The following is a 72,089-nucleotide window of genomic DNA, read 5'->3' on the forward strand; positions in this document are numbered from 1 at the left end:
GAAGTCCTTCGTCGCTCTGTCGATCGCTGGAACGCAGGTGAGCACGGGTGTTGATGAGCAGATGAGGGCCGGCGTAGGTGGAGCGCTAATGTTTTTATCATAGCTCTGACGAGGTCCCGTAGCTAAGTTAGCTTCAATGGCGTCGTTAGCAACAGCATTGTTAAGCTTCGCCAGGCTGGAAAGCATTAACCGTGTAGTTACATGTCCATGGTTTAATAGTATTGTTGATTTTCTGTCTATCCTTCCAGTCAGGGGTTTATTTATTTTGTTTCTATCTGCATTTAATCCCAATGCTATCACGTTAGCTCCGTAGCTAAAGAGCTTCGCCGATGTATTGTCGTGGAGATAGAAGTCACTGTGAATGTCCATTTCGCGTTCTCGACTCTCATTTTCAAGAGGATATAGTATCCGAGGTGGTTTAAAATACAAATCCGTGATCCACAATAGAAAAAGGAGAGAGTGTGGAATCCAATGAGCCAGCTTGTACCTAAGTTACGGTCAGAGCGAAAAAAGATACATCCTGCACTGCACTCTAGTCCTTCACTCTCACGTTCCTCATCCACAAATCTTTCATCCTGGCTCAAATTAATGGGGTAATCGTCGCTTTCTCCGTCCAAATCGCTCTCGCTGCTGGTGTAAACAATGGGGAAATGTGAGGAGCCTTTCAACCTGCGACGTCACGCTACTTCCGGTACAGGCAAGGCTTTTTTTATCAGCAACCAAAAGTTGCGATCTTTATCGTCGATGTTCTCTACTAAATCCATCCATCCATCCATCCATTTTCTACCGCTTATTCCCCTCGGGGTCGCGGGGGGCAAATCCTTTCAGCAAAAATATGGCAATACCGCGAAATGATCAAGTATGACACATAGAATGGATCTGCTATCCTCGTTTAAATAAAAACATTTCATTTCAGTAGGCCTTTAACCCCTCCAAGAAAATGTGTGTTGTCATTGCGTTGCTTGCACTATTTTCCTCGTATTCTGTTTTTTGTGCATGTTTTTGCTGAATAAATAATAAATTAGACTATATGCGTGCATTGTTTGTGCACAATTGAGTCTGAATGTGTATTATTACTTGCACTGTTTAGCCAAAGACTAATATTCTGCATTGGTTTTCTTTTTTGGCTTTCATTGGTTTCCACGGCGAGTCAATCGCACGCGTCGTTTTGACTTGCTTTTTACGCCGGATGCCCTGCCTTACGACCGGAAACGAACCCATGCCCTCAAGCGTGGACCATTACATCACCACTAAATAAATATTCCTCTCCAGCTGCACGACACTTTGGGTTTGACAACAAACCCCTGCTGATGGGAGTGGTATAGGGATTAAATCCTCAGAGGGAGCCGCAGGTGCTGTTTAGAAGCTCACGCTGCAGTCATTAGTCAGTCTGCTTGTGCCTTCTTCTGGGGGTTGCATTCACTTTGCAGGAGCATCTCTCTTTCATCACAACGTTCTGTTGTGAGTTTATTTTCCTAACACTCCAATAAAACAAATAACCGAACAACAATAAATGGCTGTTTTATTGTTTTGCTTCAGGCTCTTGCCAATGTGAACCATGATACAAATATGACAAGACCCTGATTCATTCACCTTGTTGCTGAGGCTGCCGGTGTGGTCGCGGACCTGAGTGAGGACAGCCTGTCGCCACGTCCGCTTTTCCTTTATATAAACAGCGTGCCGGCCCAGTCACGTTATAACATCTACGGCTTTTGGAGAGTGCACAACTGCACACACAACAGGAAGGAGACGAAGCAGAAGAACAACGCCGAGTGACAGAGAATAGACAGAGAATAGAACGAGGATGGATAAATCAACCCTAAACTCACTCCTTTCCTGCAAATTAAATTTCACAGATGCTGCCCATACCTATGCTCCTTCAAAGGCTGTGCTACTGGCTGCAAAGCATTGCACTTTCAAATACAACAATGAGTAGAGGAGTGTTATGTGTGTGTATATGTGCACATTAATGAACACTGAAATTCAAGTCTTTATTTGATATATATATATACAATATATATATAATAAAATGCATATATATATATATATATATATATATATATATATATATATATATATATATATATATATATATATATATATATATATATATATATATATATAGCTAGAATTCACTAAAAGTCAAGTATTTATTTTATTTATATATATATAAGAAATACTTCAATTTATGTGAATTCTAGCTATATATATATATATATATATATATATATATATATATATATATATATATGTATATATATATATATATATATATATATGTATATATATATATATATATATATATATATATATATATATATAAATATATATATATATATATACATATATATATATATATATATATATATATATATATATATATATATATATACATATATATATATATATATGTATATATATATATATATATATATATATATATGTATATATATATATATATATATATATATATATATATATATATATATATATATATATATATATATATATATATATATATATATATATATATAAATATATATATATATAAATATATATATATATATATATGTATAATAAAAGGCTATTCCACAAAATTGTTTGGGTGACCCCAAACTTTTGAACGGTAGTGTGTGTGTATATATATATATATATATATATATATATATATATATATATATATATATATATATATATATATATATATATATATATATATATATATATATATATATATATATATATATGTATATATATATATATATATATAACAAAATTGTTTGGGGTCACCCAAACAATTTTGTGGAATAGCCTTCATTTCTAAGAACAAGAATAGACTGTCGAGTTTCAGATGAAAGTTCTCTTTTTCTGGCCATTTTGAGCGTTTAATTGACCCCACAAATGTGATGCTCCAGAAACTCAATCTGCTCAAAAGAAAGGTCAGTTTTGTAGCTTCTGTAACGAGCTAAACTGTTTTCAGATGTGTGAACATGATTGCACAAGGGTTTTCTAATCATCAATTAGCCTTCTGAGCCAATGAGCAAACACATTGTACCATTAGAACACTGGAGTGATAGTTGCTGGAAATGGGCCTCTATACACCTATGTAGATATTGCACCAAAAACCAGACATTTGCAGCTAGAATAGTCATTTACCACATTAGCAATGTATAGAGTGTATTTATTTAAAGTTAAGACTAGTTTAAAGTTATCTTCATTGAAAAGTACAGTGCTTTTCCTTCAAAAATAAGGACATTTCAATGTGACCCCAAACTTTTGAACGGTAGTGTATATATATATATGCATTTTAATATATATATATATATATATATATATATATAAATAAAATAAATACTTGAATTTCAGTGTTCATTAATTTACACATATACACACACATAACACTCTACTATAAATATACCCCCCCCCCGCCCCCCCCCCTCTAAATCTCCAGAATTCGGAGGTCTCAAGGTTGGCAAGTATGCTCACCACCATGTTGCATGTGTTGACACTTGTGGTTACCGCCCAAAGGTCTCAAAAACACCTCCATCTCTTTGCAGCTCTACAGCCTGGTGATTGGGAGCCAGCGTGGTTGTGTTGATGCATACTAAACATGTACAGGCGAATGGTGTGCCGTGACCTTTACGCAAGGTAAGGCATTTGTGTTTTAGGAGTTGTTTTCATTCTTAAAATCATATGCTCTAATCACTGTTAATACTCATTACTTTACTCATTAAGATGATAACAAAAAAGAAGGGAGTAATTCACATTCATTAAAATATTATCAAATACTTCTTGGACCCAATTATCAATCAATCAATGTGTATTTATATAGCCCTAAACCACAAATGTCTCAAAGGGCTGCACAAGCCACAACGACATCCTCGGTACAGATCCCACATCAGGGCAAGGAAAAACTCAACCCAGTGGGATGTCAATGAGAATGACAATGAGAAACCTTGGAGAGGACCGCAGATGTGGGACCTGAATAGACCCGCTCATCGGCAGTGCATCGTATAATCCGGTGCGCCCTATGGTCCAGAAAATACGGTGTTTGTTTCCCAATTTTTGTTGCAAATGTGCTTTTTGAGGCTAAGTTTACAAGGAACATGTTAAATATTGATAACAAATTTATAATGATTCAGCTACACTGAAATAAAGAAAATCCTCCAAACATCACAACTTTTGCCGCATATTTCTGAAAAAGCTGCTGCTAATTCAAGCATTTTAGGTCGCAGGAATCCCAAAAAAGCCCGCACCGGATAAAGGGAAGTACCTGCTTTGTGTTTGATGGACGTTTTACCCATCATCTCGGTACAGGCCCCCGCCTCCAGCAGAGAACCCCCATCTCAACTACCATCATGCTTGTCACCTTATGCATTGCCCTTTCAATTAGATGCTCAATTTCACCCTGCTCGTCCCACGGGAGTCACAACCACACCATCCCAGATTGGAATCCCATAAATGTCACATGACCCACTCCCACTGCGCCGTTCAACACTGCCTAGTCAGCTTGATTGCCAAACATGTGACAGAGAAGAGGACAATGGACGTGTAGTTTCCTGCCTGACACCGGGGTGTGTCTTGATAACAAGGCTGCCTTGTGGGAGACCCACGCTGCTTGATTTTCTGTATGTAAAATCAGCATCACACTAAAAGCAAAATGATAAACATGTTGTCACATTAATACAACACAATAGGAGTTATTTCTTTAAAGGCAGAACTGTCCATCCAGTTCCATATTACACATCCCAAAACCAGTGAAGTTGTCACGTTGTGTAAATGGTAAATAAAAAGAGAATACAATGATTTGAAAATTATTTTCAACTTATATTCAATTGGAGGGACTGCAAAGACAAGATATTTAATGTTCGAACTGGAAAACTTTGTTATTTTTTGCAAATATTAGCTCATTTGGAATTTGATGCCTGTAACATGTTTGAAAAAAGCTGGCACAAGTGGCAAAAAAGACAGATAGTTGAGGAATACTCATCAAACACTTATTTGGAACATCCCACAGGTGAACAGGCTAATTGGGAACAGGTGGGTGCCATGATTGGGTATAAAAGCAGCTTCCATGAAATGCTCAGTCATTCACAAACAAGGATGGGGCGAGGGTCACCACTTTGTCAACAAATGCCTGAGCAAATTTGTCATGTCTGTGTTGATCATGTTTTTGTTTGGCCATGTTTTGCTTGGTTCTTGGACACTTTTTAGTTCTTGTTTTCACTCCCTTGCTTTGTCACCATAGTAACCATTAGTTTCACCTGGTTCACATCCTCAGGTCACGCACCTGTCATGTCACGCACCTGTTTCACGTTTAGAGTCACGCACCTGTTTCACGTTTAGAGTCACGCACCTGTTTTCACTGATCATGTCACTATTTAAGCCTGTCTGAAGGGAATAAGCGGTAGAAAATGGATGGATGGATGGATGTTTCTGTTGTTCGTCCTGGTGACATCCTCTATCATTTCATGCCATGCTTCATCTACCCACGAGATTAATGTTTTTTATAGTTTATTCTTCATGCCATTGCCAAGTAAGTTTTTGTTATTGTTCATAGTTTTTTGCCTTTGTGCATGTCCTTTGTTTTCATAGTCAAGTTTTTGTACTTCCGCCATTGTGCGCGCCTTTTGTTTATTCTTTTTTGAGTGTTAATATTAAATCATGTATACAAATTCACGTCTTGCCCGTGCCAACTTTCCGTTGCCTTCTAAAAAAACAAAACCCCAGGACCAAGTCATGACAAAATTCTCCAACAGTTTAAGAACAACATTTCTCAACCAGCTATTGCAAGGAATTTAGGGATTTCACCATCTACGCTCCGTTATATCATCAAAAGGTTCAGAGAATCTGGAGAAATCACTGCACGTAAGCCATGGTATTAGGACCTTCAATCTCTCAGGCGGTACTGCATCAAAAAGCGACATCAGTGTGTAAAGGATATCACCACATGGGCTCAGGAACACTTCAGAAACCCAGTGTCAGTAACTACAGTTGGTCGCTACATCTGTAAGTGCAAGTTAAAACTCTCCAATGCAAGGCGAAAACCGTTTATCAACAACACCCAGAAACGCCGTCGGCTTCGCTGGGCCAGAGCTCATCTAAGATGGACTGATACAAAGTGGAAAAGTGTTCTGTGGTCTGACAAGTCCACATTTCAAATTGTTTTTGGAAACTGTGGACGTTGTGTCCTCTGGAACATGATTATTTGCAAAAAATGAAGTTTCTCAGTTCGAACGTGCCAACTTCACTGATTTTGTGTTTTGTAGATAACACCTACAGTAGTAACGTGGCTACTGAGTTGGTCTGTTGGATTTGCATGGTCGGCTGTTACCATCCCATCCGATGTGAGGCACTGAAGGAGGGAATACATTTGTGGTGCAGACCTTAGTTGAAAATCCATTACATGCATGAGCAGCAACATGTTCTCTTTTGCCTTTCAGTTACATCTCATTCATCTTTTCCTGTTGCTTTCTGCCAGTCTAGAGGAAGTCATCATATTCAATGAGACAAAAGCCTTCAGGCAGAGTTAGAGTAAGGATGTTGAGTACATACAGTGCAATAATATCAACTAAAGTTGACCTTCTACGCGATGTGGGGTTTCATTTCTATGTTATTTATCCAGAAAAAACAGTGATGTCGGACAGTAGAGAGAGTTTTCTTCACAATCTCCATCCTAGCTTATCCCAAATGTATTTGATGAGGTTGAAGTTAGGACCAGAGGCGTCACAAGATATAAGCAAACTAGAGTTGTACGGTATACCGGTACCCGTATAGTACAGCGATACTAATGAATCATATTCAATACCATACCGCCTCTAAAAAGTACCGGTGTCCGTCCCCGCCCTTTTTTTTTTTTAGCAGGCATGACCCCGCTTTGTCGTCACGTCGTGACATTGCTGGTTTTACCATCAGACGAGCATATTCGGCGGCACACAATCACGGAGTACTTACAAGCAGACACAATGTGTAGACAGAAAAGGGAGAACTGACACATTTTGGCCTAAAAACTAACGATAAAAGTGAAGTTATATAACACTGTAATACCCTCAAAAGAAGGTGCTTTAAGACATGGCTAGCTAGCTAGCGGCTAACATCCTTTCGCAGTCTGCAGTCAATAACATCAACAAAGCGCACCTTTGTGCATTTGCGCACAGCATAAAACCTTTGGTGGACAAAATGAGACAAAGAAGGAGTGGAAGATTTTACATGTAAACAAACTGCTGTGTCACAGTCCACACTATGGTGAGTTCAAGAACCGCCGAAATGAGTAGGACAAAAGGATGATGAGCAAATAGTGTCATCAGTGAAGCATACACACAAACATATTAAACTGTGGTAGTTCTAACAATTGGGAAGGTTTGTGTCATGTTTGTCCTCAAACAAAAAACATACTAAAACAAACAAAAAAAATTTCGCCCATCTTTTTCCATTTTCAATCCTTTTTTGAAAATGCTCCAGGTAGCCACTTGGGTGGCACTAAAGAACCGCATGCGGCTCGAGAGCCGTAGGTTGCTGACCCCCGGTCTAGTCTATAGAAAAGCGCTCTATAAATGTAATCAATTATTATTTTTACTCGCTTTTTTAGCAGAACCATTTAAAAACAGCAGAGCGCTCCTCAAATACAATGGCTGGTTCAAAATAGGACTAAAAGTGGAGGGAGCAGTCTTCACCCTCTGGTCCTTAGCGCCCTGGAAGTCTGGCCCCCAAGACAATGTAGTTACATATTCCTGCAGTACAACAAACACAAGTGAAGTAAAGGAAAACTGATTTATGAAATTATTTGTTGGCACTTTTTTGTAATTAAGATGAATAAAACAACACTAAATTATTTAGTGCGGGCCCCCTAATAATTCAGCATTACCCTTAACTGTTAACATAAGCAAGGATGAACACATAATTCCATTGATTTGGAGATCTCAATTGCCTTGGCCTCCCAAGTCCAGTTCTCTATTATGAGATGGGGTTATAGTGACATCTAGTGGTTTGTTCTTTTACAGCTTTTTCCATATACAGAAATAAAAACATCCCTTCGATGCTTTATTATTTTGTAATTAAATACATTCTCTTCACAATTCTGGCAAATACTGTACTGCAACCACCACTTTGTATCTAAATTGTATTTAAAATGCCGTGTACTGTTCATATTATCATATTTGCCAACTTATTCTCCATCAGGAGGTACAAAACTATTCCTCAGCCATGGACAAGATGGCAGGGGAAATCCTCGCTCTGAGCACACAGGTGGTGACGTTGGAGTTGAACAACCAACAGCTGTGCAGTGATCCATCTTTGCAGCAGGCTGTTCATGGCGCCAGCAACCAGGTCAGGGTCGCAGTTGCAGAGCCAAAATGTACAAAACCAAAAACATTTACACATTTAAATGGTAAATAAAAACAGAATACAATGATTTGCAAATCCTTTTCATCTTATATTCAATTGAATAGACTGCAAAGACAAGATACTTAACTTTATTTTTTGCAAATATTAGCTCATTCGGAATTTGATGCCTGCAAAATGTTTTAAAAAAGCTGGCACAAGTGGCAAAAAAGACTGAGAAAGTTGAGGAATCCTCATCAAAGACTTATTTGGAACATCCCACAGGTGAACAGGCTAACTGGGAACAGGTGGGTGCCATGATTGGGTATAAAAGCAGCTTCCATGAAACAAACAAGGATTGGGCGAGGGTCACCACTTTGTGAACAAATGCCTGAGCAAATTGTTTAAGAACAACATTTCTCAACCAGCTATTGCAAGGAATTTAGGGATTTCACCATCTACGCTCCGTTATATCATCAAAAGTTTCAGAGAATCTGGAGAAATCACTGCACATAAGCAACGTTGAATGCCCATGACCTTTGATCCCTCAGGCGGTACTGCATCAAAAAGCGACATCAGTGTGTAAAGGATATCACCACATGGGCTCAGGAACACTTCAGAAACCCGCTGTCAGTAACTACAGTTGGTCGCTACATCTGTAAGTGCAAGTTAAAACTCTACTATGCAAAGCCAAAGCCATTTATCAACAACACCCAGAAACGCCGCCGGCTTCACTGGGCCTGAACTCATCTAAGATGGACTGATACAAAGTGGAAAAGTGTTCTGTGGTCTGACGAGTCCACATTTCAAATTGTTTTTGGAAACTGTGGACGTCTTGTCCGGAAACCCCGGACTGTTGAACAACTTAAGCTGTACATCAAGCAAGAATGGGAAAGAATTCCACCTGAAAAGCATAAAAAATTGGTCTCTTCAGTTCCCAAACGTTTACTGAGTGTTGTTAAAAGGAAAGGCCATGTAACACAGTGGTGAACATACCCCTGTGCCAACTTTTTTGCAATGTGTTACTGCCATTAAATTCTAAGTACCGTATTTTTCGGACTATAAGTCGCAGTTTTTTTCATAGTTTGGCCGGGGGTGCGACTTATACTCAGGAGCGATTTATGTGTGAAATTATTAACACATTAGCGTAAAATATCAAATATTATTATTTATTTCATTCACGTAAGAGACTAGACGTATAAGATTTCATGGGATTTAGCGATTAGGAGTGACAGATTGTTTGGTAAACGTATAGCATGTTCTATATGTTATAGTTATTTGAATGACTCTTACCATAATATGTTACGTTAACATACCAGGCACGTTCTCAGTTGGTTATTTATGCCTCATATAACGTACACTTATTCAGCCTGTTGTTCACTATTCTTTATTTATTTTAAATTGCCTTTCAAATGTCTATTCTTGGTGTTAGCTTTTATCAAATACATTTCCCCCAAAAATGCGACTTATACTCCAGTGCGACTTATATATGTTTTTTTCCTTCTTTATTATGCATTTTCGGCCGGTGCAACTTATACTCCGGAGCGACTTATACTCTGAAAAATACGGTAAATGATTATTCGCCAAAAAAAATTAGTTTCTCAGTGTGAACATGAAATATCTTGTCTTTGCAGTCTATTCAATTGAATATAAGTTGAAAAGGATTTGCAAATCATTGTATTCTGTTTTTATTTACCATTTACACAACGTGACAACTTCACTGCTTTTGGGTTCTGTAGGCCTGTCCTTTTAACAACACTTAGTAAACGTTTGGGAACTGAAGAGACACATTTGTTATGCTTTTCAGGTGGAATTCTTTCCCATTCTTGCTTGATGTACAGCTTAAGTTGTTCAACAGTCCGGGGTCTCCGGGCAAGACGTCCAAAGTTTCCAAAAACAATTTGAAATTTTTTCCACTTTGCATCAGTCCATCTTTAGATGAGCTCGGGCCCAGCGAAGCCAACGGCGTTTCTGGGTTTTGTTGATAAATGGCTTTGGCTTTGCATAGTAGGGTTTTAACTTGCACTTACAGATGTAGCGACCAACTGTGGTTACTGACAGTGGTTTTCTGAAGTGTTCCTGAGCCTATGTGGTGATATCCTTTACACACTGATGTCGCTTTTTGATGCAGTACCACCTGAGGGATCGAAGGTCACGGGCATTCAATGTTGGTTTTCAGCCTTGCTGCTTACGTTCAGTGATTTCTCCAGATTCTCTGAAACTTTTGATGATAATACGGACCATAGCTGGTGAAATCCCTAAATTCCTTGCAATAGCTGGTTGAGAAATGTTGTTCTTAAACAATTTGCTCAGGCATTTGTTCACAAAGTGGTGACCCTCGCCCCATCCTTGTTTCATGGAAGCTGCTTTTATACCCAATCATGGCACCCACCTGTTCCCAGTTAGCCTGTTCACCTGTGGGATGTTCCAAATAAGTGTTTGATGAGCGTTCCTCAACTTTATCAGTCTTTTTTGCCACTTGTGCCAGCTTTTTTGAAACATGTTGCAGGCATCAAATTCCGAATGAGCTAATATTTGCAAAAAATTAAGTTAAGTATCTTGTCTTTGCAGTCTATTCAATTGAATATAAGTTGAAAAGGATTTGCAAATCATTGTATTCTCTTTTTATTTACCATTTACACAACGTGACAACTTCACTGCTTTTGGATTCTGTAGATCCAAATGATTCAGTTACATCAGGGGTGTCCAAAGTGCGGCCCAGGGGCCATTTTCGGCCCACAGCTAATTGTTTACCGGCCCGCCACACATTCTGGAAATGCTATTGCAAAAATTTTAAAAAAAACTTTAAAAAAGTGGAATGAGGTGAAATCTAACTAGAAAAAGTTGCAATGTTGAAACAAAGCTGCCTTGCATGCTGTTTTTTATCCTTTTGTCTATTTTTTTTTTTTTTTTTTTGCCATTGCTCAAAAAAAAAAATCAATGTTATAATGAATTATTGACCTATTCAAAGCTCTAATTATTTCAAATATTTCACTTTAAAATGTTTTATGTGGAAAATATTGCATATTTTGTGTGGTTGCCATACAAAAACATCAACGTTTTCTTTGACAAAAGAGCATAAAACAAACAAAATAATAGTTCAAACGTAAAATCGACAGATATATCTGAAGTTGATCTCGTAACTTAAGTGTTGAAAGTTAAAAAAAAAAACTAATAAAAATGTATCACTTTATGAGTGGGGCACCTTTTGGATCCCAAATATATTTAATGGATTGTATTTATCTTTTCACTGTGATTACTCAAAAATAATAATGAGTTAAAAATCAATGGTGTCCTGCATTATTGATCTTTTTAAGGCTCTATTTACTTCACATCAAACATTGCTTTCTGAATGCTTTGGGCAGTGGGGGAAATACTGCATATTTCAGTTTTATTATAAAAAACAAAGTTGTCTTTGACAGAAAAGGCATAAAACCTTTTTTTTTTTTTTTAACTTCATATCAACCTGAAGTTGATATACTGTAGAGATTTACTGTAAGCGTTAAATTAAAAAAAAAAGATAATAATTTCACTTGTTTTTAACATTTTAATGACTTAGACCCTTTATGGTCCCCGGGAGCCCTAAAGGTAAAAAACAAACAAAATCCATATATTTTGTTATGGTTTGAAAATGAAAAATATCAAAATGGCCCCCGCATGCTTTAATTTTTCCGTGTGCGGCCCTCAGTGGAAAAAGTTTGGACACCCCTGCCTTACATGCAAGAACACTCAGAAATGTGTTTTGACAGAAAGTGAAGTGAAACATGACCAAGTCGTGACGTAGGAGGTGTGACGCTCATCCTTGTCTGTGTCTATTCCCTAGCAATCTTGCGATAAGACAGCTCATTTAGGCCATGGAGACTCCGATAAGCTGACGTGGGTAAAACATGCTTTATCTCCTGAAGGACAGCATGTGACCCTCGCTGGAAGGATGTCCTTGGACTTGTCTATGCTGGCATCACTGCCAAATAATCATCTCAATGCCTCAGTGGAGTGTATCGCATCAACTGCATTATGCTTTATGGCATGAGTTTACATTGAACATGCATACAACATGATCCATCACAAATATTGATACAGCTCTTGTATTGCATCTCATTTGTGTTGTGGCCAAGTATGAATGTTGCACATGACAGGCCTGACTGTGTCGTCATATTCTAACCTGCAGGGGGAGACGAGTACAGCCGCCTCACAAAAAGACAGGATCATGCAAACCCCGTTTCCATATGAGTTGTGAAATTGTGTTAGATGTAAATATAAACGGAATACAATGATTTGCAAATCCTTTTCAACCCATATTCAATTGAATGCACTACAAAGACAACATATTTGATGTTCAAACTCATAAAACTTTATTTTTTGCAAATAATAATTAACTTAGAATTTCATGGCTGCAACACGTGCCAAAGTAGTTGGGAAAGGGCATGTTCACCACTGTGTTACATGGCCTTTCCTTTTAACAACACTGAGGAAACTAATTGTTGAAGCTTTGAAAGTGGAATTCTTTCCCATTCTTGTTTTATGTAGAGCTTCAGTCGTTCAACAGGGTCTACGCTGTCGTATTTTACGCTTCATAATGCGCCACACATTTTCAATGGGAGACAGGTCTGGACTGCAGTCGGGCCAGGAAAGTACCCGCACTCTTTTTTTACGAAGCCACGCTGTTGTAACACGTGCTGAATGTGGCTTGGCATTGTCTTGCAGAAATAAGCAGGGGCGCCCATTAAAGACGGCGCTTAGATGGCAGCATATGTTGTTCCAAAACCTGTATGTACCTTTCAGCATTAATGGTGCCTTCACAGATGTGTAAGTTACCCATGTCTTGGGCACTAATGCACCCCCATACCATCACATATGCTGGCTTTTCAACTTTGCGTCGATAACAGTCTGGATGGTTCGCTTCCCCTTTGGTCCGGATGACATGATGTCGAATATTTCCAAAAACAATTTGAAATGTAGACTCGTCAGACCAAATAACACTTTTCCACTTTGTATGAGTCCATCTTAGATGATCTCAGGCCCATAGAAGCCGGCGGCGTTTCTGGGTGTTGTTGATAAATGGCTTTCGCTTTGCATAGTAGAGCTTTAACTTGCACTTACAGATGTAGCGACCAACTGTATTTAATGACAGTGGTTTTCTGAAGTGTTCCTGAGCCCATGTGGTGATATCCTTTAGAGATTGATGTCGGTTTTTGATACAGTGCCGTCTGAGGGATCGAAGGTCACGCTCATTCAATGTTGGTTTCCGGCCATGCCGCTTACGTGGAGTGTTTTCTCCAGATTCTCTGAACCTTTTGATGATATTATGGACCGTAGATGTTGAAATCCCTAAATTTCTTGCAATTGCACTTTGAGAAACGTTGTTCTTAAACTTTTTGACTATTTGCTCACGCAGTTGTGGACAAAGTGGTGTACCTCGCCCCATCCTTTCTCGTGGAAGACTGAGCATTTTTTGGGAAGCTGTTTTTATACCCAATCATGGCACCCACCTGTTCCCAATTAGCCTGCACACCTGTGGGATGTTCCAAATAAGTGTTTGATGAGCATTCCTCAACTTTATCAGTATTTGTTGACACCTTTCCCAACTTCTTTGTCACATGTTGCTGGCATCAAATTCTAAAGTTAATGATTATTTGCAAATGTTTATCAGTTTGAACATCAAATATGTTGTCTTTGTAGCATATTCAACTGAATATGGGTTGAAAAGGATTTGCAAATCATTGTATTCCGTTTATATTTACATCTAACACAATTTCCCAACTCATATGGAAACGGGGTTTGTAAATCCACCCGATACTGATCACAGTCATTATAATCTTGCACCAGAGAACAAGACTAACCTGCTGGGGTCACACAGGAAGTAGACATGTCATACATTAAAGGCCATAGAATTAGATGCAGAATTGGATCAAATCCAATACAAAAACTGCTGTCTTTATTATATTCACTATATGACAATGTTGTGTTGATTAAAACTGTCATATTACAACTAGTGCTTTCATTGTTGTTTGTTTATGGCGGTGACTCTTTTTTCATTCATTATTTCCTTTATTTTGATGAAGGAATGGCACTTTTGGTCATGATCCCACATGGCAGTTTAGACTGTGTTCTTTATTTTTATGTGTTTGGAATCATTTCCTGTCCTTCTGCTCTAGTTTTGGTAGTATTTCCTATTTAGTATCTGTTTTGCAACACTTTTACACTGTGTTCCTCATCCCGCCAGCACACCCGCTCCTCATAGTTGATTAGTTCTGTTTAGCTTCACACTGTTCCCTCTTTCATTATCTTCTGTATGTTGATATGTTCTGTTCCTGCTAGACCTGTGTTACTTTTCTTCTGCCTGGTACCTAATAAACACTTTGCCTACCTTCTTTGCAGCCTGGGATCCCGCCAAACCGACGACACACACCTTTGTTACACTTGTTTTCTAATTGCTTCAATACTACTAAAAAACAGTCACATGTATGTCCTTTCAATTGGCCTGTGCCCTATCTTTTAAATATGTGTATTTTTCCAGACAAAAGTGGCCAAGGACAGATGAATTTGAATACATAAGCTGGAGAAGACTGAGGGGGAGAATTCACACTCTGGAGGCAAAGGTGGAACTGGGATAAATAATCACAACTGACTCTTCAGTATTACAATAACATGGTTTGTTTTGTTTGCACGTGTAGAAGTGGATGACAGCTCTAAGTCCTGCAGAGGAGATAAAAGCAGGACATGTTGGCCTGATAAGGACTTCCGACACTTGGAATCTTCTCCAGTGGTCCTTGGTCAGTTTGGTGTCTAGTCATTTTTATCTCAGTTATGCTGGATGTGAACATATCTTATTTTGCTTTTACTTCTTGCAGAGGACCCATCATATCTGCCAAGAAGGACAGGAGTCCTCCCTCCATCAACACATGCGGTAAATAGGCATTGACTGCCGGTCACTATAGGCCCATTTTCTTAAAAAAGTACGTGATGGTCATTGCTGATGAATACCTTTCAACGCCACTCCCCTCTGACACGCAGCTAGCAGATAATTGTGTCTCCATACACAGTGTGGAGCCGCTCCCCTACATTAATAATAATCGCATCCATTACAGCAAATAAACTGAATTTAGAATTTCAAGTAGCATTATCACTGGAGGACGAGGCTAAACATGTTAGTTTTTAATTGCGTTTTGTTGCTGTATGTAAAAAGGGCACTGCTGAAGTGGCAGCAGCTTTGTGCTCTTTAATGTTTCCCTTTGGTTAAATTAAAGTTAAAGTACCAATGATTGAGCAGTGAGCAACAGCGGTGGCCGCGCCCGGGAATCATTTTAGGTGATTTAACCCCCAATTCCAACCCTTGATGCTGAGTGCCAAGCAGGGAGGTAATGGCTCCCATTTTTTTTATAGTCTTTGGTATGACTCGGCCGGGGTTTTAACTCACAACCTACCCATCTCAGGGCGGACACTCTAACCACTAGGCCACTGAGCAGGTCTTTAGAATACAATGATTTGCAAATCATTTTCAACTTATATTCAATTGAATAGACTGCAAATACAAGATATTTCATGTTCACACTGAGAAACATATTTTTTTTTTTTACAAATAATCATTAACTTAAAATGTAATGGCAGAAACACATTGCAAAAAAGTTGGCACAGGAGCATTTTTACCACTGTGTTACATGGCCTTTCCTTTTAACAACACTCAGTAAACGTTTGGGAACTGAGGAGACACATTTTTGAAGTGGAATTCTTTCCCATTCTTGCTTGATGTACAGCTTAAGTTGTTCAACAGTCCGGGGGTCTTCGTTGTGGTATTTTAGGCTTCATAATGCGCCACACATTTTCAATGGGAGACAGGTCTGGACTACAGGCAGGCCAGTCTAGTACCCGCACTCTTTTAGTATGATGGTATTGTCTTGTTGAAATAAGCAGGGGCGTCCATGGTAACGTTGCTTGGATGGCAACATATGTTGCTCCAAAACCTGTATGTACCTTTCAGCATTAATGGTGCCTTCACAGATGTGTAAGTTACCCATGTCTTGGGCACTAATACACCCCCATACCATCACACATGCTGGCTTTTCAACTTTGCGCCTATAACACTCCGGATGGTTCTTTTCCTCTTTGGTCCGGATGACACGACGTCCACAGTTTCCAAAAACAATTGGAAATGTGGACTCATCAGACCACAGAACACTTTTCCACTTTGTATCAGTCCATCTTAGATGAGCTTGGGCCCACAGAGGCCGGCGGCGTTTCTGGGTGTTGTTGATAAATGGCTTTCGCTTTGCATAGTACAGTTTTAACTTGTACTTACAGATGTAGCGACCAACTGTAGTTACTGACAGTGGGTTTCTGAAGTGTTCCTGAGCCCATGTGGTGATATCCTTTACACACTGATGTCACTTTTTGATGCAGTACCGCCTGAGGGATCGAAGGTCACAGGCTTAGCTGCTTACGTGCAGTGATTTCTCCAGATTCTCTGAACTTTTTGATGATATTACGGAGCGTGGATGGTGAAATCCCTAAATTGTTTCAATAGCTGGTTGATAAATGTTATTCTTAAAGTGTTGGACAATTTGCTCAGGCATTTGTTGACAAAGTGGTGACCCTCGCCCCATCCTTGTTTGTGAATGACTGAACATTTCATGGAATCTACTTTTATACCCAATCATGGCACCCACCTGTTCCCAATTAGCCTGTTCACCTGTGGGATGTTCCAAATAAGTACTTGATGAGCGTTCCTCAACTTTATCACTCTTTTTTGCCACTTGTGCCAGCTTTTTTGAAACATCAAATTCCAAATGAGCTAATATTTGCAAAAAATAACAAAGTTTTCCAGTTCGAACGTTAAATATCTTGTCTTTGCAGTCTATTCAATTGAATATAAATTGAAAAGGATTAGCAAATCATTGTATTCTGTTTTTATTTACCATTTACACAACGTGACAACTTCACTGGTTTTGGGTTTTGTACAAGGAGCTAATGTAAAATTTTAATGTGTTCGGAATGCCTCAAGATCCCCCGGGAAGAGCTGGACAAAGTGGCTGGGGAGAGGGAAGTCTGGGCTTCTCTGCTTAGGCTGCTGCCCCCAAGACCCGACTTCAGATTAGCGGAAACTTTTATTTTTTCCTATTCTATCCTTATCGGCTGATCTCGTTCACGTATCAAAATCAGTAGCATAAAACTCTATAATAATTAAATGGCGACACAGGAAAATGTATTGTGTGTCATTTGCAGTATTTTATTTGGCCAAATACATTGCACACATGGAATAGAGATGATGTACATTATTCCCGATTATACTCAAATGGGGCCATGACCTAACAAACGCCTTTGCTCACGTGCTAATAAATAAAAAATGCATGTTCTAAACTAGATGATTGGTTATTATTGCCACAAACTATGGACTACAGTGCAGGGGCTTCAGAGTTAGAAGTATGGGCTTATCTGGTAGGAGTATGAGTTCAAAGGTGCTCCGCACATCTGCGTGTCTTTGTTTCTCCACTTTGAAGTTCTCCAGCATCTGCAAAGAAATAAGGCAATGCATTAATAAGATGTACAGTATAACTAAATCGGGTGATACTTGTGCATGTTTATCTCACATGGATGAGAAAGATTTGCATCTCCGTCTCAGCTATCCTGCGTCCTATACACTGGCGCGGGCCGAAGCCGAAGCTCAGGCTACGGAAGTAGTGGGTCTCGGTCCTGAGCCAGCGAGAGGGCTGATATTGCTCGGGGCGACAAAACACCTTGGGGTCCCTTCCCATTGCATAGAGACCTAACTGCACCAGGGTCTAATCATGGTATACAGACATGTTCATGAGTGAATCAATGTGCTATGTTGACATATTAGTGTATCATTTACCCCCGCTGGGATGTGGTAGTTCTGAATGGTGATGTCCTCTGCTGTGTACCTCTGCAAGCTCACTGCTACTGGATGTAACCTGAAGGAGTCATGGGAGTCAGATACTCAAGACTTAAAGCAGGGGTGTCCAAAGTGTGGCCCGGGGGCCATTTGCGGCCCGCAGCTCATGTTTTACCGGCCCGCGGCACATCATTCTAAAAATACTAAAACATTTTTTTTTTAAACATTAAAACGTGGAATAAAAGAGCAAATAGGTGAAATGCAACGAGAAAAAAAGTTGCATTGTTGACTCTAATAACACAATTTTTTAAAATAATTTTTCAAAAAATAATAATGAGTCAAAATCAATGTTGCTATGAATTATTGACTGATTTAAGGACAAAAAGGACACAAATACAACAAAAACACGAAAAATACGAAAATTATTTTAAAAAATATATACAAATTATATAATAATACTAATTATTATATACTAAACTAATTACACTATATATTATCTAAAGCTGATATACAGATTTAAGTGTTGAATGTAAAAAATAAAAAAAGCATGACCATTCTATGAGTGGGGCACTTTTGGATCCCCCAAAATTTTAGTGGAATTAAAAAACAGCTGTCTTTGCTAAAAATAATAATAATAAATTCAAATCAATTTTGCTATTAATTATTGACCTTTTTAGGGATCAAATTACTTCACATCAAATATTTCACTTTGAAAATCTTTTTGGGAAAAATATTGTATATTTTGTATTTTTACCCCAAAAAATTGGGTGACTTATTTTTAACCTTTTTTAAGACTGAAACCCTTCTGGGTCCCTAGGACCTAACTTGAGCCAGCCCCAAAGGTTAAAAAAAAAAGTGTATATTGTATTGGTTTTGAAAATGAAGAAAATATCAAAATGGACCCCGTGTGCTTTGATTTTTCAGTGTGCGGCCCTCAGTGGAAAAAGTTTGGACATCCCTGACTTAAAGGATGCTGCGACCACTTTGACTGAGTTTCTCAATATTAAAACACACTAACAACAAATCAGTGACAGGCTGCTTCTCAGCGTTGGATTATGGACGGTAGAGCAAATACAGTAGTTGGTAATATTAGTTAGATATCTTTTTCCATACAACTACTTTTATTTATAAGTAAAACTACTTATAAGTGGATGTATAGATACATTTACTTTCATCTGAGAAGAAACAGATCTGCTTGTATCTATGTTTCTACACAGATATTGGATATCTACTTATATATGTAGATGCAGAGTAGATATATCTTTGCATAGAGACATATATATACAGTAAGTAGATATAGCTGTTTCTTTCCATGTATATAAGTAGATGTAGCAATGCGTAGAAACAGATAGTGTATATTGTAGCGTCCCGGAAGAGTTAGTGCTGCAAGGGGTTCTGGGTATTTGTGCTGTTGTGTCTATGTTGTGTTAGGGTGCGGATGTTCTCCCGAAATGTGTTTGTCATTCTTGTTTGCTGTGGGTTCACAGTGTGGCGCATATTTTTAACAGTGTTAAACTTGTTTATACTGACACCCTCAGTGTGACCTGTATGGCTGTTGACCAAGTATGCCTTGCATTCACTTGTGTGTGTGAAAAGACGTAGATATTATGTTACTGGGCTGGCACGCAAAGGCAGTGTCTTTAAGGTTTATTGGCGCTCTGTACTTCTCCCTACGTCCGTGTACACAGCGGCGTTTTAAAAAGTCATACATTTTACTTTTTGAAACCGATACCGATAATTTCCGATATTACATTTTAAAGCATTTATCGACCGATAATATCGGCAGTCTGATCTTATCGGACATCCCTAGTTTTTACGCATAAATATACAGTAAGTACATACTGTATAATCTATGTTTCTATGCATAGATATAAGTACTGTAGATGTATCTATGTTTCTATGTATGGTTATAGGTGGATATATATATATATATATATATATATATATATATATATATATATATATATATATATATATATATATATGCGTAGAAACATTGACCTAAATAGATAGATCTATGCATAGAAACATAGATATATGTAATATGCATGTATATCACGCTGTGGTCAAAGTTGACATTGCTACAAAACACATTTCAATGGATTAGTAATCTATATATAGATAATAATAATAATAATAGATTTTATTTGTAAAAGGCACTTTACATTGAGTAAACAACCTCAAAGTGCTACAGTGTATTCAAAAAATAAATAAAAATAAAAACTAGAACAACCAAATAACTAAAACTAGTATGCATATATCTAAAAAAAAGGCTTTTTTAAAAAGAAGGGTTTTTAAGCCTTTTTTAAAAGCATCCACAGTCTGTGGTGCCCTCAGGTGATCAGGGAGAGCGTTCCACAGACTGGGAGCGGCGCAGCAGAAAGCCCAGATATAAATAAAATATCTGTTTCTATGCATAGATTTAAGTAGATAATGTAAGCGACATGCTACGTGGTGGCCATCATGGCGGGGGCCACTTTGTAAGGCAATGTGACACTTTCTTATATCATTTTCTGTATATTAAAAATGAATCCTAAATTGTTTATTTGAGTGGGCACAATACTGTCATTTTGTGAAAAACTCAAAGGCACCGCTTACAAACCTTACAAAAGCACATTTGCCATAAGAACACACCAATTTGTTGACTTTTTTGTCCATCTAAAACTGTGCAACCAGCACACATTTGAATGTGTTACAATCCTCTGCGGAACAACGTGTGGCCATTCTTGTCTTGGTGACTACAAAAATAGAATACCCTGCTGGCAATTGGTCCCGAGTATCGAAGTAAGCACACAGCTCAAAGGGGGCGTGACTTATATGTTTGTACCTTCAGTTGGGAAGGATTTCATTTGGCCACATTCCTGTGTGGTTCTCGCATGAGATGAAGACGGGGGCTTAATAATTTTGCAATGCAGTCTGCTAAAAACAATGGAAAGCGCCACTCTACAACTCACGCTGTGGTCAAAGTTGACATTGCTACAAAACACATTTTAAGATATTAACATTCTACTGCCATCTGGCGGCTAAAGTGGATAGTGCATTTCCCGCCCCCACAATTCGTCACGTTTCACGTGTCCGGTAAACCGCGAGGAATGGGGCTGTATGAATCTCCTCCTTACTACTGTACCGGTTAGCTCAGGGGTGGGCAATTCATTTTTACCGGGGGCCGCAAGAGCAACCTGAGCACTGCTGGAGGGCCACATCGACAATATTTCAATTAAATTTTGCTCAAATTATTTTTGATATACCGTAAGATAAATAATAATAATAATAATTTTATTTAACCTAACTTAACTTTATTCAAAAGCTGATTGCTTTTGATGGTTTTATTTTTAACACTGTCTTACACAACACTTCCTGATGTATAATACTATGCAAAAATGTCCATTTCTGTCACTTTATCCTGCATCCTCTTTAAAAGTCCAACATTTTTCCCCTTCAGATTTGGACAACCATCTGTTGTCACACCTGCCAGCTTGTCCCATTTCAGTCCTTACATGTCCAAACACGCATTTACCTATGTGAACAAGTCATTACCTGTGGTTGTCTCTTTAATTGACTGCATGGCTGCCAGCTCCTCCGTGATTTGAAAGTCTGCAGTTATCCCACGTAAGAAGATGAGCAGCTGGGCGGTGTCACGTACATCGCAGCTCTCATCCAAAGCCAGCGAAAAACAGTCAAAGTCGGCCGTTCTGTTCTTCAGCTGAAGCTCCAAGTTTCCAGCGATGGTCTCAACCCGCAGTGCGTCGGGAGAGTGACACGTTGTCAAATGCGCCCCTCTTCTCCGGGCATATCAGCACAACAGAGTCCAATAAGCACTCCTTAATAAACTCTCCATCAGAAAACACCTTACTTTTTCTGGCGATTTTGTGAGAAATGACGAAACTTGTCCTGACAGCTGCATCTCTGGGGGTGTGAAATTTGGCAAAAAGTCCATGTTGGGTTTGCAGTTTTACCATCAACGCATCAGCCTCCCTTGCGCGCGCTTCATCAGACAGATTCCGGTATTTTTCCTGGTGCTTCGTCGTGTAGTGGCGATTCAAGTTATATTCTTTAAACACAGCAACCTGTGTACTACAAATTAAGCACACGGCTTTACCTTTAATTTCTGTAAAGAAATACTTGGCAGTCCATGTCTTGTTGAAAACACGCCATTACTCATCAACTTTTCTCTTTTTAGCATCTCGGGGGTAACCGGGCATCACTTGTCGCTGTGCACCTTCACTCACAGGTTACACACGGACATACGTCCATAAATAACACTTTTCAAAATAAAAGCAGCACAGTTGTATTGCACGCACGACATAGATGTTTTTTTAAATGTATTTTGTCATTTGTGATTGCCGCTGTTCACATTCACTCACAATTGCGCACGCGCATACGTCCACACGGAAGTAATACAAATAACGCTTTTCAAAACAAAAGCAGCACCGTTGTATTGCACACTCGACATAGATACTTTTTTAAATGTATTTTGTCATTTATGATTGGCCTCACGCGGGCCGGACAGGGACGCACAAAGGGCCGGATGTGGCCCGTGGGCCGCAGAATGCCCACGTCTGGGTTAGCTAATACTAACCTTAGTGTTTCCTTCAGAGCTCCTTTGACCAAAGGAATCTGTTTCAGCATCTCGACCATGTCTCCTTGACACTGGGCCCTGGCTGAGGCCACCTCTGCCCTCAACTCTTCCTGGAGGTTAGGATGTTTGGCCAGCTCATATAACGTCCACAGCAATGTGATAGAAGTCTGGAAGGACGGATGACACCAGTGCTCACTTAAGAAAGTTTAGCTTGTGAGAGGAAAGCGTTAGGACTGTTCATTACCGTGTCAACCCCCCCAGCCATTAACTCGGTGACACTGGCCTTGATGTCTTCAATGGACAGCTTGTCCAGCATGAGCAGGCTGGCCAGTACTCCCGGGTATTTGGCCGCTTGGCCGCTCTCCTGACGTAACTTTCTGTAGATGTTCTGGATGCAGCGGTCAGCTGAAGAGGAAAAGGACATTAAATGTTTGCAGATTAGTAGGTCAGGTCTATTCAACCAAGTCCCTGGAATGACACCAAACCGGCCCTCGAGTTCGGTTCATAACTTGGGAAAGACTTGAGGAAAATTCCTAAAACCACTTGAGTTCCTGTTGTGTGGAAGAACAGTGACCAGTTTAAGCACGTTGGAAAATCCTTGCATAGACATTTTAACCACACAAAATAATAATAATAATGGACGACTCATTCATTCATCATTCATTCTCCGGTGTGAGCGGCACAAGGGTGAAGTGTCCTGCCCAAGGACACAACGGCAGCGATTTTGGATGGTAAGAGGCGGGGAGCGAACCTGCAACCCTCAGGTTTCTGGCACGGCCGCCCCAAAAGCCAGCGTCCACTGCAGTGGACACTTGTATTTTCCATTACAAGGCTATTTGGTTTTGATATAGGAACAAGTTTACCTTCCTGAAAATGTGGCCCCTCGAACAATTTAGTACTCTAGATGTATCTGCTAATAACAACAAATAAAATACATTCAAAATAATTGTTTTATACAAATATTTATCACTATTTTTGTTCTTAAATGCTACTTACACATTCATTTTTCTATTTAATGTTTTCTTATCTAATTTAAGGATAACCAATACTAATACTAATACAGTACTACTAATTTAGTGTTCACTTAATAATAATAATAATATAAATAAATGATGATAAATGGGTTGTACTTGTATAGCGCTTTTCTACCTTCAAGGTACTCAAAGCGCTTTGACAGTATTTCCACATTCACCCATTCACACACACATTCACACACTGATGGCGGGAGCTGCCATGCAAGGCGCTAACCAGCAGCCATCAGAGGCAAAGGGTGAAGTGTCTTGCCCAAGGACACAACGGACGTGACTAGGAAGGTAGAAGGTGGGAAATGAACCCCAGTAACCAGCAACACTCCGATTGCTGGCACAGCCACTCTACCAACTTCACCACGCTGTCCCTATATGATCAAAAAGGTTCATTATGTATGTATTCTTATTCATATACTTTTTCAAATTTTCTTGTAATCAGACCATATTGTCAGTATTCCATCAAATATACAGAAAATATAGTCTGATTACAAGAAAATTTGAAAAAGTATAATAATAATAATAATACATTTAATTTGTAAAGCACTTTACATTTGTCAATCTCAAAGTGCTGCAGAGTTTAAAGGCCTACTGAAAGCCACTACTACCGACCACGCAGTCTGATAGTTTATATATCAATGATGAAATCTTAACATTGCAACACATGCCAATACGGCCGGGTTAACTTATAAAGTGCAATTTTAAATTTCCCGCAAAACTTCCGGTTGAAAACGTCTATGTATGATGACGTATGCGCGTGACGTCAATGGTTGAAAGGAAGTATTGGGACACATTGTTTCCCAATACAAACAGCTCTGTTTTCATCTCAAAATTCCACAGTATTCTGGACATCTGTGTTGGTGAATCTTTTGCAATTTGTTTAATGAACAATGGAGACTGCAAAGAAGAAAGCTGTAGGTGGGATCGGTGTATTAGCGACTGGCTGCAGCAACACAACCAGGAGGACTTTGAGTTGGATAGCAGACGTGCTATCCGACGCTAGCCGCCGACCGCATCGATGATCGGGTGAAGTCCTTCGTCGCGCCGTCGATCGCTGGAACGCAGTTGAGCACGGGTGTTGATGAGCAGATGAGGGCTGGCTGGCGTAGGTGGAGCGCTAATGTTTTTATCATAGCTCCGACAAGGTCCCGTAGCTAAGTTAGCTTCAATGGCGTCGTTAGCAACAGCATTGCTAGAAACAAAAGAAATAAGCCCCTGACTGGAAGGATAGACAGAAGATCAACAATACTACTATCGGGAGACACCGAACCAAACACTGGACCTGTAACTACACGGTTAATGCTGTGCCGCCCGTCGAAGCCTAGCAATGCTTTTGCTAACGACGCCATTGAAGCTAACTTAGCTACGGGACCTCGTCAGAGCTATGATAAAAACATTAGCGCTCCACCTACGCCAGCCCTCATCTTCTAATCAACACCCGTGCTCACCTGCGTTCCAGCGATCGACGGCGCGACGAAGGACTTCACCCGATCCTCGATGCGGTCGGCGGCTAGCGTCGGATAGCGCGTCTGCTATCCAACTCAAAGTCCTCCTGGTTGTGTTGCTGCAGCCGGCCGCTAATACACCGATCCCACCTACAGCTTTCTTCTTTGCAGTCTCCATTGTTCATTAAACAAATTGCAAAAGATTCACCAAAACAGATGTCCAGAATACTATGGAATTTTGCGATAAAAACAGAGCTGTTTGTATTGGATACAATGTGTTTGAATACTTCCGTTTCAACCATTGATGTCACGCGCATACGTCATCATACATAGACGTTTTGAACCGGAAGTTTCCCGGGAATTTTAAAATTGCACTTTATAAGTTAACCCGGCTGTATTGGCATGTGTTGCAATGTTAAGATTTCATCATTGATGTATAAACTATCAGACTGCGTGGTCGGTAGTAGTGGATTTCAGTAGGCCTAAAAGGTATGCAATTTCAAGCAGTATATATATTTTTTCTATCAAAATGAAAAAAATCAATTACATTTAGCGAGAAAATTATAAGTACTTTATTAACACATATCATTCCAAGGTGTTTGGGGGCCAAATAAAATGATGTCGCGGGCCAGATCTGGCCCCCGGGTCTTGAGTTTGACATCTGTGCCCTACATTGTATTTGTTTTTGTACCTTACATGTACAAAATATATCAAAGTGGCCCACACATCCTTCAGTTTTTATGTATGCGGCCCTCGCTGGAATAAGTTTGGACACCCCTGATCTAGAGTTATTCCGAGAGTGTCATACCTTGATTAAAGATTCCATCCCAAGCCTCCACGTGGTCACGCCACACTTTGGCTCCAAGGCGCCTGAGTAGAGCAGGCGGGATGTACAGCATGGGCGAGGTAGTCTTGAACATGAGAGTGATGCAGTCGATGAAGTGCTGAGATTCCGGATCGATGTAGTCCATCATCAAGCCCAGACGCTCGCCGTACAGAACTGAGCTCACAGCTAAAGGATGAAGCAAATAGTCAAGATAGAGTCAAGTGTAGTCACCTGCAAAGTAAGGAGATCCAATACATCGTTGAATGAATAACTGAGCCATGTTGTGACCAGTAACAAAGTATCCTCACATTCCAGTGCATATTTGAAGAGTTCTTGAGAGAGATCAGTGGTCCACTTGTTCTGTCCGTTTCGCTGTATCTTCTTGTGGACCCTGGCCACAAAGTCTTGGCCCACTTCGTCCAGCAAGGGAACAAAGTTTGCCAGCATCTTGGGCGAGATCACCTCCTTGTTGAGGATGACCCGATTGGACCTCCATTCCTCCCCATCCCTGCAAGTGTCCAAAGCGCTGGTAAATCTGAAGACACGTATCTGGAAGATAATGATACCCACTTCAGTAGGACTCCATATTTGCGATTCCTGTAGTCTCTGTATGAGGTCCAAGCTTCAACTTTCAGCCTTTTTGGATAATGTCCCTCTGCTTTGAACAGGATGGCAGCATCCTCCGGGTTGATGATGTTTACACTTTCATAGTATCCTATTTTTTCTCTGACAGACACATTGTGAGTGAGAATTAGAGTTACACATCAGCAACATGTTTATATATGTATAATATATATTTATATATATTTGTATTACCGGTATATTCAAAGCCAAACAGTACATATTAGTCCCTCATTTTTCAAAGGGCATAAAATCACAGCTGCTGGCTTTTGAACTTTGCGCCTACAACAATCTGGATGGTTCTTTTCCTCTTTGGTCCGGAGGACACGACGTCCACAGTTTCCAAAAACAATTTGAAATGTGGACTCGTCAAACCACAGAACACTTTTCCACTTTGTATCAGTCCATCTTAGATGAGCTCAGGCCCAGCGAAGCCGACGGCGTTTCTGGGTGTTGTTGATAAACGGTTTTTGCCTTGCATAGTCGAGTTTTAACTTGCACTTACAGATGTAGCGACCAACTGTAGTTACTGACAGTGGTTTTCTGAAGTGTTCCTGAGCCCATGTGGTGATATCCTTTACACACTGATGTCGCTTGTTGATGCAGTACAGCCTGAGGGATCGAAGGTCACGGGCTTAGCTGCTTACGTGCAGTGATTTCTCCAGATTCTCTGAACCCTTTGATGATATTACGGACCGTAGATGGTGAAATCCCCAAATCCCTTGCAATAGCTGGTTGAGAAAGGTTTTTCTTAAACTGTTCAACAATTTGCTCACGCATTTGTTGACAAAGTGGTGACCCTCGCCCCATCCTTGTTTGTGAATGACTGAGCATTTCATGGAATCTACTTTTATACCCAATCATGGCACCCACCTGTTCCCAATTTGCCTGTTCACCTGTGGGATGTTCCAAATAAGTCTTTGATGAGCATTCCTCAACTTTATCAGTATTTATTGCCACCTTTCCCAACTTCTTTGTCACGTGTTGCAGGCATCAAATTCTAAAGTTAATGATTATTTGCACAAAAAAAATGTTTTATCAGTTCAAACATCAAATGTTGTCTTTGTAGCATATTCAACTGAATATGGGTTGAAAATGATTTGCAAATCATTGTATTCCGTTTATATTTACATCTAACACAATTTCCCAACTCATATGGAAACGGGGTTTGTAGTTTTAACTTGCACTTACAGATGTAGCAACGAACTGTAGTTACGGACAGTGGTTTTCTGAAGTGTTCCTGTCAGTTTTTGACGCAGTACCGCCTGAAGGATCGAAAGTCACGGGCATTCAATGTTGGTTTTCAGCCTTGCTGCTTACGTGCAGTGATTTCTCCAGATTCTCTGAACCTTTTGATGACTTTATAGACCGTAGATGGGGAAATCCCTAAATTCCTTGCAATAGGTCTTTGAGAAATGTTGTTCTTAAACAATTTGCTCAGGCATTTGTTGAAAAAGTGGTGACCCTCGCCCCATCCTTGTTTGCAAATGACTGAGCATTTCATGGAAGCTGTATTTTACCCAATCATGGCACCCACCTGTTCCCAATTAGCCTGTTCACCTATTGGATGTTCCAAATAAGTTTTTGATGAGCATTCCTCAACTTTGTCAGTCTTTTTTGCCACTTGTGCCAGCTTTTTTTAAACATGTTGCAGGGATCAAATTCCAAATTAGCTAATATTTGCAACAAAAAAAAATGTACCAGTTCGAACGTTAAGTATCTTGTTTTTGCAGTCTATTCAATTAAATATAAGTTGAAAATGATTTGCAAATCATTGTATTCTGTTTTTATTTACTATTTAAACAACATGCCAACTTCACTGCTTTTGGGTTTTGTAAAGTAACTAGTTATGCACATTTATACTACCATCAAATGCAGTTTCACCACATTGCATATTTTAAAGCTACTTTTTCCAAATGTTTCCCTAAAATAAGCATTTTCAAACATAATTGCTAAATGAACTAAAATATCAATACTAGTTATATTGACTACTAGATGAAACCAAACCAGGGCATCATGTTCAGTATTGTGGCCACTGATTGACTCAGCTTCAGACAGCATTACCAGATTGGATTAAAGAGTGTAAATGTGACTAAATGGTGTTATTTCATGTCTAGAGGGCTTTCATAATGTTGAAAAATGTATTTAGAAGGTAATAAAAAAGATGTCTATGCTCTAGCTATGAAAATATTCGATTTACAATTAATGATTCCTATTACGCAAAAATCCATTTATCGCAGTCATGTCCGGAACCAATTGACAGCATTAAATGAGGAATTATCGTAATTAAAAACTGTGACATTATTTGTTCATTTAAAAGACTTTCCAATGTTTAAAAAGAAAAAAAAACATTATATATGTTAGTCATTGGGCTGAATTTGACACATTTGAGCAAAGAAAATATATATATAAATCCAAACATAAGAACGCATATGTCCTGTTTGGCTTTGGTGTATTGTTGAATAACTGCCGGTGTTTGTGAAGGTGTGGAAGAACTGACCACATTCTCGACCACACATCCACCTGTTCAAAAAACAATGACCTAGGTTGAAGTCCTGATTAGATTTTCTCAACAGTATAACTAAAAGTACATCTTCATACCTGTAAATGGGTCCAAAAGTGTTAAAATTCTGCACCATGATCCGGTGAAGGTTTTTGAAGCCATCCAGCTTCCAAAAATTGTACAGGTTGGCCACGCCGTTCTTCCACAGCCCAGGAATCTCTGCGAAGGGTTTGACGATGCTGCTGCTCTCGGTGAAGGCCTGTCTGACCATCGGCACGCTGCTGCTGCTCCTGCGCACACCTGCTGCCATCAGCTCATCCCAACAGTTCGCGGGGAGCACAGAGGGTTGGCGCCACAAAGTCCACCTGGCCATTCCTGCAACTCTTCTGCAATCTGCGCCGTCCGGAGTCAGATGTATGGTTCAAGAGCAGGAGGCTGGTCTAAATAGTCCTCCTACACGCCTCTTTGCTCTCAAGGCTTTCCAAGTTGCAGCACAGTATGTCTTTGTGAGCTACGGTACAAACTACACTCATTATTACTTCAAACTCCAAACTGTTTATTGCAACACTGTAGCTAAAACTCTGCGTGTACTTCAGTGCAAAATACTACCATTATAATAACATACTGTAATGTTAAAGGCCTACTGAAATGACATTTTTTTTATTTAAACGGGGATAGCAGATCCATTCTATGTGTCATACTTGATCATTTTGCGATATTGCCATATTGTTCCTGAAAGGATTTAGTAGAGAACATTGACGATAAAGTTCGCAACTTTTGGTCGCTGATAAAAAAAGCCTTGCCTGTACCGGAAGTAGCGTGAAGTCACAGGTTGAAAGGCTCCTCACATTTCCCCATTGTTTACAATACAGTGAGAGCGATTCGGACCGAGAAAGCGACGATTACCCCATTAATTTGAGCGAAGATGAAAGATTTGTGGATGAGGAACGTGAGAGTGAAGGACTAGAGTGTAGTGCAGGACGTATCTTTTTTCGCTCTGACCGTAACTTAGGTACAAGGGTTCATTGGATTCCACACTTTCTCTTTTTTCTATTGTGGATCACGGATTTGTATTTTAAACCACCTCGGATACTACCGTAATTTCCGGACTATAAGCCGCTACTTTTTCCCCTCGTTCTGGTCCCTGCGGCTTATACAAGGGTGCGGCTTATTTACGGCCTGTTCTTCTCCGACACCGACGAAGAGGATTTCGGTGGTTTTAGTACGCAGGAGGAAGACGATGACACAATGATTAAAGACTGACTTTTCATATACCGGTAGGCTGGTTATTTTGATAACGTACAGGCGAGCACTTTGTATTACTTTGCACCGTTGTATTATTTGTACTCTGCACGAATGCTGTTCGCCATGTCAAAGATGTGAAAGTTTGATTGAATGATTGACAGATTTATTGTTAATAAATGGGACGCTTTGCGTTCCCAAACAGTCATCTCTGTCCCGACAATCCCCTCCGTGGTAGCAGGAACCCCTATATACTACGCTAATTACACATCAAAACCCTGCGGCTTATAGTCGGGTGCGGCTTATATATGGAGCAATCTGTATTTTCCCCTAAATTTAGCTGGTGCGGCTTATAGTCAGGTGCGGCTTATAGTCCGGAAATTACGGTATATCCTCTTGAAAATGAGAGTCGAGAACGCGAAATGGACATTCACGGGGACTTTTATCTCCACGACAATACATCGGCGAAGCTCTTTAGCTACGGAGCTAACGTGATAGCACATCGGGCTTGAATGGAGATAGAAAACAAAAGAAATAAACCCCTGACTGGAAGGATAGACAGAAAATCAACGATACTATTAAACCATGGACATGTAAATACACGGTTAATGCTTTCCAGGCTGGCGAAGCTTAACAATGCTGTTGCTAACGACGCCATTGAAGCTAACTTAGCAACGGGACCTCTACAGAGCTATGCTAAAAACATTAGCTATCCACCTACGCCAGCCCTCATCTGACGGAGGAAGTCAAGGTGAGGTCGGCGGCTAGCACGTCTGCTATCCATCTCAAAGTCCTCCTGGTTGTGTTGCTGTAGTCAGCCGCTAATACACCGATCCCACGTACAACTTTCTTCTTTGCAGTCTTCATTTTTCATTAAACAAATTGCAAAAGGTTCACCAACCCAGATGTCCAGAATACTGTGGAATTTTGAGATGAAAACAGAGCTTTTTGTATTGGATACAATGGTGTACCAATACTTCCGGTTCAACGATTGACGTCACACGCATACGTCATCATACATAGACGTTTTCAACCGGAAGTTTAGCTGGAAATTTAAAATTGCACTTTATAAGTTAACCCGGCCGTATTGGCATGTGTTGCAATGTTAAGATTCCATCATTGATATATAAACTATCAGACTGCGTGGTTGGTAGTAGTGGCTTTCAGTAGGCCTTTAAATAAAGCTGATCACAAAGAATCTCTATAAAAGGAAAAAGCCATTTATAGCAATCATGTATACAAAAAATGATGTTTTCACATCAACTTAAACAATCAATGAATATCACATTCAAACATTATTCCTGGAGCAGCTTTATTAGTTCCTCCAACTTCATAGCTGTCCTCACATCTCCCTGAATTTGAAGTCGACCACGGCTGTAAGCCGCAAATGGTCCCAGCCTACCCTGGAACATGGCCAGTAGGTCGTCCTCGCACATGGTCAGTGTTACGTCAGGCTCTCCACACAGGGGCCCCTCTCCAGCTGCACCGCAGCCTAAACCATGCACGCAAAAAGATGTTATTGTGTAGCTTAATGATTTATTTTTTTTATACATTCCTCTCAGTGAGATACCTTGGCTCAAATCCACATAGTAGCTGTGATGCTGTCCATCTTCTGAGCTGATGTCAAACTGGAAGCAAGCGCCTACCTGGTTCACCAAAGCTTCAGAGAGGACACGGTCGACCTTGTGGAGCAGCTCTTCAACAGATGTCTGAGGTGTCTGCTCATCTATAAAGGTGACACTGCTCTCTATCCGAGGAAAACGGTACGATTGCGTTAAACAGCAGCGGTGTAACACATTTTCGTGTGAGGCTACCTTGTTGTTGCGAGCTGTTGCTAATAAAGTGCATGGCCAGCTGCTGAAGGGGGCCGGCGAGACCCTCCATGCCTGGTACAGAGGGAGGAACCATGACGGGTCCAGAAGGTGCACCCTCAGGAGCTTTAAGAAGAGATCCTGGTGTAATTTCTACCCGGTCGATCTCCAGGCCCCATGGTCGAGTCATTTCATTTATGTCCATCTGCAGAGAGCAGGAGAGGATTCAGGTGTGACGTCAGGCAGCCATTTAAATGGAATGTGAAGTGTTTTCCTACGCCAAGATATTCTCCAAGTTTCACTCTCTCCGTTTGAATCTCCCTGATCGTCTTCTTGGTAAGGCTGTGAGTTAAAGCGTTCTGTGCGGTTATCCGGGTAGAGACGTTGATGTCCTGAACTGACACCACTGACAAAACTGGGTTCCAAATTCTGAACTGAATGTCTGCACCTACAGACAGGAGGCCACCATCCATGGTATTCACCTAGATGACATGAGGTAGAGGAAAAGGATTGGTCGTCAGACTCGCACATCACCACCAGAGGGCGCTGTCTTAAACTGGTATGACTGCAAGGTTTATCAACAGCCAATCACCTTGAGGTTTTATTACTGCAATAACCCAACAGCAAAAGGCAGAGTTTTTTTATTTTTGTACTTTCCTCCGTCTACGGCAGGGGTGTCAAACTCAAATACAGAGTGGGCCAAAATGTAAAACTGAACAAAGCCGCGGGCCAAGGTTGAACAAATTAACCTTTTCATAGGGACCCAAACAAGTTTTGCATTGAATATTGAACAAGCAAGGCTTATATAACTTTATAGTGACATGCAAAATCCAGTTTCAAATAATAATAATTTTAAAAAAATATCAATGGCATATCAAATTCCATTTAAATAAAAATGGAATGCCTCTTTTCTATTTGCAGCCTTCTGAGGTAAATATCAACATTAACTTTTTCCACAGGCTAATAAATTAGAAAATAAAATAACAATGAATAAACCAACCATTCAGGACTTTAAACTGCTCAGTTTGCAACACACTGATCTAATCTGATGTGCCCAAGCCAGATACCTGCCATCTTTTCTTGGATGCTAGTTCATTAATGTCGGGGCTCAGGCTTTGAGCTGAGGCAACCTTCATTATCCAACCAAGTTGTTCATCGCTCATTATATCTCTTATTCAACCCGGACTACAGTCTTGGGGGCGTGCCTTAAAGGCACTGCGTTTAACGTCCTCTACGAGCTGTCGTCAAGTCCGCTTTTCATCCCTTCTAACAACGTGCCGGCCCAGTCACAAGATGTGCGGCTTCTGTACGCACACTCACGCGAATGCAATGCATACTTGACCAACAGGTTACACTAAGGGTGCCCGTATAAATAACACCCCAACCCCTCCGTGCGTCGGTTGAGGTGAGCGGGGTTGGGGAGGCAGGGTTTGGTTGTAGCGGGAATGTATATTGCAGCCCGGAAGAGTTAGGGCTGCATGGGATTCTGGGTATTTGTTTTGTTGTGTTTATGTTGTGTTACGGTGCGGATGTTCTCCCGAAATGTGTTTGTCATTCTTGTTTGGTGTGGGTCCACAGTGTGGCGCATATTTCTAACAGTGTTTAAGTTATTTATACAGGCACCTTCAGTGTAACCTGTATTGCTGTTGGTCAAGTATGCGTTGCAGTCACGTGTGTGTGCGTGCAGAAGCCGCACATATGTGACTGGGCCAGCATTCGTTGGACTGGGTAAAAAGCGGACGTGACGATTTTCGGGAGGGGCACTGAAATTTGGGAGTCTCCCGGGAGGGTCGGCAAGTATGAGAATTAGCGGTGAATGTGGTGTTACCGCATTACGCCCGGGAGTAATAAACATTTCAGGATTTTCAGAAGTCCACAATGGGGTGTTGTCCACATGCACTCAAAAAAGTTTTGAAAATAGATGTTTGCATATTGTTGTAATGTGTGGCAACTTGGGACAATTGTTGATTGACAGTTTAAAAGTAGCCAGACTTCTTCACTCATCAATTTGTTGTATGCATAAAATCTAAAAATAGCAAATTGGATCGCAATCACAATTTTTGGCAGAAAAATCGCAATTAGGTTTTTTTCTCAAAATCGTGCAACCCTAAATTGTGGTTAAAAAAAAAAAAATAACGCAAATTTGGATCAGAGCTAACCTACATAGTCTTTGCTAGATGGCTGAAGTTAAGGTGGGAAGACTGTTTGTGTGTTTCATGTAAATTTGTAAAAATTTAGCGCCTAAGTATTTTTCTTCTTGGCTTTTACACAGTGGGGACATAACAAAACAATTGTTAGTCATTAAAAATGTGAAGGGTGCGCTATAGTTTAGATCAGGGGAGTCAAACGTACGGCCTGCAAGCCATGTCAGGCCCACGAACAGGTTTAATTCGGCCCGCAAGATCAGTTTGCTAAATATAAAAATAAGATGCATTATTTTAAATGAAAGAAACTGCTGTTCTAAATGTGTCCACTGGGTGTGGCAATATCAATTCAAGTGTAACTCACATCACACATGACAGTGTTTAAAGATGATGTGTCAGCTGACTTTAAGCGCCCTCTGGATTGGCTGCCGCTACTCCAATCAGCACAGATTTAAGCAATCAGCTGCTGCTGTAGTGGCGGGAACGGTAAGATGCAAAGACTTAAGTCAACTTGACCATCATCTTTGTCGTTAGAGTACCATGCAGCACTTGCAATTGGTTGAATGCACGATGTGCGCGCCCAGACTTCCTCGTAAAAATGTGTGTTTCTACATTTGTTGTGTTTGTTCTATTTTATTTCATACTTAAATCTACCATGTTCACATTGGTTGAGTTTGTAGTTATGTTACCTTGATTTATTCTATGGTGTCGTTAACTGTTTTGTTTGTATTATAATTGTAAAATTTGAATGATGATAAATGAATGTGTTGTGGCAGTATGCGGATTTCCCAAAGCGGCGGTTTGAGTAAACACTCGGTTGCTTTTCCAGACGTTTTTAATGAACTGCCAACATGAGAATTCAAAACAGGAAGTCCTTTAATGGCTTTGTAAATACACTGAGACAAAGTCAAAGTTCATTGTGTTTTTTAATGGTGTTTTTGAAACTGCACCAATTTTTTCCTCAGAATTTTCAACTAACTTGAAGTGTTTTGTCAAGAGGATTATTTGTAATGTGCACATTTTTGGCCAAAGTAAGAAACAAAACAATCTGAAGTTGTCTTTACTTTAAAGTTTTAATGCATGATTTTACCAGTCCGGCCTGCCTGGGAATAGATTTTCCTCCATGCGGCCCCAGAGCTAAAATGAGTTTGACACCCCTGGTTTAGATTATTAAATAGCTAACTAGAGTCATTAATGGAAATGTATACATTAATTGAGATGTATACAGGGAAACTGTGAACAAAAGCATGTATTGTCTTTGTGTGATGATGTAAATGAGGTGTGGTTGTATTGTATATTAAGTATGTGTCCATGAAATGGCATTTTATGACTTTTTTCTTAATACTTGTGTATGTTTTTATTGTCATAATTTTATTGCATGATTTTTGTATCCCTTTAATTTAGGTAGCCAGGGACTGCAGATGGAAATTAGCTATTTAGCTATAATCTGGTACAGAACATATCTGTCTTTGAGCTTAATGTTTCTGTACATTGTCCCTTCAAATAAAGACTAAACTAAACCACAAACCCTATATTCAAACAGTTATTGAATAAAGAACATAGAAATAGTCTACCAAACAATATTCAAAACCGATTTATTAAAATGTTTTATTATAGTTTGGAACTGGAAAGGAAATGGGGTGTTTCTTTTTAAATCTAGCATATGTAGTATTTATTACTATTTTTCTGTTTTTCATTACATTTTACTTTTGTTACTCTATGTAAAAACCTGCACTGCAACATCATAATTTCCCCATTGTGGGATAAATAAAAGTCTATCCTATCTTAGAACAGTGACAATGAAAAGATGGATTTCAATCAAAAGTGAAGAAACTTGACAGTGGAACAAGATAACGCAAATCTCTTCCTGTAAGGGTAACTGCACTTAGTTTGCAATTTTGCCTATGATTCACAATTTTCATTTGAGAAAAGAATAGGTCTTTTTTTTTAAATTCATTCTAACTTGTAAACAAAACACCAGCAAAATCAGCTAACAATTGAGCTTGTGGGAGTCATGATGTCATTGCGTCTATTGGGCCCATAAAATCCACCTTTAAACATCCAAAAAGTGCCAACAATACTCTATTTACATTTTGTGAACTGAATATTAACAAAGTATTAGTGATATTGTTATTATAACGTTAACGTTAAGGACTTACTGTTAGCAGCACATCACAAGAGAGGTTAATTCCTTCTGCTGCTATATTAACATTATAAGATAGCTGGTGAAAGTTAATTCTAGATTATAAATAATGCCTCACACACCAGTAGAAGGATGAATAAAACGTGAAGTTGGTCAACTTTTGACAGCCAACTTAGACCCGCAGATGGCAGGAAAGACACAAAAAGACGTTCGTTGGCGCCCACCATTTTTTTTTAACCCTATGTGAGGATTATGATTAATTTTTCATCTAAACGGCAAGATATGAACATCCAATCAGTCGGCATCCCACTGAGAGCAGACACTGTACAGTAGGTGATTGTTTTATTCTGTTTGTTGGCTCGCAAAGTCAGTTGTAGTCAGTGTATGTGTTGAAGGAAAATGGTGATGCACCTATGAAATTAATGCTCTACCGTATGGTTAAAATGAGCAAAATACGTAACTATTACATGTTGGTATGAGTGTGCCTTTTACTACATTCCATATATACTTACAGCGTGCATATTACACATACCGGTACGTTGATGGAGGTTGTTGGATGTTTTTTCAGAGCGTCTTATACAATTCTTAAAACATTTAGCATACCAGCATGTGGAATTAAATTATGGAACGGATTAAGCAGAGAAGTCAAACAAGGTACTAATATGATCCGGTTCAAGAAACTGTTCAAACTAAGTGTTAACAAAGTACATAGAAGAAGAATTATGATAAATGTCTTCAACTTATTGAAAATGATATGTCATTCATCTCATTGGGTAAATCATAACTGACTTAGTTATATATGAAGAAAACTGTTGTGTTTAGAATTCATTGATGTAAATTGTGTACAAATTGAAAACAGGAAGTGAATATATGTGTTAGTAATTGCTGTGAAGTGGAAAGGAGGTAAGATTGAACAAGGTTTGGTTCTTTTTATTCCTTTTCGGACATGTTGTAAGGCAAAAATTAAAATGTGTATATGTGATGTATTATATTGAAACTTTATACAAGTTCGAAATAAACTTAACCTAACCTAACCCTAGAGGCGAAAAAGAGAGACTCCCATTGGCTCTATTGTTGGCTGACTTTTGCTAACGTTTATTTACGAGGTCGAATGCATAAAAAAGACATGTCTGCTTGCCTTACATAGAGATTGTAAATGATAAACATTTCAAAATAAGTGAAGTTGCACTTTAGGGAAAAAGATCATGATGTTAAAAAGACATGACTTTGAATAAGTTAATGTTATTGTTTATGTATGTTATGAAATAGAACTATGGCCTTAATAGTTGTCTGAGTTGAACAGCTAAAGTTGGATTTGATTAAATGGCAGCAGATAATTTAAGTTTATACTTATTTCTCATCCTATTCATTTGATTTATTTTAATGTTGTATCAATTATTTTCAGGGTTGGTTGTCACATTTCACATACTCATATTTGCACATATACAGTACACAGAGTAGGCTGTCCTAACGATGTGTTTACTATTAATGTTTTTTACTCCTTTTGAGATTAGATGCATTTAAGTTATGCAGTCCAATTATCGATGCGATTAAACTTCTTCTGCCAAGATGCCTTCTATAAAATACACGGCGAGAGAACTTTCCAATGTCCAATATATTATATATTGTTCACGATAAAATTAGCATTGTGACAACCCTCCACATAATGTGGTTGGTTGTCACAAACTGCCAATGACAGTTTTTTACAATGAGTTAGAAAACGAGAGGGATACACATTTCAAGCCAACACCTTAAGCTTCAATCTAATTTAGGAATGACTTTGAACAATGTTACGTGTGATGTGTGTGACAACCAACCCAGTTCTCCACTACCTTGACACCACCAAAAATGAATAAAAGATACATTTAGTAGGAGCGATTATGATGAATGAATACAGTGAGCGTGTGTTTCAAGACTGCCACCTTCAGGAGAAAGTAAAACACAGAGTGTAGATAATACCGAAGTGTAAGCATTCTGAATGACCATATTTCTCCAAATATGGCCTCCACTTCAAAAGCCCACTGGCATTTATTTGTTTTAGTGGACAAACCACTCAACTGTAACTTTCTTAGCGTAAAATGTTATCTAATTATTATTTTTGACATTATGTAGTAATATATTAATTAAAAAATATTTTGTTGAAATAAATGCTTACATTCCAACAATTACCTGGTACCCTCTGTCGTTAGGTAAACAACCACAGCCACACATTTTCTAAAATACAATAAATATAAAATAATGCTGTGCGCCATTATTTTATAGCTGGTTTACCTGAGATGGAGGTATATTGAAAGCACGCGTGCGCAAGTCTACCCTCTGCCACTGGTCAATGAGGGGCAGCAGCAGGACAGTACCAGGACCCTTTGGAGGACAGACGCGACCCAGGCGAAAGACCACTATCCTCTGGTAGTTTGGCACAGTCTAAATGCATAATTTATGTTGGTTATCACATAAAGTGGACATGGTTTAGGAGGTTTTAGTGCCTTACCTTTAATACAAACCATCCCGTTATGGGAAAGGTTATAAAGGTGCAGATGTGTACGAGGAAGATGACAATTTGATTGCAAATCCAGGACAGCCATCCCTGGGAACTATCTTGAAAAAAATACACCAAATAAGGTTATACAATTTGCTATTTTTAGGAAGTTGCTATTTAAAGACAAGACCACAGACTGACCTGAATCAGAAAAAAACTGGTGTGGTGTTATATATAGCATCAGATGATCATGGATCAATATGTTTTTATGTATACTTACTGTAAAGGCAGGATACAACACCAAACTGTTTTTTTTCTATAGCACAGTCAGCGGTCTTGTCTTTAAATAGCAACTTCCGGTTCTTGCGTCAATATATGAAAAAACATCAGTTTTTGGTTTATTTGTTTCTGCTGTCTGGTCATTTTCATTTTATTATATGGAATCTGTTTTTAAATCACACCGTTTATAGATGTAGTTATTGTTGCTCCCTGACACTGAATAATAAGCACTTTCAAATAAACCAATTGTTTTTTCTTTTTTCAATTGCCATTCATGAAAAATATATATTTATTAAACAAAGCATACGCTGGCTCACATCAGAGTCCAGATCTTAGACTTAGACAAACTTTATTGATCCACAAGGGAAACTGTGCTTGATCCTATGGAGAATCTGTGGAGGGAGTGGAAGGTGAGGGTCCATGCTCGGTGCACATTATTATTATTATTATTACTATTATCATCAACATCCCTCATTGAAAACTATTACATGACATTGTTTTCATTTTTTAATCAGAAAGCAATATGTTCTATTGCCTATTAAATATTAAGGGGCTAGTAATAGTTTTCTTGTTTAAATTCAGTAAATCCTTATGCAGACTTTGTTATAGCGCAGTGGCGGGCTGTGTGTTTCCCACCTAGCCCTTCAGTGATGTCCGACTTCAATGATTACCTCTCAAAATACCATCATTTATGTCCCCACATGACCATAGCTGGAGAAATACTACACAGAAACACATTTACGCACTACTGGACATTGAAACACATCAACAGTATACAAAACTGGTTATTTTCCGGCGCATTTAAAAATCTGATACTGTCAAAATTAAATTTGCAAAAAAACATATTAAACGTGAAAAAATAATGATATACCTGTATAATAATAATATTTGAACTCACAATTTGTAGGACCCATGTGACGCCGTGTAAGCCAGTGGTACCCGTCGTAGTCGGCTGATTCGAGTGGAAATGGCGGGCATTTTACCATGAATTGATTAACGTGGACCCCGACTTAAACAAGTTGAAAAACTTATTCGGGTGTTACCATTTAGTGGTCAATTGTACGGAATATGTACTGTACTGTGCAATCTACTAATAAAAGTTTCAATCAATCAATCAATTCCCCATTTCATTGCCGACATCGTCTCACAAAATGTAGTTTCTCTTTAAATATCCTTTATGAAACTGGCCTTGAAAATGTATATCTGCCACCTAATCAGCGTTTTGTTCTCCTTCTTTGTGGGTCAACACTATCTGCTTCCTGCTAAATTGCAACTTGTGATTGGATACTAACTTTGGAATGACGAGTGAGTATCCAATCACAGTCTCGTTAGCATCAGGCTACCGAGAGAGGCTACTGTCAACAACTTGTGATCTGATTGGCTATCGCAACTGTCTATCAACTGTGTATGTTCTCAAATTCATCCGCTAACGTCCCACTGAGTATGCGTAAATGTCACGTTCAACCTGAGGCCAGCTAGAAGGCCTTACTGACAACAACTTGTCGCAATTGTCTATCAACTGTTTGTGTCCGTTCACTTTGAGTGCACAGACGCCTGCATTGTTGATTCTGAAGGCCCCGGGCAGATTTTGTACAGCATAGCAACATAAGCTAGCTGAATTCTGATTGGATTTGTATCTGATTGATTGATTGATTGATTGAAACTTTTATTAGTAGATTGCACAGTACAGTACATATTCCGTACAATTGACCACTAAATGGTAACACCCGAATAAGTTTTTCAACTTGTTTAAGTCGGGGTCCACGTTAATCAATTCATGGTACAGATATTTACTATCAGCATAATACAGTCATCACACAAGTTAATCATCAGAGTATATACATTGAATTATTTACAATCCGGGGGGTGGGATGAGGAGGGTTTAGTTGATATCAGCACTTCAGTCATCAACAATTATATAATCAGAGAAATGGACATTGAAACAGTGTAGGTCTGACTTGGTAGGATATGTACAGCGATTAGAGAACATAGTGAGTTCAGATAGCATAAGAACAAGTATATACATTAGAAATACATTTGATTATTTACATTTGATTATTTACAATCCGGGGAGGTGGGATGTGGAGGGGGAAGGGTGTTAGTCAAGGGTTGAGGTTGACTGGAGGTGTTGTTTTAGTGCGGTTTTGAAGGAGGATAGAGATGCACTTTCTTCTACACCTGTTGGGAGTACATTCCATATTGATGTGGCATCTGATTTCATTAAGGGAGGTAATAATGTTTTCCTCAACTATATATTTCACCGTGATAAACAGTTGCCATAATTTAAATTGTGCACACGCCACAGTATATAATACACTAATACACTTGATTTTCCCTCAATAATTATGATGATTAGTTTTGACTGACCCTAGTCTAAAACACTCTGGACTTTCAATCGGAAGATCCAGGTTCGAGCCCGGGGCGGAACGGAAGCAGGGGCGTGACCAGGCGAGTACGTTACTCCACAAATACTAGAAATGTAGCTCTTATTTATAGTGGGTTTGTAGGGATACATACCACTGAAGTCGTTCTCAGAAACATTGGGGATGTAATCGAACGAGAGTCCTTTGCTGAGGTAGCCGGGCTGCGAGAAGCTGTCGCCGGACACAAACAGTCCAGGAGTCCTCGACGTTCTCGGGTTACTCTGAGGAAGTAGCTGGTAAGACTTGCTCCCGAACATTGTAAAGTTAAAATAACCCGTTTCTTATATAAAAACACGCGCACAACTGTACACTTTTAAAAACATGTTTCATCTGACGTCTTCATTTTGGCGAACTCGTTTGCTGGCATTTCCGTATTTTGTGTGAGCTCTTCCTCGTGAATTAAAACAGCACCTTGACGCTGGCGCCACCTATCGTCGTTCAGGAGGTGTTACAACAACATAGCAGGTTCAGCGTTCAAACATTACTCATTTTGAGTTCAACTTTTAACTAAATCCATCCATCCATCCATTTTTCTACCGCTTGTCCCTTTCGGGGTCGCGGGAGGTGCTGGAGCCTATCTCAGCTGCATCTAAATCATTTTTGTCTCATCTAGTTGTATTTAATACAATTGTATTATGAACATAGAAATAAAATACAAGAGAAAATGATAATTAGAGTTGCAATAAAACGAACAGTATGTGTATTCCTCAGCTTTGTTGAGCCCTAAGTTGTTTTTTTCATTGGCCACGAAAGTTCTACACTGATCCTAAATGCACAGTGACAGCTGCTTTAAAGCAAAATAACTTGATGCAGTTCAACCCGCAGTAAAAGTGTTTATTAACAGTATCTGTGGGGGAAATATACTGCACAAGAACAAATGCAACACTTTTTGCACATTTTTGCTCCAATTTTTTATGAGTTGAACTCAAAGATCTAAAACTTTTACTACACTTATCTGGCTTAGTGTAGAAGGGGCCTCAGGGTACTCTACTTCCTCCCACCTCCGAAGTCTTGTACCTGCGAATGGGTTGATTGGCAACACTAAGGCCCCGTTTACACTGAGCCGGATAAGGTTATCCAGGGTAAATCACACCTAACCTTATCCGTGTCCACACACAACAATGCCACCGTTTAAGACCTCCGCCACCCTCGGTCCGCCGGCGCAAGGCGACCTATTACGCATGCGCGGGGGAAAAAAATCCACCTAAGCATCCATCTGCTCCAAACTCTCCAGTAGATGACTTCACTTCACTGTGAAGTTATTTAAAAGAGCTATATTGTAAATAGTTTGCTGTGCATTTTACATTTGTTTGCTGTGTTTTGTGTGCAAGTTTTTCAATTAAAATGTATCTCCTTTGAACAATATCCAGTGTTGTGGTATTTCAATGAACTGGAATCCAGTGCGCTATGGGGCCCTTTTGTAGTGAATCACACCTGAGCCATCATAAATTAATCAAATCTTTAATCAACATTAGAAAGTAGGCAATGCGATAAAGAACATTTTACAACAATTATTCTAGACAGAGAATACCCAAAGTATTGTTGTTGTGGGTTGACTCCGCCGTTGGGGTATTCTTTCGTGAGATATGGCGTCAGGGGATAAGCTGGGTCACCCCAAAGAAAAACAGGGTCCGGATCTTCATCTTCCAGCAGTTGTTTGGGACACGAGGGGGTGGTTCCATCTTTCAGCTGCGCGCTGCCTGGCCATTTCACAGTCACATCCATAAAGCAAAATTTGTAGTCACACACTGCCTGTATCACATCCACGGGAGGAAGGGACCAAGTTTTTCGTTAAATGGACTCACAGCTGACCCGGACTTTTGAACGTTCTCATGCCGTCTGAGAAGTGTTGTTTCCCAAATAGCTGCAATTTTAGCGTGGCTGAAACGGGGCTTAGGCTAAATAATTATTCGTTTAACGACTTAGTTTAGACATGGCCTAAATTAAGCCCTAGTGTGTGAATGTGAGTGTGAATGTTGTCTGTCTATCTGTGTTGGCCCTGCTTTGAGGTGACGACTTGTCCAGGGTGTACCTCGCCTTCCGCCTGAGTGCAGGTGGGATAGGCTCCAGCACCCCCAAAAGGGACAAGCGGTAGAAAATGGATGGATGGATTGAGCTACAAAAGGCAACTTTTCCAAAGCGTTTAGTGTTCCTACTGTACAGTTAATAATGTTACATATTACGTCGTAAAGAAACTAACACACTGATGTAACTGCACATCATATTCTGATTTGACCTCACCTTAGCTGTCACCTCTCATCCACTAGAACAAGAGTCTGGACGAATATGCTGTATTTAAAAAGAGCATTGCTTACCTGCGTGCGTTCCTATAAAGTCCTTTGAGTTATCAGGTAAAAAAACACCCCCACCCCCAAAGCTCTGTGTCACAGTGTGAGGTACTTTCTGTGTAGATGTTTGACCTAATCTCCTCATGGGGGGTTTCTGTTTTCTTTGTATTTTCTAAAGCTTCCAGTTCTTTTTAAAGTTGTTTCTCCTGTATTCGTTCTTTCACAGTGCAATCATGACCATCTGAGCCTATAGTCTGGGGCCTTTCTGAAAGGAGACAATGAGATTGGCACCAAATGCTGTGTAAACAAATGCTAATGTTTCATCCTCTTAATCTCTACTGTCTACACATGCAAATCAATCAGACACAACTAGTGTTGTCCCGATACCAACATATTGGTACCGGTACCAAAATTATTTCGATTCTTTTCGATAGTTTTCTAAATAAAGGGGAGCACAAAAAATGGCATTATTTAAAATAGTAAACATACAAGACAACTTGTCTTTTAGTAGTAAGTAAGCAAACAAAGGCTCCTAATTTAGTCTGCTGACATATGTAGTAACATATTGTGTCATTTTCCATTCTATTATTTTGTCAAAATCATTAAGGACAAGTGGTAAAAAAATAAATTATTAATCTACTAAAACTAAAAACACCACCAACTCCATTGTGAAATTTGCTGACGACAAAGCTGTGGTGGGCCTGATCTCCGGGAACGATGAGACGGCCTACCTGAGTGAAGTGAAAAACCTGGCACTATGGTGTCAGGAGAACCACCTTGCCCTGAACGTCAGCAAGACCAAGGAGATCATAGTGGATTTTAGGAGACGGGGGGCAAGGAACTACAGTCCACTCAGCATAGACAGGACGCCGGTCGAGAGAGTGACCAACTTCAAATACCTCGGAGTGACGATATCAGAAGACCTGTCCTGGGCCACACACATAGACAACGTGGTGAAAAAGGCACGACAGCGTCTCTACTTCCTTAGGAGACTCAGGAAGTTCAAGCTAAACCACAAGATCCTCAGAAACTTCTACTCATGCACAACAGAGAGTGTCATGACTGGAAACATCACCTCCTGGTTTGGGAATAGCACCGCACACGACCGCAACAGACTGCAGAGTGTGGCCAGATCAGCCGAGCGCACCATCGGAGGTGTGCTCCCAACCATCTGCAACATCTACACCAGGCGGTGTAGATCCAAGGCCAAGAGGATAGTGAGGGACTCTAGCCATCCAAGCAACTGCCTCTTCTCACTGCTGCAGTCAGGCAAGCGCTACCGGAGTCTCATGGCCAACACGGAGAGACTCAGGAGGAGCTTCTATCCCCAAGCCATCAGACTGCTCAACTGCACTGCTGATTAAAGGCCTACTGAAACCCACTACCACCGACCACGCAGTCTGATAGTTTATACATCAATGATGAAATCTTAACATTGCAACACATGCCAATTCGGCCGGGTTAACTTATAAAGTGCAATTTTAAATTTCCCGCTAAACTTTCGGTTGAAAACGTCTATTTATGATGACGTATGCGCGTGACGTCAATCGTTGAAACTGAAGTATTTGGCCCCATTGAATCCAATACAAAAAGCTCTGTTTTCATCTAAAAATTCCACAGTATTCTGGACATCTGTGTTGGTGAATCTTTTGCAATTTGTTTAATGAACAATGAAGACTGCAAAGAAGAAAGTTGTAGGTGGGATCGGTGTATTAGCGGCGGACTCCAGCAACACAACCAGGAGGACTTTGAGATGGATAGCAGACGCGCTAGCCGCCGACCTCACCTTGACTTCCTCCGTCTCCGGGCCGCCGACCGCATCTATGATCGGGTGAAGTCTTTCGTCGCTCTGTCGATCGCTGGAACGCAGGTGAGCACGGGTGTTGATGAGCAGATGAGGGCTGGCTGGCGTAAGTGGAGCGCTAATGTTTTTAGCATAGCTCTGTGAGGTCCCGTTGCTAAGTTAGCTTCAATGGCGTCGTTAGCAACAGCATTGTTAAGCTTCGCCAGCCTGGAAAGCATTAACCGTGTATTTACATGTCCATGGTTTAATAGTATTGTTGATTTTCTGTCTATCCTTCCAGTCAGGGGTTTATTTATTTTGTTTCTATCTGCATTTAAGCCCGATGCTATCACGTTAGCTCCGTAGCTAAAGAGCTTCACAGATGTATTGTCGTGGAGATAAAAATCACTGTAAATGTCCATTTTGTGTTCTCGACTCTCATTTTCAAGAGGATATAGTATCCGAGGTGGTTTAAAACACAAATCCGTTATCCACAATAGAAAAAGGAGAGAGTGTGGAATCCAATGAGCCAGCTTGTACCTAAGTTACGGTCAGAGCGAAAAAAGATATGTCCTGCACTGCACGCTAGTCCTTCACTTTCACGTTCCTCATCCACAAATCTTTCATCCTCGCTCAAATTAATGGGGTAATCATCGCTTTCTCGGTCCGAATCTCTCTTGCTGCATTGAAAACAATAGGAAAATGTGAGCAGCCCTTCCTCCTGTGACGTCACGCTACTTCCGGTAGAGGCAAGGCTTTTTTTAATCAGAGACCAAAAGTTGCGAACTTTATCGTCGTTGTTCTCTACTAAATCCTTTCAGCAAAAATATGGCAATATCGCAAAATGATCAAGTATGACACATAGAATGGATCTGCTATCCCCGTTTAAATAAAAAAAATTCATTTCAGTAGGCCTTTAACACTTATCACAATTGCACAAAACCGCACGCACAAGAATCACTTTACTTACCACTGTAATTACCGGACTACAATACTCTTCATACAATGACTGTAAATAATGTAAAAACAAGAGTATAAAGAAGTCATACTGTTCCATTACCTTTGTTCATACTACTGTCACTACTCAACTGCCAAAAGAATTGTAGACACCTTAATATTTAATACTTCCTATACTGTATATACTGTATATACTGTTATACTATTTGATATTGCACTGGTAATGTATGTGACTACTGTGCTTTTACTTGTACTGATACTTCTACCATACTTCTACTAACTGGGCGGTATAGCTCGGTTGGTAGAGCGGCCGTGCCAGCAACTTGAGGGTTTCAGGTTCGATCCCCGCTTCCGGCCATCCTAGTCACTGCCGTTGTGTCCTTGGGCAAGACACTTTACCCACCTGCTCCCAGTGCCACCCACACTGGTTTAAATGTAACTTAGATATTGGGCTTCACTATGTAAAAGCGCTTTGAGTCACTAGAGAAAAGCGCTATATAAATATAATTCACTTCACTTCACAACTACTGGGACTTATTGTGCAACTTATTGTCTTGTAATTAATGTACATCAGAGCTATTAAAATTTTTGTATTTTTTGTATTTAGTGTATTAGATTCAGCCACTAGTGTTTGGATCCCACTGTACGCAATATCTGAAGAGCATGGAAAAAAGCATTTCACTGTGGTGTACTCTGCATGTGACCAATAAAACCTTGAACCTTGAACCTACTTGTTCATTTACTGTTAATATCTGCTTACTTTCTCTTTTAACATGTTCTATCTACACTTCTGTTAAAATGTAATAATTTTTTATTCTTCTGTTGTTTGGATGCTTTACATTAGTTTTGGATGATACCACAAATTTGGGTATCAATCCGATGCTAAGTAGTTACAGGGACATATTTCCTGAGTTTAAAAACATAATATACATTTTTTTAAAAAGAAAGGAGATGTTGTGGTGCCAAAAAATATTGACGTAATCATAGTAGTATCGACTAGATACACTCCTGTGCTTGGTATCATTACAAGTCAAAGTGTAGATCCACCAATGGCGTTTGTTTACATTTTAACGCCGGTGAGCTACGGTGTGTAGTGAAGCATGTTTAGCTATTCCTCGTCCTGCAGGGATGATACTTGTAAGAAACTTACTTTATTTGTCGCCATGGAGGCGAGGATTAGTGATTTAGAAGTAGCTAAAACACTGCCGACTGCGGCTGGTCTTTAGCTAGCCATGTCTTAAAGCACCTCTTCCGGTGGGCTTTTCAGTGTTATAACTTCACCTTTATTGTTAGTTTTTAAGACAAAATGCGTCCGTTCTCCCTTTTTTGCCTACACACATTGGGCCCATTCAGCAATAAGTTCCTAACTTTTCCTCTTATTTTTCTTCCTAAGTGTTTTCCTAAGAGGAGTCTATTCAAATTCATGACGTGTTCTTAAACCGCCCAATTGTTCCCACCTGCTGTTCTTAAGTTGCTGAATGCCAAATGGTTAGCGCGTGCGTGTCTATCATAATTTGCATATAAACACGCCCTTATTTCCCCAATATGCATAGGTAAACGCCCTTAATTCCATAATTTCCATAAGTAAAAGCCTTTAATTCCCCATATAAGGGCACAATTCCGGTGGAATAGCCGAACATCAAACACACAGAGAAAACACGGATTACGGAAGAGAAATTCGTATTATCCCGCGGGGGAAATACATAATGTCAAAACGTAAATTTAAGAAAGGGGGGACTGCAGCATTCAAATAAATATTTGTCACCTTTCAGGTCGACATGGTCGTGAAATATGCGCCCCCTCCCCAGGGCACGATCTGTGGCATCTTGTAGTAGCAGCAAAAGCATTGCCATTGTGTGCGTGTGCATGTGTGTGTGTGTGTGTGTGTGTGTGTGTGTGTGTGTGTGTGTGTTAGTGTGTGTGCGCCCGCGTGCACGCACACAGTATTTTGAAATATCTATATATTGCTCATTTTGCTATGTGTCTGTCTGTCTGTCTGTCTGTCTGTCTGTTTTATCTATCTCTATCTATCTATCTATCTATAGCTATCTATCTCTCTATCTATTTATCTATGCATCCATAGGTATCTATCTATCTATCTATCTATCTATCTATCTATCTATCTATCTATCTATCTATCTATCTATCTATCTGTGATAGGGGGGGGGATGCTACTTTTCAGAGGCGGTATAGTACCGAATATGATACATTAGTATCGGGTTACTATACTAATACCGGTATACCGTACAACCCTAGACACAACATTTAATATGCAACATATCCATCTTTGTGAAAGTGGGTGTGAAGGACATTGCTGTAAAGGCGTGGATTATACTCATTGAATTAAAAAAGAAATCATCAAAAGCATATCACTGCTGATCTGCATCATACTGAATGAAGAAGAATGATTCTCTATGGTGGATAATGTACAAACCCCGTTTCCATATGAGTTGGGAAATTGTGTTAGATGTAAATATAAACGGAATACAATGATTTGCAAATCGTTGGCGCAAATTGCAGCCACGCTTCCGTCAGTCTAACCCAGGGCAGCTGTGGCTATGAAAGTAGCTTACCACCACCAGGTGTGAATGAATGATGGGTTCTACATGTAAAGCGACTTTGGGTACTTAGAAAAGCGCTATATAAATCCCAGGTATTATTATTATTGTTATTATTATATTCAGTTGAATATGCTACAAAGACAACATATTTGATGTTCAAACTGATAAACATTTATTTTTTTGCAAATAATCATTAACTTTAGAATTTGATGCCAGCAACATGTGACAAAGAAGTTGGGAAAGGTGGCAATACATACTGAAAAAGTTGAGGAATGCTCATCAAACACTTATTTGGAACATCCCACAGGTGAACAGGCTAATTGGGAACAGGTGGGTGCCATGATTGGGTATAAAAGTAGATTCCATGAAATGCTCAGTCATTCACAAACAAGGATGGGGCGAGGGTCACCACTTTGTCAACAAATGCGTGAGCAAATTGTTGAACAGTTTAAGAAAAACCTTTCTCAACCAGCTATTGCAAGGAATTTAGGGATTTCACCATCTACGCTCCGTAATATCATCAAAGGGTTCAGAGAATCTGGAGAAATCACTGCACGTAAGCAGCTAAGCCCGTGACCTTCGATCCCTCAGGCTGTACTGCATCAAAAAGCGACATCAGTGTGTAAAGGATATCACCACATGGGCTCAGGAACACTTCAGAAACCCACTGTCAGTAACTACAGTTGGTCACTACATCTGTAAGTGCAAGTTAAAACTCTCCTAAGCAAGGCGAAAACCGTTTATCAACAACACCCAGAAACGCCGTCGGCTTCGTTGGGCCTGAGCTCATCTAAGATGGACTGATAAAAAGTGGAAAAGTGTTCTGTGGTCTGACGAGTCCACATTTCAAATTGTTTTTGGAAACTGTGGACGTCGTGTCCTCCGGACCAAAGAGGAAAAGAACCATCCGGATTGTTATAGGCGCAAAGTGTAAAAGCCAGCATGTGTGATAGTATGGGGGTGTATTAGTGCCCAAGACATGGGTAACTTACACATCTGTGAAGGCGCCATTAATGCTGAAAGGTACATACAGGTTTTGGAGCAACATATGTTGACATCCAAGCAACGTTACCATGGGCGCCCCTGCTTATTTCAGCAAGACAATGCCAAGCCACGTGTTACATCAACGTAGCTTCATAGTAAAAGAGTGCGGGTACTAGACTGGCCTGCCTGTAGTCCAGACCTGTCTCCCATTGAAAATGTGTGGCGCATTATGAAGCCTAAAATACCACAACGGAGACCCCCGGACTGTTGAACAACTTAAGCTGTACATTAAGCAAGAATGGGAAAGAATTCCACCTGAGAAGCTTCAAAAATGTGTCTCCTCAGTTCCCAAACGTTTACTGAGTGTTGTTAAAAGGAAAGGCCATGTAACACAGTGGTGAACATGCCCTTTCCCAACTACTTTGGCACATGTTGCAGCCATGAAATTCTAAGTTAATGATTATTTGCAGTCTATTCAATTGAATATAAGTTGAAAAGGATTTGCAAATCATTGTATTTTGTTTTTATTTAGGAATTACACAACGTGCCAACTTCACTGGTTTTTGGGGGCCTTTATCATCACAACTTGATTGTTGAGAGAAGCTGCTATACCTCCTGAAAGATGGTATAGCAGCCTCTGTGATGTTCCTGCAGATGTAGATCAAGACGTGGTTACGATGCACTAGAGATGTTGAGTGTAGACTTTATAGTGACTGAGACCAGAACACAGGATACACGTCACTGCTAAAACCCTCACACATGTCCCTTAATAATCAGTTGAAAGTGAATTACTTCTATTGTATTGGGACTCCTGTGGAAGGTACAAATGTATATGAGTAGAAACATAGACTTTAAACCTCAAAGATGACAAATAGGTCAAATAGGTTTGTTTGAGTTCACACCAAACTAAGCAAGCTTGCATGCGCCAAATGGATCTCACAACATTGCAAACCGAGATGTTCAAAAAGTTCTTGCTAAGAATGACATTGCGGGTTATTTTGCATAAAACAACCCTGTTTACCCTAAAAAGTATTGTTTTGAAACTCTACAGCTAAGGCAGAAAATCATTCCCCACCATAATTTAATAAACTTCTCTTGTGCATCGCTCAGCACTTGATCCCAGGCAGTGACAGGGAATGGTTGACCAAGATGAAGTAGGAGGACTGAGGTGTCAGCACTATACTACAGCGAGGTTTGCCACGCCTTGCCTTCTGCAGCCACTAATGTAATCCACACAAGGAGTAATTCACTTGTCTCGCTTCGGAGCAAAGTCATGTCAGCCCTGTTTAATAGCAAGGAACACGTTAATAACATAGGAAATGTGACGAGCTCGTGGGAATTATGTGAAGCTATTCCATTGCAGATACATAGTCAGACTTTTATTTCAGATTCTTTAAAATAAAGCTGCAAAATCTTGTTTTGAACTATTTTGTGCATTTTAGAACAGATTCACCTCACTTTTCCAAACCAAACCACGTTTTTACATTTCATAAGCATTACGTTTATATTATGTATATTTAAAATATTTTACTTGACATGTGTACAGTGCCATGTGTTGATTATGGGTAAATGTGTTTGAACACTCTGCACTGCCACCTGCAGGTGTGAATCAATAAATATGTACTGTTTGTACTGGGAATACGTTATAAGTAGAACCGCAGACATTACAATCATTATTGTAGTCCAGCACAAAGTTCCCATGTTTAAATGAAAACTATACTTGCAGGTCACTGGATCTGACATTACAGTAGCAGAATGGAAATTACTACATTTTGGAATATTAAAACATGTCATTGTTCTCAGACTTTCCGCACCAAGTGCCACCTTAAAAATAGTGATAGTACCATTGTTTGGGTTTCTTACGCTCTCTACCAGAGTTTAGCTTTGAACATGTGGCCTTATAAGAGAGTTAAATATTAAGGACATTCTTTAATTTTGGTTACATTTCAGCAAATGTGTACAATTATTTCATACACATATTTTGTGTATATTTGACAATTAATATATTTACTACTTTGATTCACCTATTTTCTATACCCAATTGTACTTATTAGGGCTGTATCCTCCCATGGCAAAATTCTGCCTGGAGTGGTCACCAGTTAAAGGCCTACTGAAATTTTTTTTAAAAATTTAAACGGGGATAGCAGATCCATTCTATGTGTCATACTTGATCATTTCGCGATATTGCCATATTTTTGCTGAAAGGATTTAGTAGAGAACATCGACGATAAAGTTTGCAACTTTTGGTCGCTGATAAAAAAAAGCCTTGCCTGTACCGGAAGTAGCGTGACGTCACAGGTTGAAAGGCTCCTCACATTTCCCCATTGTTTACACCAGCAGCGAGAGTGATTCGGACCAAGAAAGCGACGATTACCCCATTAATTTGAGCGAGGATGAAAGATTTGTGGATGAGGAACGTGAGAGTGAAGGACTAGAGTGTAGTGCAGGACATATTTTTTTCCGCTCTGACCGTAACTTAGGTAAAAGGGCTCATTGGATTCCACACTTTCTCCTTTTTCTATTGTGGATCAGGGATTTGTATTTTAAACCACCTCGGATACTATATCCTCTTGAAAATGAGAGTCGAGAACGCAAAATGGACATTCACAGTGACTTTTATCTCCACGACAATACATCGGTGAAGCACTTTAGCTACAGAGCTAACATGATAGCATCGTGCTTAAATGCAGATAGAAACAAAAGAAATAAGCCCCTGACTGGAAGGATAGACAGAAGATCAACAATACTACTATCAGGAGACACCAAACCAAACACTGGACCTGTAACCACACGGTTAATGCTGTGCCGCCTGTCGAAGCCTAGCAATGCTGTTGCTAACGACGCCATTGAAGCTAACTTAGCTACGGGACCTCGTCAGAGCTATGATAAAAACATTAGCGCTCCACCTACGCCAGCCCTCATCTGCTCATCAACACCCGTGCTCACCTGCGTTCCAGCGATCGACGGCGCGACGAAGGACTTCACCCGATCATCGATGCGGTCGGCGGCTAGCGTCGGATAGCGCGTCTGCTATCCAACTCAAAGTCCTCCTGGTTGTGTTGCTGCAGCCAGCCGCTAATACACCGATCCCACCTACAGCTTTCTTCTTTGCCATCTCCATTGTTCATTAAACAAATTGCAAAAGATTCACCAACACAGATGTCCAGAATACTGTGGAATTTTGCGATGAAAACAGAGCTTTTTGTATTGTGATACAATGTGTCCGAATACTTCCGCCTCAACCATCGACGTCACGCGCAAACGTCATCATACGTAGACGTTTTCAACCGGAAGGTCCCCGGGAAATTTAAAATTGCACTTTATAAGTTAACCCGGCCGCATTGGCATGTGTTGCAATGCTAAGATTTCATCATTGATATATAAACTATCAGACTGCGTGGTCGGTAGTAGTGGGTTTCAGTAGGCCTTTGACCACACAAACAATTGATGTGACAATTTAATGGTAATGGATACTGGCCTCTTTCAAGCTCACACAATCATGTCGGGAAGGTTAACTAGTTCAATAACTTAAAAAATATTATTTGTCAGTTTGTCAAAAACGTGATCTCCACTCCCTTATTTATGGTGGTATGGAACTTAACACCTCCTACTATTTGGCCCGCGGCCTATTGACAAATTTTTACTTTGCGCACCCCTTCATTAGAGTGTTCACTGACCTAACATGCATGTATTGGGGACATGGGAGGAAACCAAAGTATCATGTAAAAACCCACGCGAGTAGGGAACCAACTCTGCATGTTCTACAAAACCAGATTGTCTGACTCTTTGGCACTACCCTGTATATTTTTAATAACTCTGCAGACATCAGCCAGTTTCGCCAAATCGGGCTTCTCAATGTTGTAGGAAAACTCTTCTTCAGTGTAGTGGCTCACAGGCTGGCCACCTACCTGGAAAAGAACCAATACATTGATACTTTGGTACAAAAAGCAGGGATTCCAGGCTTCTCGAGGCGCACGAACATGATATGGAGTCAAATTCAAGCTGCCAAAAAGTGTGGAAGATATCTCCATGTTTTGTTCCTGGACCTAGCAAATGCCTTTGGGTCATTTCCTCATGATCTCCTCTGGGTGGCATTCCACCATTTCAGTGTCCCGGATGCCATAACTGGCCTCGTCAAAGCCTATTCCCGGGACCTACAGCTATGCCTGTGAGTGTCCCACAGCATGGCAGCGACTTGAAATAGGAATAAGGGCAGGGTGAACCGTCTCACCTCTTGCGTTCACAATGGCTATGGAGGTCATCATCCAAGCCTCTACGTGGGTGGTAAGAGGTCAGAAGATTAAATCAGGTCTTCGTCTCCCGGCCATCAGAGCCTATATGGATGATATGACCATCCTCACCACATCCAAGGTGTGTGCTAGGCGGCTGCTGAACAAGCTGCAAGAAAACATCCAGAGGGCCCAGATGGAAATAAAGCCAAGCAAGTCCAGAAGCATCTCGGTTGTGAGGGGGAAGCGAATGGAACATCAATTCTGTGTGGGTGAGGAGGCTATACCAACAGTGTCTGAGAAGCTTGTCAAAGGTCTTGGAAGTTGATATCATGCCACCCTCAAAGACACAGAGCAGGTGGACTAGCTCAATAGGGATACCATAACTGGCCTTGAAAACATCGATAAGACCATGGTCCCTGGCCGGTTGAAGCTGTGGTGCCTCAAATTTAGGTTGCTAACCAGGCTAATGTGGCTTCTTACCATCTATGACGTACCAACCACAAAGGCAGAAAAGTTGGAGAGGGTGGATAACTCATTTGCCAGGAAGTGGCTGGGTCTTCCCAAATGCTTCGGTAACATCGGACTGTATGGAAAAGGTGTTCTGGAGCTTACTGTTTCCAGCTTAGTAGAGGAGTTTAAGTGTGCAAAGGTAGGGCTGGAAATTATGCTAACAGAGTCTTGTGACCTATGCGTTTCCCAAACAGCTTCCTGACCGGAAGGAAATGGTCTGCAGCGGCAACTACTCAGGGAGAGGAGGCCTGGGCCTTGGTGAGAGCAGACCGTTGTGGCCATCGTTTGGGTTTCTTGCGCTCTCTACCACAGTTTAGCTTTGAACATGTGGCCTTATAAGAGAGTTAAATATCAAGGACATTCTTTCATTTTGATTACATTTCAGCAAATGTGTACAATTATTTCATACACATATTTTGTGTATATTTGACAATTAATACATTTACTACTTTAATTCACCTATTTTCTATACAGAATTGTCCTTATTAGGGCTGTATCCAGAAAACATCCAGAGGGCCCGGATGGAAATAAAGCCAAGCAAGTCCAGAAGCATCTCGGTTGTGAGGGGGAAGCGAATGGAACATCAATTCTGTGTGGGTGAGGAGGCTATACCAACAGTGTCTGAGAAGCTTGTCAATGGTCTTGGACGTTGATATCATGCCACCCTCAAAGACACAGAGCAGGTGGACTAGCTCAAGCAGGATACCATAACTGGCCTTGAAAATATCGATAAGACCATGCTTTCTGGCCGGTTGAAGCTGTGGTGCCCCCAATTTGGGTTGCTACCCAGGCTACTGTGGCCTCTTACCATCTATGACGTACCAACCACAAAGGCAGAAAAGTTGGAGAGGGTGGTTAGCTCATTTGCCAGGAAGTGGCTGGGTCTTCCCAAATGCTTCAGTAACATCGGACTGTATGGAAAAGGTGTTCTGGAGCTTACTGTTTCCAGCTTAGTAGAGGAGTTTAAGTGTGCAAAGGTAGGGCTGGAAATTATGCTAACAGAGTCTTGTGACCCATGCGTTTCCCAAACAGCTCCTACCCTGGTGACCGGAAGGAAATGGACTGCAGCGGCAACTACTCAGGGGAGAGGAGGCCTGGGCCTTGGTGAGAGCAGACCGTTGTGGCCATCATTTGGGTTTCTTACGCTCTCTACCCGTTTAGCTTTGAACATGTAGCCTTATAAGAGAGTTAAATATCAAGGACATTCTTTAATTTTGATTACATTTCAGCAAATGTGTACAATTATTTCATACACAAATTTTGTGTATATTTGACAATTAATACATTTACTACTTTTAATTCACCTATTTTCTATACCGAATTGTCCTTATTAGGGCTGTATCCAGAAAACATCCAGAGGGCCCAGACGGAAATAAAGCCAAGCAAGTCCAGAAACATCTCGGTTGTGAGGGGGAAGCGAATGGAACATCAATTCTGTGTGGGTGAGGAGGCTATACCAACAGTGTCTGAGAAGCTTGTCAATGGTCTTGGACGTTGATATCATGCCACCCTCAAAGACACAGAGCAGGTGGACTAGCTCAAGCAGGATACCATAACTGGCCTTGAAAATATCGCTAAGACCATGCTTTCTGGCCGGTTGAAGCTGTGGTGCCCCCAATTTGGGTTGCTACCCAGGCTACTGTGGCCTCTTACCATCTATGACGTACCAACCACAAAGGCAGAAAAGTTGGAGAGGGTGGTTAGCTCATTTGCCAGGAAGTGGCTGGGTCTTCCCAAATGCTTCAGTAACATCGGACTGTATGAAAAAGGTGTTCTGGAGCTTACTGTTTCCAGCTTAGTAGAGGAGTTTAAGTGTGCAAAGGTAGGGCTGGAAATTATGCTAACAGAGTCTTGTGACCCACGCGTTTCCCAAACAGCTCCTACCCTGGTGACCGGAAGGAAATGGACTGCAGCGGCAACTACTCAGGGGAGAGGAAGCCTGGGCCTTGGTGAGAGCAGACCGTTGTGGCATATACGGCTGCTCCAGCTTAGCAACACCGGCTGGTTGTGGAGGTACGTCGGCACGAGCAGGCGGAAATATGTGCAAAGGCTGTCTCACAAGTCAAGCAAGGACAGTGGAGGAGCTGGGAAAGAGTTGAGAGGAGAAAGGTCTCATGGAGGGAGTTCTTGGGCATGAAGGCAGTTCACTTCAGCTTCATCTTACGCTCCACTTATGATGTCCTTCCCTCCCCCACTTACCTCAAACAGTGGTATGTAGAAGACCCCACATCCTCCCTGTGTCCATCTCCAGCTAACCTCAAACACATTCTTGTTGGCTGCAAGACAAGTCTGTCACAAGGGCGCGACACCTGGCGGCAAAACCAGGTCCCAAAGTGACCAGTCCAGCTAACCTACATGCCTCTTTGTGTCTCAGGACTCAGCGTGTGTGCTTTCACAGCCTCACGGACAGTCAGAAATTATAGAACTCTTTTTAAAAAATGCTAACTTTTCTCACTGCGGGTAAAATAAATATGAGGGAGCCACAACAAGGAGCCAGAGGGGGTGCATGGAGGTTGCAGACCCTGGTTTCGAACACAATTTGCTTTATTCCATATAGAAATAGTTTTTGCCGCCATATGTTGCATATTTTATAAGAGTTTTTCAATTATTTTTATCATCTATTATTACGCACAAAAATGGGATTTATTTTACTCTTTCAATTTCAACTTCGTCAATTTGTATTTGTGGTTTTCTTTCTCTCCTGCTGTTGCCGAATAGCATTATTTTAGTGTTGCTGCGATTCAAGCATAGCAAGTGCAGTCTTAAATGTAATAAAGGGTGAAGTAAATGCAGGTACACATTGAAACCACCATACTTCTTAAATAAATGTTGACGTTTTGCTTAATTTTACTCTAATTTAGTCAGCAAATATATGAACTACTTGAAACGTTTTGTGGAACTGATCTTTTTTATAACACAATTAGTGAATGTATCATATTTTTTTAGTTTAATGTATCCATCCAATTACTACCTCCTGTGTCTTTAGTTACTTCCCTATATTTCTATACACCAGTGATTCTCAAATTGTGGTATGTGGGCTCCATCTAGTAGTACGCCAAATAATCACTTTATTCGTATTCAAACAACTGTGTGTAATGTTACAGTGGCCAAAAATATAAAAATAGTGCTTAAAAATAAATGTGCTTTGTTTTTCATGAATACTTAAGCCTACAATGCTACGGTATTTTATTGTTGGTCATTATGGTGGTACTTTTAGGGCCAACTGTTTTCTGAGGTGGTACTTGGTGAAAAACGTTTGGGAACTTTTCTACACAATAACTGATATGGTAACACTAGCCAGCAATACAGAATGTGCAGTGATTTTTGGTCTAGAACAGGGGAGTGCAACCTTTACTATCAAAAAATATATTATGCCACCTCTTCCACTAAAGAAAAATAGTATAGAGCCGCAAAACGTAACACAGCTTTTAAAAGTTTTCATCTTTTTTCTTTTACAGGAAAAGCAGTATTTCCATGTAGAATTAAACTATTTTTCATATACTCTTTACTATTTTGGCAAGTATTCATGTTTATTTTACCCAAGGGGTTGCACACTGGAGAAGCTGCACTCAACACACAGGCTTCCAGTGTCCTTTACATGCCTTCCTTGCGTCTCAGGACTCGGCATGTGTGCATTCACAGCCTCACGGACAGTCAGAAATTATATCTTTTTTTTTTTTAAATGCAAACTTTCTCTTTCCGGGGTAAAATATGAGGGAGCCACAACAAGGAGCCAGAGGAGGTGCATGGAGGTTGCAGACCCTGGTTTCGAACATTATTTGCTTAATTTTTTTAATACTGTATTTAAATTATTCACATGTGAATAAGGCTGTATAATAGACAATTTTTATTACTCACATGTGAATAATGCTGTATAATAGACTGTATTTATACAAACCCCGTTTCCATATGAGTTGGGAAATTGTGTTAGATGTAAATATAAACGGAATACAATGATTTGCAAATCTTTTTCAACACATATTCAATTGAATGCACTACAAAGACAAGATATTTGATGTTCAAACTCATAAACTTTATTTTTTTTTTGCAAATAATGATTAACTTAGAATTTCATGGCTGCAACACGTGCCAAAGTAGTTGGGAAAGGGCATGTTCACCACTGTGTTACATCACCTTTTCTTTTAACAACACTCAATAAACGATTGGGAACTGAGGAAAGTAATTGTTGAAGCTTTGAAAGTGGAATTCTTTCCCATTCTTGTTTTATGTAGAGCTTCAGTTGTTCAACAGTCCGGGGTCCACGCTGTCGTATTTTACGCTTCATAATGCGCCACACATTTTCGATGGGAGACAGGTCTGGACTGCAGGCGGGCCAGGAAAGTACCCACACTCTTTTTTTACGAAGCCACGCTGTTGTAACATGTGCTGAATGTGGCTTGGCATTGTCTTGCTGAAATAAGCAGGGGCGTCCATGAAAAAGACGGCGCTTAGATGGCAGCATATGTTGTTCCAAAACCTGTATGTACCTTTCAGCATTAATGGTGCCTTCACAGATGTGTAAGTTACCCATGCCTTGGGCACTAATGCACCCCCATACCATCACAGATGCTGGCTTTTCAACTTTGCGTCGATAACAGTCTGGATGGTTTGCTTCCCATTTGGTCCGGATGACACGATGTCGAATATTTCCAAAAACAATTTGAAATGTGGACTCGTCAGACCACAGAACACTTTTCCACTTTGCATGAGTCCATCTTAGATGATCTCGGGCCCAGAGAAGCCGGCGGTGTTTCTGGATGTTGTTGATAAATGGCTTTCGCTTTGCATAGTAGAGCTTTAACTTGCACTTACAGATGTAGCGACCAACTGTATTTAGTGACAGTGGTTTTCGGAGGTGTTCCTGAGCCCATGTGGTGATATCCTTTAGAGATTGTTGTCGGTTTTTGATACAGTGCCGTCTGAGGGATCAAAGGTCACGATCAATCAATGTTGGTTTCCGGCCATGCCGCTTACGTGGAGTGATTTCTCCAGATTCTCTGAACCTTTTGATGATATTATGGACCGTAGATGTTGAAATCCCTAAATTTCTTGCAATTGCACTTTGAGAAACGTTGTTCTTAAACTGTTTGACTATTTGCTCACGCAGTTGTAGACAAAGGGGTGTACCTCGCCCCATCCTTTCTTGTGAAAGACTAAACATTTTTTTGGGAAGCTGTTTTTATACCCAATCATGGCACCCACCTGTTCCCAATTAGCTTGCACACCTGTGGGATGTTCCAAATAAGTGTTTGATGAGCATTCCTCAACTTTATCAGTATTTATTGCCACCTTTCCCAACTTCTTTGTCACGTGTTGCCGGCATCAAATTCTAAAGTTAATGATTTTTTGCAACAAAAAAAAAAGTTTATCAGTTTGAACATCAAATGTGTTGTCTTTGTAGCATATTCAACTGAATATGGGTTGAACATGATTTGCAAATCATTGTATTCCGTTTATATTTACATCTAACGCAATTTCCCAACTCATATGGAAACGGGGTTTGTATTATTCCATATAGAAATATTGCTGAGATAGGCTCCCGCACCCCCCCCCCCTCCCCCGCCACCCCGAAAAGGACAAGCGGTAGGAAATGGATGGATGTTGCATATTTGGAGAGTTTTTCAGTTATTTTTATCATCTATTATTACACACAAAAATGTGATTTATTTTACTCTATCAATTTAAACTCCGTTAATTTGTATTTGTGTTTTCCTTTCTTTTTTGCTGTTGCCGAATAGCATTATTTTATTAAATGCAGGTACACATTGAAACCACCGTACTTCTTCAATAAAGGCTTGACGTTTTGCTTAATTTTACTCTAATTTAGTCCGCAGAAATATGAAATACTTGGAAACGTTTTGTGGAAGCAGGACATGTATCGTCACGTCCAGGCGGCTTTAATTTTGAATACAGTCTGTTTCGTGGGTTCCTGTACAGTCCGTGTGACGTCAGCGCGTCGTCAATTTGTGACGCCGTCTCTCTTTGTTGGCTTAACAGCGGCGACGTTTTGTTGTTATTTTCGCAGCTGCCGGAAAAACAAGCTGGGATCACTTCGCTCCTCGCCTTATTCCGCCATCAGCCGCTTTTTCCCACACTGTGTATTAACCACCATAGGTGAGTTTGTCACAAGTTGATAACCACCCTAGGAATGGACTCAGACGAGGGTTATAACTATGAATACGACGACGAAGAGGAGGAATGTAGCGAGGACAGCGGCGAAGAGGAGCCCGAGGACGACACCCTGGAGCTCGGCGAGGTGGAGCTGGTCGATCCGGTGGTGGCCGGCGGGGAACGAGATGAGTGCGGCGATACCGTCGGAGGCGGCCAAGGCCCCGGCGACGAAGAGGAGGAGGACTACAGCTTCGAGGTTTTGACTGCTGAGCAGATCCTCCAGCATATGGTGGAGTGTATCAAGGAGGTCAACGAGATCATCCAGGTATGTAGACAAGATTTCTTTGACGTCACGGCCAGGAAACGCCGAGGTCCAGCTCCGGTGAACCGTAAACAGGCCATGGATGTTAGCTTAGCTTAGCTTACTAGGTGTAGTTTACTTGCTGGAAGTTGACAGGTTCACCACGAATAGCCAAGAACACGGACTTCAACTTATCGACAATTGCTTCATTCAATTCACTCGTATATGTTGTAAATGTGAAGATATATGCACCTTTCTGATGTTGGTCCAGGAAGTAGTCTAATCCCTATTGAGAAGTTGCCAAGCTAATGCTAGCTCACAGTTAGCCACCTTGCTAAATAGCTAACTCTCAACTAGTTTATCAATTGCTTAAAAAAACGATTCACGAGGAACCAAATACACTACATTTCTGTCTGCTAAGGCTACAACCTCGCTGTAAATAACGCATAGTTAATTAATTACAACACCGACAGTCTCATTTTACCACTTGACGAAAAGCTTGGTCATCGAATTAGTCGAGCACTTCATGCTAGGCCGTTTACTTTGATAAGCTTTTATATCATTCCCCCGTTAAGTCAGTTCAGTTTCAGTTTATTTCGACGATACAATGTAATGCATCACACAATTCCAGTTGTTTCATTACAGCACGTCCGAAAAGGAGTAGGAGGAAGCAGAGCTGATTTAATCCTACCCCTTTTAATACCATAGCAATTTTATCCAATGTCCTTGTTCTCTGTAACAGAACAGTGAACAAATAAATAATATACCATAGTAAGTAGGGCTGCGAATCTTTGGGTGTCCCACGATTCGATTCAATATCGATTCTAGGGGTCACGATTCGATTGAAAATCTATTTTTTCCGATTCAAAGCGATTCTCGATTCAAAAACGATATTTTCCCGATTCAAAACGATTCTCTATTCATTCAATACATAGGATTTCAGCAGGATCTACCCCAGTCTCTGTAACAGAACGGTGAACAAATACATTATATACAATAGTTAGGAGGGCTGCGAATCTTTGGGTGTCCCACAATTCGATTCAATATCGATTCTTGGGGTCTCGATTCGATTGAAAATCGATTTTTTTCAATTGAACGCGATTCTTGATTCAAAAACGATATTTTCCTGATTCAAAACGATTCTTTATTCATTCAATACATAGGATTTCAGCAGTATCTACCCCGGTCTCTGTAACAGAACAGTGAACAAATAAATAATATACAATAGTAAGTAGGGCTGCGAATCTTTTGGTGTCCCACGATTCGATTCAATATCGATTCTTGGGGTCACGATTCGATTGAAAATCGTTTTTTTCCGATTCAACGCGATTCTCGATTCAAAAACGATATTTTCCCGATTCAAAACGATTCTCTATTCATTCAATACATAGGATTTCAGCAGGATCTACCCCAGTCTCTGTAACAGAACAGTGAACAAATAAAAAATATACAATAGTAAGTAGGGCTGCGAATCTTTGGGTGTCCCACGATTCGATTCAATATCGATTCTTGGGGTCACGATTCGATTGAAAATCTTTTTTTTTTTTTCCGATTCAACGCGATTCTCGATTCAAAAACGATATTTTCCCGATTCAAAACGATTCTCTATTCATTCAATACATAGGATTTCAGCAGGATCTACCCCCGTTTCTGTAACAGAACAGTGAACAAATACATTATATACAATAGTTAGTAGGGCTACGAATCTTTGGGTGTCCCACAATTCGATTCAATATCGATTCTTGGGGTCACGATTCGATTGAAAATCGATTTTTTTCAATTGAACGCGATTCTTGATTCAAAAACGATATTTTCCTGATTCAAAACGATTCTCTATTCATTCAATACATAGGATTTCAGCAGGATCTACCCCAGTCTCTGTAACAGAACAGTGAACAAATAAAAAATATACAATAGTAAGTAGGGCTGCGAATCTTTGGGTGTCCCACGATTCGATTCAATATCGATTCTTGGGGTCACGATTCGATTGAAAATCTTTTTTTTTTTTCCGATTCAACGCGATTCTCGATTCAAAAACGATATTTTCCCGATTCAAAACGATTATTCATTCAATAAATAGGATTTCAGCAGGATCTACCCCAGTCTCTGTAACAGAACAGTGAACAAATACATTATATACAATAGTTAGTAGGGCTGCAAATCTTTGGGTGTCCCACAATTCGATTCAATATCGATTCTTGGGGTCACGATTCGATTGAAAATCGATTTTTTTCAATTGAATGCGATTCTTGATTCAAAAACAATATTTTCCTGATTCAAAACGATTCTTTATTCATTCAATACATAGGATTTCAGCAGTATCTACCCCGGTCTCTGTAACAGAACAGTGAACAAATAAATATTATACAATAGTAAGTAGGGCTGCGAATATTTTGGTGTCCCACGATTCGATTCAATATCGATTCTTGGGGTCACGATTCGATTCAAAATCGATTTTTTTTCCGATTCAACGCGATTCTCGATTTAAAAACGATATTTTCCCGATTCAAAACGATTCTCTGTTCATTCAATACATAGGATTTCAGCAGGATCTACCCCAGTCTGCTGACATGCAAGCAGAGTAGTAGATTTTTGTGAAAAGCTTTTGTAATTGTGAAGGACAATGTTTTATCAACTGATTGCAATAATGTAAATTAGTTTTAGTGTACATTCGCAACCACTTGCACAAATGTACTTCAAAATGTAACAATCGTAACAATCAAAATAAATATGACTTTTTTTTTGTTTACTAGGGCATGCATATATAATATGCATTAGTTTGACCATTTGAAATCAACGATAATAAAAAGGTGATGCTTGGAAATAGCATAAAAATTCCCCAAAAACTTGGAAAAACGCGATTCATAGCGTTACTTTTTGGTGTAACCATCATTATATCATATCATCATAATTCAACATTATTGAAGATATTACAACTGCAATTGATCAAAATAAATACACAATAGGAGTTTTCATTGATTTAAAGAAGGCATTCGACACTATAGATCATCAAATTCTCATTTCTAAATTATATACTTATGGAGTTAGAGGAGTTGCACTGGACTGGTTAACCAGCTATTTACAACAACGACAGCAATATGTTGAGATCGATGATCATAGGTCAGAATGTATGAATATTGAATGTGGAATTCCACAAGGTTCGATTTTAGGACCTAAACTTTTTATTTTATATATAAATGATATTTGTGAGGTTTCGAAAATTTTACAGTACGTATTATTCGCAGACGATACAAATTTATATTGTTCAGGAGATGACTTGAAAATCTGAGCCGATAATATTGAAGAGGAAATGGTTAAACTAAAATTGTGGTTTGATGTAAAGAAATTATCTTTAAACTTGGAAAAGACTAAATTTATGGTATTCAGTAATAAAATAAAGATAGAAGTTAGTTTATCCATAAACAATGTGAAAATTGAGAAGGTGTCTGAAATCAGATTTCTGGGGGTCATCTTAGATGAAAAGTTGACATGGAAAGCTCATATATTGCATGTGAAAAATAAGGTATCTAAAAGTTTATTTATTTTGAACAAGGTTAGATACAGTTTCCCGTATAATACAATGAGAATGTTATATTGCTCAATTATTTTACCTTATTTCAATTATTGTGCAGAAATATGGGGAAATACATATCACAGCAACATAATGCCTTTATTTCTTTCACAGAAAAGAGCCATTCGTATAATTTTTACAGTAGGATATAGAGACCACACAAATCCACTCTTCATTAGGTCAGGATTATTAAAACTAAAAGACATTGTAGAATTGTATACTCTATTAGTGATGTTCAAAGCTAGAAATAAAGTTCTTCTGAAGGACTTACAAAAGTTATTTGTGTTCACGTCTGAAGATTTTGCCTTTGAAAGTAACACTCCAATGTCCATTAGTGGAGCTGTACACCTAAAATAACACTCCAATGTCCATTAGTGGAGCTGTACACGTTAACTATTAAATTAACCAAAAATTAGACTTATTTTATCTTTGTGAAAATATTGGACAGTGTGTTGTCAAGCTTATGAGATGCGATGCAAGTGTAAGCCACTGTGACACTATATTGGTAATTTTTTAAATTTTTTATAAATGTCTAATGATAATGTCAATGAGGGATTTTTAATCACTGCTATGTTGAAATTGTAACTAATATTGATACTGTTGTTGATAATATTCATTTTTGTTTCACTACTTTTAAATTGTTCTGTGTCATGTTTGTGTCTCCTCTCAATTGCTCTGTTTATTGCAGTTCTGAGTGTTGCTGGGTGTGGTTTGGTTTTGGAATTGGATTGCATTGTTATTGTATTGCTGTGTATTGTTTTGTTGGGTTGATTAATTAAAAAAAAAAGAAGAAAAATAAATAAAATATAGTTTAAAAAAAAAAGAGAATCGATTCTGAATCGCACAACATGAGAATCGCGGTTCAAATTCGAATCAATTTTTTTCCCACACCCCTAATAGTAACATACACATTAAATACATAAATAATCTTTGTTTTAATAAAAAAAAGGGTTCAAGATGTTCATCATAATTTTTGTTCTGTACTTTGTGACCACTTTTAGTTTGAACCGTCTCTTAAACTGAATTATATTGTTCCTTTGTTTGATTTATTTGGTTAAACCGTTCCATAAATTAATTCCACATACTGATATACTAAAGGTTTTAAGTGTTGTACGAGCATACAAATGTCTTCAATTGGATTTTCCTCTAAGGTTATATTTCTCTTTTGTTGAGAAGAATTGTTGTACATTCCTGGGTAGCAGGTTTGTACATCATTTTAGCTGTTTGCAAATGCACCAAATCGTTGAATTTCAATAATTGTGATTTAATAAATAAAGGGTTTGTATGTTCTCTATATCCAACTCTATGTAGGGGCTGACAGATGTTTTCATTTTTTAACAGTTACAAGATTTTCAGGATAAAACAGGTCCTTGATGTGTAGTGGGACTCCATTAGCTTTTTGCTATATTAAAGGAATAATGAATAAAACAGTTATTGTTGTGCAACACTTTACATAACATGCATTCACTGTCATGTAGTAACTAGGCCCCTGTTTTAATACGTAATTATTAAAACTCAGCAATTAGTTTGAAGCAGCATTACAGCATTCTGTATTATATTAAAACATTTGTAATATTTTGGTTTGAAATAGACATGTTCTTAGGATGTCTTTATTTTTGTTTTTGTCCTACACTAAAACATACTTTATAGCAGTGTTTTTCAACCTTTATGGAGCCGAGACACATTTTTTTCATTGAAAAAATCCATAGGCACACCACCACTAGAAAACATTTAAAATTTAAACTCAGCAGCCGATATTGACAATAAAAAGTTGTTCTTGCAATTGTTGGATATGAATTCAAACCATAACCAACCATGCATCACTATAGCTCTTGTCTCAAAGTAGGTGTACTGTCACGACCTGTCACATCACGCCGTGACTTATTTTTAGTTTTTTGGTGTTTTCCTGTGTGTAGTGTTTTAGTTCTTGTCTTGCGCTCCTATTTTGTTGTTGATTGTCATGTACGGATGTACTTTGTGGACGTCGCCTGCTCCACACGCTGTAAGTCTTTGCTGTCGTCCAGCATTCTGTTTTTGGTTACGTTGCAGCCAGTTCAGTTTTAGTTTCGTTTTGCATAGCCATCCCTAAGCTTCAATGCCTTTTTGTTTATTTTTGGTTTAAGCGTTAGATACCTTTTTACTGCACGCTACCTCTCGCTGTCATCTGCATATTGTGATCACGACAAACCATGTTCCTGACATCTACAAACCAATTAGCTACCTGCTGCCACTTACTGATATGGAAGAGTATTACACGGTTACTCTGCCGATCTGTAGACTGCACAGACACTCAACAACGGCACATTTGCGGATTATGATTACTGGTTTGCAAAAAATATTTTTAACCCAATTAGGTGAAATTACATAATCTCCCACGGCACACTAGACAATATCTCACGGTACACGAGTGTGCCGCGACTAGGGTTGGGTATCGTTTGAATTCGAACGATTCCGATTCTTTGTTTCGATTCCGATTCCTGACCATTCTCGGTTCCGATTCTTCTTGTACCATGCTGGGATCAATGTGTTTGACAGGTAGTCCCTGGAAGGTGGTATGTATTTTGGGTTGAGAGTTTTCACCATATCCCTGCAAACATAAACAAACATGTAATGTTGCTGTTACTGTTTAGCTTAGCTCTAACGTTATTGCTTAACTAACCTAAATGTTGGAGATTCCACCTCTGAAAAGGGATGCAGTCTTTTGACTATGTGTGCAGTGACCTTTCTGTGGCACTCTTCCGTCTGTGGCACCGACATCTTCCCCATTGCCGCTACGGTGAACGGAGTACGCTGAGCACATCGCGGAGCCTGGCTAGCAGGTTGTAAATTGTCTATGAAAAAATATGCGGGCTAATTTGTTAGCTTCCTCAACGTTGGCGCAAAACACATTATTTATTGCATATATATTGTTTTACTTACCGGATTCGGACTGCAGTGCAGTCACCGAGGTGCCAGGCTGGGCGTCGGAGGAAGAGGCAGAGGAGGATGGTCGGCGCAGCGCGTCGAAGACGGGACACGCATTTATTTGTACTCCGTGAAATCGGAGGTGCTTCATCATGTTCGACGTGCACCCTCCTAAGCACGAAACAGTCCTGTCGCACGTGTTACATTTCGCCGATATTTAATTTTTTTTAGTAAAATAAAGCCACACTTTCGACCGCCGACGCCCGCTATCCATGCTTGACTGACTCGCTCGACTACATTGGCTCAGCTATGCTAACACTTCCGGCGGTGGGCGCTTCTTCGTTGGTGTTCAGCGGCTTCTTCTTCCGGTCGGCGGACTTATTCTTTTTTCCGGTCGGCGGACTGGGTATCGAAACTAGGAATCGAAATTTAAACTTTTGAACGATTCCGGGAGAATCGGAAAGTTAGTCCCGGTTCCAATCGATACTCGATACCCAACCCTAGCCGCGGCACAGTGGTTGAAAAACACTGCTCTATAGTAACTAAATTACATATAAGGACTGTGAAATCAGTGGCATGGGCATGAGTCCTTCAGTACTTGTCATTCATCTTGTGTCCGTGTGACTTTTTAATGCTGGATTTATTCTATGATGTATTAAGTGTAATGCATTATTTTTTGACAAATTTCAACTAAATCTGTAGAGACATGGACACATGAATAGAGAATAAACGAGAATACTACTACTATGCTTGTTGTTTTTGGCTGTACGGACCGTTTAAATCGCGAAAAGGATAAACGTTTCTTCAGAGTCCCTCAGGAGGTAATCAACAATGGTAAAAGAGTGCAAGATGTTATGAAAATAGATGACAAAAGTGCCATGCACTCCAGTACAAGGGAGCAGAGCTGAAGAATGCACAAGTTTGCAGTTAAAGGTTTGTTTGATATACTTTTAAGGTTTAGTGTTTCCCATTCAAGTATCATCTTGATATTATTTGTATTTCTTGAAACACATTTTTGCTACTAGTATTCTGTAAATATCAACTCGGCAAGTCTAAATTAAATAAATCCAATTTGAGCAAAACCTGAAAGGGTTATGCTTTTATTAAAGGCAATGATCATAAATTAAGCTTTCAGCACATACACAATGTTGAGATCCATAGTTATATTTTGATAAAGATGCGGAAAAACATGCATAGTCCTAAACGGCGTGTGCGACAGCAAGGGCAGGCAACAAACATGACAGGAGACACAAAGTTAAATCATGAAATGTAACCTTACCCAAGCAAAAATTATTATTTATCCGATAAGAGTCTTGATACCAATGTCTTTGACCCAGTCACACACAAAGAAGTTGTAGACCTCCATGGTTTTCCAAGTTTTCATCTGTTTTGTTGTGTAGAATGATGTCTGGAGCACACCATAGTTCTATATGTTTGAGAACCTCACAGTCAAATAATCCTTTATCCCTCGACAAATCTGTTTGTTTTTGATAAAGTATAGGGATCTATTCCATTGCATAGTTGGATTTTTTGCAAGAATATATAGACACCCTGTGTACTCAGTGCGTACAACAGCCATCTTAGCTTGGTTCACTACCACTGGTTTTCACTTCCGGAAAGAAATCATTTGTCGGAATACAAGCAATACCTCAGCACTGAACACTGAATTATTATTATATGCCACAGTCTCCCCTTTGCAGTAGTCCACTGCCCCGAGTGTCCTCTTAAATCAAATGTGTCTCTTTGAAGAGAAGTACATTTAGGAAACAGTCTTTGTTGTTAATAGTGCGACTGATAAGTTCAAGTAGCGATTGTGTATCATTTTGTCAAGGATTTGTCTACTCCAGTTCACGGTTTTTGGACAATTTACTTGCAAAACTTTGGGAAAAGAAAGGCCCTTTTCTGTTTCTGTGTGACTGCCCTAGTGCACAAAAGCAAGCTCCATAAAGGCATGCTTGAATGGGTTTGGTGTGGAATAAGTTTATAGCTAACCCTGACCTCAACCCTATCAAACATCTTTGGGATAAACTAAGAGTGTGAGCAAAGAACCCTCTCAGGTCCAGTGACCTCACAAATCCTCTTCAGTTTGTTTGAAGTTCACACACACACAAAACAGTATTGTTAAAAGTTACTGTATTTTGGTTTCTCTCCACTTTGTAATATTTTCATGTTTTAGGTCACATGGGTGTAAATGGTGTGGATGTATGTGTTTGCAGGTAGAACATAACTTAGGATTCCATAAAACCCATAATTATATGTGATGTTGGAAAATTACTTTCCACTGTTATTACTATTACCATGGTGCTCTTGTTAGGATTACCTTTAACCTTGATTTCTAAGTGTCTTGAATTTACATCCATTTCCTCATTGCCTGTATACATCTGTCATGAAAACCCGATATTAAACACAACACAAAAGTCCCATTTCAGTCTGGTATAAGACCTCTTAGATTCTGTGTGGAGTTTGCATGTTCTCCCCAAGACTGCGTGGGTTCCCTCCGGGTACTCCGGCTTCCTCCCACCGCCAAAGACATGCACCTGGGGATAGGTTGATTGGCAACACTAAATTGGCCCTAGTGTGTGAATGTGAGTGTGAATATTGTCTGTCTATCTGTGTTGGCCCTGTGATGAGGTGACGACTTGTCCAGGGTGTACCCCGCCTTCCGCCTGAATGCAGCTGATAGGCTCCAGCACCCCCAGCGACCCCGAACGGGACAAGCGGTAGAAAATGGATGGAGGGATGGATATCTTTCACACTAAACGCACAGAAGCTTACTAAAGTGATTTACTAATCATGTGATATGGAGCATTTATTATTTAAGAGAGAACTTTCCATTGATGATGTTTTCACATCTTTATACAGACAACTAGATGTTAAAGACATATTTGTAGCATCTGACTGAACAAACCGTTGCTGCGTTCTCTAATACAGGCTTCATTACTGGGACGTTGAAGTTGTATTTATTGTATCGGTAACTTTTCATTGAATCAATTTTTTTAATAAATATTTATTCGAGCAGATATTGCCCCCTTTCTGTTAACACATACAGCGATTTGCAGCAATCGAGCATTAGAGCAATAATTTTATTTCACATTTGCTTTCTGCGGTGAATTGCTTTGTAGCTAAGTGATCAATGAGTATTTAGCTTACATGTGTTAGCTTGTTAGCCCTGCAAAATATGAGGCATAACACACCGGTCAAGCGCGCCTTTACTTAAGCAAAAATAAACGCCAGGAAGCATAATGACAGAGCATGAAATACATGATAGAGCATGAAATACATGATAGTGTAGGGTACAAAGTGTTCTATTTCATACCTGATACAAAGTGTTCAGTTACACAGATGGAATACATTGTTAGAGATCTCAAAGTGATCAGTTTTTTTGCTTGCTTCTAGTATGTTTCTATGACTGTAATCCACTTGTAAAAGTGTTTCGGGATCTTTGACAATGCGGCTGAATGCTCTCCCATTCCCATCTCTGTATTTGTTCTAACATCCCAGCCAGGGCTGCACGTTTTTGAGAAAAAATCCAATTTGTGATTTTTTTCCCCCTCCCAAAATAGCGATTGCGATTTAAAAAATGTTTACATAAAAATGGGAAAATAACAATTGAAGGAAGACAAATTACGTTTAGACTGTCAATCAACATAGTCTTGTCTCAAGGTGCCACACGTTGGAACAATTTGTACCGTATTTTCCGCACTATAAGGCGCACCTTCAATGAATGGCATATTTCAAAACTTTGTTCATATATAAGGCGCACCTATGATCCATTAGATTTGTTACCATTCTACTGTAATTGGAAGGTAAATTACTTTATCGTAAATAAACAAACAAAAACTGGTCGAATGTTGCCTTTTTGTTTGTTGTCAACAAGTGATCATGGTATTCTCGCACGCCATCCAATTTGAAGCTTAAATATACCCACAACAAGACATTTGGCTTTGTAATTATATTGTTTCCTCCTAATTTTTAATGTGCGGCGAGTAGGGGGATTGTCTCTTTAGTGCTTCATGCGCTTTAGTCTCCTCTCACCGAGACAAAGATTGTGGATGGCTGAAAAGAGGGCTCACTGCATCCAGTATTTCTGCTGTTAAAAAAACCGTGCTCAGGTGCTGGGAGTGATGTACTGAATGAGATGCCTTTCTCCCTATTTGAAGCGAGAAACGATCTCATTGTCGAACATGGCTGTCACTAAAATGCC

General features: G+C 39.8%; 3 protein-coding genes across 4 annotated transcripts in view; 1 reads left to right on the plus strand and 2 right to left on the minus strand.

The window, feature by feature from the left end:
• Window positions 1-17,526: 17,526 nt before the first annotated feature.
• Window positions 17,527-29,654, minus strand: LOC133658781 (cholesterol side-chain cleavage enzyme, mitochondrial-like). Of its 2 annotated transcripts, XM_062061170.1 has the most exons (10): window positions 29,531-29,647; window positions 29,264-29,455; window positions 26,612-26,767; window positions 26,350-26,549; window positions 26,024-26,227; window positions 22,990-23,150; window positions 22,746-22,912; window positions 18,167-18,245; window positions 17,904-18,095; window positions 17,527-17,824 (listed from the first exon to the last, which is right to left on the minus strand). In XM_062061170.1, exons 1-10 carry the CDS (start codon window positions 29,536-29,538, stop codon window positions 17,702-17,704), a joined length of 1,482 nt encoding a protein of 493 aa, XP_061917154.1. In that variant the 5' UTR covers window positions 29,539-29,647; the 3' UTR covers window positions 17,527-17,701. The 2 variants fall into 2 exon arrangements, with proteins under 2 accessions (XP_061917154.1, XP_061917153.1); XM_062061169.1 differs by having other exon boundaries at window positions 29,264-29,654.
• Window positions 29,655-30,724: 1,070 nt separating this feature from the next.
• LOC133658782 (stomatin-like protein 1) lies at window positions 30,725-42,138 on the minus strand. The gene is made up of 7 exons (XM_062061171.1): window positions 41,778-42,138; window positions 38,994-39,100; window positions 38,777-38,926; window positions 32,497-32,700; window positions 32,222-32,423; window positions 31,978-32,154; window positions 30,725-31,899 (listed from the first exon to the last, which is right to left on the minus strand). The coding sequence occupies exons 1-7, from the start codon at window positions 41,938-41,940 to the stop codon at window positions 31,703-31,705; spliced, it is 1,200 nt and encodes a 399-aa protein (XP_061917155.1). The 5' UTR covers window positions 41,941-42,138; the 3' UTR covers window positions 30,725-31,702.
• Window positions 42,139-60,945: 18,807 nt separating this feature from the next.
• LOC133658778 (E3 ubiquitin-protein ligase arih1) overlaps window positions 60,946-72,089 on the plus strand; it is a 50,115-nt gene continuing 38,971 nt past the window's right edge. Inside the window, exon 1 of the mRNA XM_062061163.1 lies at window positions 60,946-61,434. Within this exon, the coding sequence (XP_061917147.1) occupies window positions 61,147-61,434 (288 nt within the window). The 5' untranslated portion in view covers window positions 60,946-61,146. The remainder of the gene's footprint in view (window positions 61,435-72,089) is intronic.

The sequence above is a fragment of the Entelurus aequoreus genome, linkage group LG10 (genome assembly GCF_033978785.1).
Source record: "Entelurus aequoreus isolate RoL-2023_Sb linkage group LG10, RoL_Eaeq_v1.1, whole genome shotgun sequence".
Classification (NCBI taxonomy): domain Eukaryota; kingdom Metazoa; phylum Chordata; class Actinopteri; order Syngnathiformes; family Syngnathidae; genus Entelurus; species Entelurus aequoreus.

Excerpts from the sequence above, each read along its gene's own strand:
- LOC133658781 (XM_062061169.1), bottom strand. The coding sequence starts at position 29,538 with ATGGCCAGGTGGACTTTGTGGCGCCAACCCTCTGTGCTCCCCGCGAAC. Across the intron at positions 26,768-29,263 it reads ACTTTTGGACCCATTTACAG|AGAAAAAATAGGATACTATG; the intron begins GTATGAAGATGT and ends TGTGTCTGTCAG. Across the intron at positions 26,228-26,349 it reads CTTCAAATATGCACTGGAAT|CTGTGAGCTCAGTTCTGTAC; the intron begins GTGAGGATACTT and ends TTCATCCTTTAG.
- LOC133658782 (XM_062061171.1), bottom strand. The coding sequence starts at position 41,940 with ATGTTCGGGAGCAAGTCTTACCAGCTACTTCCTCAGAGTAACCCGAGA. Across the intron at positions 38,927-38,993 it reads CGGGATGGTTTGTATTAAAG|ACTGTGCCAAACTACCAGAG; the intron begins GTAAGGCACTAA and ends TTATGCATTTAG. Across the intron at positions 31,900-31,977 it reads CTATGTGGATTTGAGCCAAG|GCTGCGGTGCAGCTGGAGAG; the intron begins GTATCTCACTGA and ends TGCATGGTTTAG.